Below are 54,508 nucleotides of genomic sequence, written 5' to 3'. Positions count from 1 at the left end.
TGCACTTTGGACTTCCTCTCTGAGTATCATTGGCTCTTGTTCATATGGTATCTCTTGAAATGGTTGAACATCAACCATTTCCTTTTGGTATATCCTACAGGACCCTATTTAAAGAGTGGAAAGCTGCCTCCTTCTAGATTCCCATACTGGACACACCCAGTGCCATCCTTGGCAGGTAGTAGCATCAGAACCTGTCTAACTTCAACAGGGATGATGATCAGGATCAAGCCAAAGCTGATTCCCAGGAAGTGGAGATCAGACATACCTCTATTTTTCCATCTTTTTACCAATGCTCACACTAGCCATCCTCTTTATGGCACTCTACTTCTCTGTTGGGTTCAATAATCCATTGAGCAGTGGTCATACACAATTCACAGACCATACTTAGAGTTAAATGGTTTTTTAAGGAACTTGGGATAAGGATCAGAAGCATTGGAGACAAAGTCTCCCTTTTCAGTGCAGGACAGTTCTCACAGCTCCTCTGTGCTATGCAGGCCCCCTGTCAGTTATCACCACCCACCACCAGGTAATCTCTGCTTGTGCTCCTCCCCTAGTTGAAAGACTGCTTTCCTGCCTTCAGATGAATGGCCACAATCAAAAGCATAACACTTGAGGCTCTTTTTAGTGTAACAGTCTTAGCTCCTTCAGATAGACTCTTCTTGGCCCTGTCATCTGTCACTGCTAGTTCTGTCACCAGGCTTCTTCAGGCTGTGGCTACTGACTCTGCCACTGGGCCTTTTCTTGTGCCTGTCACTATCTTCAGTATTACAGCCCTTGACCTGTGCTATAGCTTTTTTAAAAGGTTCTTTGCCTCCTTTTTCTCTTCTTTCTTCCTGCTTGTTTCTGTCTCTAAAACCTTGTGGATTTGGCTGTTTATATACACAACTTGTTAATTTCAAGGCATGTCCCTACCCCTTCCACTGAGGGTTGTTGTTGTTATGTGCCGTGGAGTCGGTTCTGACTCATAGCGACCCTGTACAGGGTTTCTGAGGTAGTAAATCTTTACAGGAGCTGAGAGCCTTATCTTTCTCCCGCGGAGCGGCTGGTAGTTTCAAACTGCTGTTCCTGAGGTTAGCAGCCCGATTCGTAACCACTATGCTACCAGAGCTCCTTCCACTGAGGGTAGGACATGAATTTCCCAATCAATCCCATCTTGGTAGACCACAGATACTTAATTTGTGTAGTGGGCTTCAACTCACTTCATTTACATTGTCTATTGACCAATCCCTGCCAAGTGCATACCAATAACAGGGCAAGCTGCAGCCCAGGGCCAGGCTGAAAGTATCAAACTATTATTGTTAATATAATTCAGCCTGGACAAAAGTAACAAATCAATTGGAGTAGAAAACTAGGGCAAGGTAACTCCTCAAGAGTTAGAGGCGTAAATCTCTCCAACTGTTTTTCCAGAGTACTAAGGCAAAAGGCCAGTGAGACCTTGGACTTGTTTCTTACTCTCTTTGAGTCTCTAAATGTCCTTATTGAAAAAATGGGGATGATAATAGAACCAACCTAAGAGTTGTGAGCATTAATATGGGTAAAGTGAGTTAAAATCTATAAAGTTAGTTAGTATGAGAAAAGCACTTAGAAGAGCACCTGGCTCAGAAGCATGTTGTTGCTGCTGTTGTTATTTTCATTGTTAATTAATATTATGACTGTTGTTATGTGCCGTGGAGTCGGTTCTGACTCATAGCGACCCTGTACAAGGTTTCCGAGGCCGTAAATCTTTACAGGAGCAGAAAGCCTCCTCATTCTCCCGCAGAACAGCTGGTAGTTTTGAACTGCTGACCTTGCAGTTCACAGCCCAATTCGTAACCACTATGCTACCAGAGCTCCTTAATATTATGACTACTACTACTATTATAAAGAGCCCTGGTAGTGTAGTGGATTATGAACTGGGCTGCTAACCACAAGGTCATCAGTTCGAATCTACCAGTTACTCTGAGAGAACTATGAGGCTTACCGCTTCTGTAAAGACTTACAGTTTTGGAACCCCTATACAGGGTTGCTATGAGTTGAAACTGACTTGACGACACATAACCACCACCACTGCTATTGTACTACTACTATTATGGAGAACTGGTGTGGTGCTGTACGATAAGCACTGGATTGCTAACCATTATGTCAGTGGTTTAAACCCACCAGCTGCTCCTTGGAAACCCTATACAAGGTCACTGTAAGTTGGAACCTATTTGATGGTACTTAATAACAACTACTACTATTGTTAATGTTGAATCCTAAGCTCGTGTCTTATTAGTCTGTTTACATATCGCCAGGGCCTGACTCCATACCTAAATAATAGGACACCGGTAACTCTGGTAGCGTCGTGGTTACGAATTGGGCTACCAACCTCAAGGTCAGCAGTTCAAAACTACCAGCTGTCCCACAGGAGAAAGATGAGACTTTCTGCTCCTGTAAAGATTTACAGCCTTGGAAACCCTGTACAGGGTCACTAAGAGTCGGAACCGACTCCACAGCACTTTACCACCACCACTGGAAACTCATAGCTTCACCTGCTCCTCAGCTCAGCTGTGAGTGTTTGAAAGGTAATGGTTTCCTCAACCCAGCCTTGCTCGGGTCTTCATATTTTGTTTTGTTTTTGCCTTTCTAAATTTTTTTTTTTTAACTTTTTGAGTTGAGTGAAGGTTTACAGAGTAGATCATCAGTTGTATATTTGACAATTTGTACACTTTGCTTCACCTAATGATTGCATGCCCCCCCATGCAACAACAGTTACATCAGTCTTCATGTTATCACTGAGATTGTGCTGGCCTTTCATGGCATGCCTTTTAAGGGGCGTTAATTCATTTCAGTTCTATGACTCATCAACCTGCACATCTCTCCTCTAGGATATACTGTGTGGCATTGTGGAAAGCGTGTTGGACAGGCAGACAGGAGACTGGGGTCTGCACTCAGGGATTCTGGGGAAAAAAAACATACCCTGGCAGATTTCTTTGGATTCTGTCTTCCTCCTTGGTGCATTCATGAACCGTCTGTTCATCCATGTCCCTGTTGGCAAATGGGAAGATAATCCCTTCCCTGAAGCCTAAGGAGGCTGTAAATCTTAGCACTCTCTACAAGTGAGAAAAGATCCATGTCTCCAGTCCTCAAAAGACGAAAAATCTGGTTAGAGTTTGAAGTGGTGGTGGTGGCAGTTGTGTGCCATTGAGTCGGTCCTGACTCATAGTGACCCTCTGTAGGGTTTCCGAGGCTGTAAATCTCTATGAGAGCAGAAAGCTTCATCTTTCTTCCTCGGATCAGCTGATAAATTTGAACTCCTGACCTTGCAGTTAGCAGCCAACTCGTAACCCATTGCGTTACCAGGGCCCCTAGAGTTGGGAGAAGAGTATTCACTTGTTGACCAGACATTAGGTGTGCCAGGACTGTGGGAAAAGAAGAGCCCTGGGTCCAGCCTTCACAAGCCATGAGCTATATAATAAAAGAACATCTGAGTACTTTGTTGTTGTTGTTGAAAGAGTATTCATTGCACGATGGTCAGAACTCCAGCCTACTAACCAAAAGGTTGTGATTTGAACCCATGAGCCGCTCCATGGGAGAAAGATGTGGCAGTCTGTATCCATACAGATTGACAACTTCAGAAACCTTTTGGGGAAGTTCTACCCTGTCCTGTAGGGTTATTGTAAGTTGAACTCTATTCACTGGCAGTGGGCTTGGGTTTTTGGTTCATCTATCTGTACTTCTCCAGGGATGAGAGTACATCAAAAGTCACCTGGGGAGGATTTTCTTCTTCAGGGGGAAAGTATTGTTTCAGGCAAGAAAAGATCATTTCAATCAAAACTGCTAGGTACTTAAACTAGACCCAAGTCCAGAGCCTGAAAAGCCTGACTTGAGGTTGAAGCTTCTCTCTGGGCTCAGGAAGCAGCCCCAAATGAGCCCCTACCCCTGGGAACTTGGGTGCCTGCTCTCTTCTTCTCATCCATATTCTCTTCAGGAGGGTCACGGAGCACAATGTCAGCTCTGCCCCTGGACGAGCTCCAGATCACCTACAAGGACCCGAAGACAGGAAAGCTGAGGACTTCACCAGCGCTGGTGAGTCGGTGCCTTAAAGCCCTTCAGCCTGATATTATCATTCTTGCAATTTCAGAAGCAAAAAGTAAATTCTTTCTTTATCTGTTCCAAGAATGCCACATGGTTGGTAATTCAGTACCTGGGACCTCATTGGTCCTCCAGGCCCAATGTGGAAGTTTCCTTCTGTGCAGCAGTTGAGTTTGAGTAGTGTTTCTCAGGTCCCCAGTCCCCACCTTCCTCTCAAATCACGTAACTTTGACTCTGAAGGCTGATGGCAGTTCTGATTCAGCCTGAGCTGGCCTGAAGCAGAAAGCAGATTTGACCCTGGGGGAGTTGTTCAGGTTTCAGACTGGACTGTTTGAGAACCTTTAAAACTGTTCTCGGTTCTTCAGTGGAAACAATGATTGCAGAGCATGGGGCTGTCTTTTATCTCAACTGATTAAGAAGGCCACATAGCGAGACTCGGCAGGATTTGTGAGGCTGAAAAATAAGGAGGCTGTGAACATGCCGATTACAAGTGGCGGAGAGATTAGAGCCATGGAGAGCTGCCAGGCTGCTGAAGTAGGAGACTGACTCGGGGACTGGAGTCCCCGTACCCACTTGTTGCTTTCCCAAGAATATGAGCTTACTGTGAAAAGGTGGGAGGAAGTATTTTCTGGGGGCTTGAGTAAAGTCGTGGGAAACAGAAGCTTGGTGTTTTATTTCCTGCCTTCTGGATAGATTCTTATTACTTCCTAAATACTCTCTAATAATAGTACCTCCTGTTTATAAAGCACTCGTTGTGTGCCAAGCTGTTCTAAACACTTACCTGGATTCTCACGTAAGCTGTACCCTGGCCCTCTAAGTCGGTGTTTTGATTTTACAGGTGATGTAACAAAGCAGTAGAAAGATTTTGTTCAAGGTCACAGGACTAGGTAAATGGGGTAGGCAGAATGGGGACCAGACGTCACTTGGAGTGGAAGCAGGATAGCAGCAGGATAGAGCACAGGCTAGGTGTTAAATCTCGCACCTAGTAGTGTGGTTTTCTTAACCTCTCTGAGCATCACGATCAGAAAGGGTCATTGTAGAGTCAGCATTGTGGAGCGGTTATGAGGCTGAAGTAAGAGAACTGTGAATTGGCTTTGTGCCTGTAGCACATGGTTGTTAAGTGCCACCAAGTCAGTTCCGACTCATAGTGACCCTGTATAGGGTTTCCAAGGAGCAGCTGGGTTTGAACTACCTTGTTTAATAAATGAGAATTGTGGTGATGGAGTCCTAGTGTTTCGGATAAGCACTGGACTGCTAACCACAAGGTTGGCGGGTCAAACCCACCAGTTGCTCCTCAGAAACCCTATACAAGGCTACTGTGAGCCAGAACTGACTCAACAGCACTTGGAAGCAGCAACAATGGTGGTGGTGACCACAGTGACAACAGAAGTATTGACCGAGGGGTAGAAAGAGGAACAAGCTGAGGGATACAGCACTCTGATAGAGGAGGGGTCTTGTTGGTTAGTCTGCAGGCTCCTGAGGTGCTCCTAAAAGTTGTCCTGAGGTAGGTACCCACCCTACATTTATCCCCTGAGCTGATTTTGGGCAAGAAGATCTATCGGCATAGAACAGCTGCCATGCTAATGTTCATTGAGTAGCCATTGTGCATGCAGCACATACTTGGTACTGCTAAAGCCCTGAGAGAAATAAAGTCTTTGGCCAGAAGGATTGAGTGGACTCATAAATGGAGCATAGAGAGAATAGTACAAAACAGCCTCATATCAATATCTAGATTAATAGAACAGAAGTTTGATGGGCAGAGAGTGTTCAGAAAGCTTCGTGGAGCAGGTAGGACCTTACCCAGGCTTGAAGGGTGATATGGGACTTGGGTAGAAGAGAGAACACAGTTGGATCCTATTGTAACTCTACTCTGAAACCTTCCACGGTCCCCCATCTACAGAATAAAACCAGTACTCTTGAGCTTGGCATTTAAGATCTTCAGAGACTTGGGTAGGATCTGGTCCTCCATTATCTCTGTTCATCCCTTTGACTAGCCAGCAAATGTGTATGGAGAGTCTGCTCGATGATAGGGATTGGGAATGCTTTGGTAAGCAAGGCTTACACTGTCTCTGGAGATGTACAGGCTACTGGGTGATAAGGCAGGCTACCTTTTAACTATAACTCTATTGAAGTGTAATTGGAGGACTAGAAACCCACACATTTAAAGTATAGAATTTTGTAAGTTTTGACCTATGTACACACCTGTGGAACAATTACTATAACCAAGAGATTTCCACCCCCACCCCCAGCCCCACTCCTGAAGTACCCTTTTGCTCATCTTCTCCTCTCTCCCTGCCCCTGATCTGAAAGCAGACACTTTTAATAGAGTTCTCCAAGCACTGCTCTAGGATGAGAACGGAGTGAACCTCGAAACACGTCTGGAGTGGGAGTTAGGGAGGACTCCTGGAGGAGGTGAGATCAGAGCCAGACTCAGATCTGCACAAGCAGTGAGTAGGTCTGCCATGTAAGCTTTGGTCCAAAACCAGCCTAGTTGCTTCCTTAGTTTAGCCCTGTGACCTTGGGAAGATTCTGAGCCTTGTTGAGTTTTCATTCCCTCTTCTGTAAAACGGGGGAGAATACTGTCTCCCTTTTAGATTGTTGTTAAGTGCTATCAAGTCAGTTCTGACTGATAGCAACCCTCTATAGGGTTTCCTAGGAGCAGCTGGTGGGTTTGAGCTGCCGACCTTGTGGTTCAGGGTCCAGTGCTGATCCTACAGCACCACACCAGGAAGCCCCCCCCTTTTAGATAGTTGATGTAAATTTAAAATATACAGGAAAAGACAGATTGCGGGACAAGCCTACCAGCAGCTGGCACACGGCAAGTCTGGTAGGCTTGATAAGCAGTGGCTTTGGTTGTTGCTATTCCAGCATTTTCTCCCTCCCAGTCCGTCTTCTACTGCCTGGTGCAATCTGTGCCATTGTCATGCTGGCCCTTTTTTGTTGCTGTTAAGTGCCGTCTAGTCAATTCCAATTCAAAACCACTCTGTTTAGGGTTTCTGAGGAGTGGCTGGTGAGTTTGAACTGTCGGTCTGGTGGTTTGAACCAACCTTTCTGTCCAGTGCGTATCAAATAGCACCCCACTTATCCGTCCAGAAAACTTGTTTGTTTTCATGAAATTTTCCATTTTCTAAGACCCAACTCAGGTGCTGCCTGCCCTGGAAAACTCCCTTGTCCTTCCATTGTAGTTAGTGCCTTTCTGCACCCTGGTATCCCTCTGCCAGGTTTTGAGGGGTCAGTTCCTCTAATTTCTCCTTACTTGGTAGTTTTAGGTATATATCTTCCTGTTGGAGAGAGGGCTCTGTGAGTATCTGGATGCCTTTTTTTCACAGCAGGCCCCCCACAAACATTAGCAAGATTACAGGAAATGTTAGTACTTCATGGCGGGGGCGGACATCTGTGTTAGGGTGACAGAGGGTGGTGAGAAGCTGGCCTGAGAGATGAGGTATCTACAGAGAGTGATGGGGGTTAGTCAGTGGTTATGATGGGGGTTAGTCAGCTTGAATATAGGGAAAGGAGTTTAGCCTCTAGATGGTAGTTTTCAATTTGTTTCCATCAGCACAGTTCTTTCTCAAACAGATGTGTACCTAGAACCCCACTATATAAGTTCTGACTTCAATGCTATGGAGTCCCAAAGACCCATCCAATAGTGACCCTCAAGAAATCCTGCTAGAACCCAAAAACTCTAGTTTGAAAAATTACGTTAGACATTAGAGGCATTAAGTGGTTCTTGAGAAGTTGCCTAATCCTGTGGCCTTTGGATGGACAGGCCTGGAAGTGGGTGGACTGTGGTTAATAACAGCTGAGACTTTGCCTGGCCTTTCTCCTGTTAGCATTTCCCGTATGTAGTCAGAAAGCAGCCCTTAAGTAGTCAGAGGAGAAAACTGAGCCTGTCGGTTTCTCTTTAAAGTGAACAAAGTAGGGTTTGTTCATGGCAAGGTAAGGGTGAAACTGAGCCAGCCCTTCAGTGACTTGATTGGAATCTTTTGTTTAAGAAAATTACCAATTACCGAAGCTGTTTTCTAATTATAACAAGAGTACAACAAAGCGATGCATACAGTATGATGCCATTTGTATAAGAAAGAAAACAGCAGATCCAAACAAACAGTGTCTCTTATGGCTCTGCCTGAGGTCATACTGGGTGATGGGTGACTCCCCGTGGTCCCAAAGACACATCTCCCTGTACTGTTTACGTTTTTCAAAGAAAAGATGTTCACTTGTGTCATTGAAAATTAATTTTAAAAAAATAGTGCATGTTCAGTTCAGAAAAATTGGAAAATATACTCAAGCCATAATCCCAACTCCCAGAGATAACCATTATTCATTCTTTGGTGTGAATGTATTAAATATCTGTATTTATGCAACCAAACTCAAAAAAGCTCCTATGAACTAGAGAAATTTGCATTCTGCTTTTTCTTCCCCTAACCTTTCCCTGCCTCATTAACTATTCTTCAAAGTTGAGGCTTCTAAATGACCACCTGGAGTCCTGGTGGAGCACTGTGGGTTAATGCGCTGGGTTGCAAAGTTAGTTTGAACCACAAAGTTGGTGGTCCAAGCTTACTAGCTGCTGCTCAGAAACCCTACGCAAGGTCACTGTGAGTCGCAACTGACTCAGTGGCCCTTAACAACAACAGTAATGACTGCCCAGTATTCTCTGGAGGTTATCAGGTTTCCTTTGTTAGATACACTTAGTTCTTTATGCTAAAAAACTTCTGAAGGGTCACTGTTGTCAAGTGTTGTCATTACTGTGGGTTGGCAAATGGGCCTTCACTGACTAACCTCTACCATATTAACACATAGTTTTTGGATCCATAGCACCCTGAGCAGAAGGCAGACCAATATTTTGTGTTATACAAACCACCCCCTAAAGACAACATTCCTGCCCTAGTGGAGGAATACCTGGAACGCGCCACCTTCATAGCCAATGACCTCGACTGGCTCCTGGCCTTGCCTCACGATAAATTCTGGTGTCAGGTAACATTCTATCAAAATTAACTCTAGACAAAACGCATGACTTGCTATTGGTTGGTTGCTACTATTGTATTTTTTCCTTCTAGAAGATGCTTTTTTGTGTACTTCTTACACGGGATCCTTAACAGCAAATTGTGATTTTGATTGCTCTGTCTTGTGTCACAATCTTAATGATGTCTGCATAATGCCTTTCCAAGTGTCAGTTTTAGAACCTGTATTTAGCCCTTGACTCATTCATTTCTCCTTGGTCCCTGGGGGTTGGAATGTTTGCAGCAAGCCAGGGTTGTTGGACCATGAGCCCCTGCCCTGCCCACTTGCAAACCCTCAAGCCTCTCCTATCTCCTGACTTAGGTTATCTTCGATGAGACCCTGCAGAAGTGCCTGGACTCCTACCTACGCTATGTGCCCCGAAAATTTGATGAGTGGGTGGCCCCGGCCCCTGAGGTTGTGGAAATGCAGAAGCATCTCCATCGAAGTGTTTTTCTCACCTTCCTTCGCATGTCCACTCACAAGGAATCCAAAGTAAGTCTCGTGACAAGTCACCACCCGACACCCAACACCTCTGTGCCAGACTCACCAGCCCTGGGAATGAAGTTCTAAAAGCATCGGGTTTCCTCTTTGTCTCCCCTCAGCCTTTATTCCCACCACTGGGGATGAAATCTGTGCCACTGCCCTATCCTCTCATTCACCTGGCTGCTCTGTGTTACACCAGTGTTTTCTTCAATGGGAGCTGAGGGCATTCTGCCAGTTGACACGTGACTTCACCTTTACTGTGCGTCAAAAGGTGGAAGCATTGATTCTAAGTTTTTTAAGGAACTTGTGTGTGCATTTCAAAAATCTACCGGCTGCCTGATTTTTTAAAAATAAATAAATGCTCTCTGAACAATTCAAACATTACAGAAATATATCAAGAGTGAAAGTCAGCCACAAAAATTCCTCCTCCCTGAAATAACCACTGTTAAGGTACATGTTTCATCAGAGAATTTTTTTTTTTTCTTGTGTGTTTGTATTTATTTCCAGCACAGGATTCAAACAAAAAATTTGCAGGCTGTGTCTCACTTTGACACAATTGAACCAACCCCAGCCACTACTGGCAACAAATTTTTCATCATGATCACTTTCACTTACTGCAAGGTACAAAAATCATTGAAAAGACTTCCAGCCTTTTCCTGCACTAAAGAAAAACCAAACCCACTGCTGTTGTGTTGATTTCAACTCATTGTGACCCTCTAAGGTAGAGTAAAACTGCCCTATAGGGTCTTCAAAGCTGTAATTTTTTACAGACCTTGACTACATCTTCCTTCTTTTGGTTAGCAGCCAAGTGCTTCACCCAGAGATTCCACTTAAAGCTTTAAAGACAGAAGAGTCGATCTCATTTGTAACCCAGGCACTGCCTGTATTTTTTTGTTAGAATATGTACAGCAAAATATACTCCAACTCACTGTTGCTACATGTGTAGTTCGGTGATACTGACCAGTCTCCGAATTGTGCAACCTTTCTCCCTCTCCTTTTCTGAGTTGTTTCTCCCCCATTAGCATGAGCACATTGCCCTCTAAGGTTCCTATCTCATCTGTGAAGTTGCTAGTGTCACTTTGATCCCATAGAGATAGTTCTTAAAAGCATAATGCTCAAGGCAGACTTTTTTTTTAGTTTTTATTGTGAATTGAGTGAAAGTTTACAGGGCAGATCATTTTTATATTCAACAAATCATATACTTTGTTTCATTACAATGATTATAATCCCCTCCATGTACCATCAGTTAGCAGTATTTCTCGCTATTCATTTTAGCTCTTTTTTTTTTTTTTTTTTCCTTTAAACATTCACGCATATGTAATAATTTATACCCCCAAAGGGCACATTCTGCAAGCCTGGCCGCCAGCTCTCAGTCCCTCTCTTTCTGTGAATCCAGAGTCCTCAGCAAGGCAGACATTTTAAACTCGGTTTGCAAAATTCTTGTTTGGTCTTAAGATGACTTCAGTGCTATTTTTTATTTAAGATTTAAAGATAGTCTTGGGGCAATAGTTTCAGAGGTTCATCCAGCCTCCATGGCTCCAGAAAGTCTGGAGTCCATGAGAATTTGAAATTCTGTCCTACATTTCTCCTCTTTTAATCAGGATTCTTCTTTGGACTCTTTGATTAGAGTGTTCAGTCATGATACCCTGCATCATCAAGTTCTTTTGGCCTCATGGCAAAGGAGGCAGCTGTTTAGGGAAACAGCTACACCTTTCATTTCCTCCTCCCTTTCTTGATTGTCCTTCCTCTGTTGTACGTGATGAATAGACCAAAGTAGAATCTTGCTTCCCCCTGTCCCCCTCCCCCGTTTATTTTTTAGAACACAGAATATTGAGCAGAAAGTACTGTGAGTTCCCATATATGAGCTTTCTTTTTGAAAACACTTTTTCAGTATCATTAATTAAGTGCCATCCTGTTGGTTCCAACTCTGTAAACATACACAAAAGTATAATGAACCCCATGCACTCAAAGGCCCAGCTTTAACAGTTTCCAACATTTTACTGATTGTGTTTTACCTTCCAGCCACACCTCAATTTTGTGTTTTGTGTTTTTTTTCCTGGAGTATTGTAAAGCAATTCCCTCATGTTAATTTACCCATAGTCTCCACTCAGTGAGATTCTAACCGTTTTATGGTTTGCTTGACTTTTTTGTCTTTATCATTAAAAGAGGAACCACTGCCCCAGTTATTATGTGAGCCTCAGCATGCCATGATGTGGACGTAGCATCATTTATGAGCTAGCTCCTGACTGATAGACCAGAAGGTGATTTGTCAAGTGTTGTAAGAGAATGTGTCTTTTGAAAGTTTCTTATCTCTTCTCTCTGTACTTTTCCTTAGGATCACTTCATTTCCTCCTCTGCCTTTGGAGAAATCCTCTACAACAACTTCCTGTTTGACATCCCAAAGATCCTGGACCTCTGCGTGCTCTTTGGAAAAGGCAACATGCTGCTGCTCCAGAAGATGATAGGTTTGTAGGAAGTGGGGTCTGGAGGGTAGCCCAGAGATGGTCCTCACGTGCCAAACTAGAGATTCCAGAGTTGGCCACCTAGGTGGCCACCTGTGTTTAGGGCAACGGTGGGGTGGGAGGGCAGAGTGGCGCTTGCAAACTACTTAAGAGATATATAAGGGTCAACTGTGTTAAGTGCCGTTGAGTCGGTTCCAACCCATATCAACCCTGTATAGGATTTCCGAGGAGCTGCCGGTGAGCTTGAACCACTGACCTTGCAGTTCAAATTGCTTTGTAGTCTGGTGCATTAACCCACAGGGCCACACCAGGACTCCAGATTCCTTCTTTGTTGGTATGTGCTGTGGAGTCAGTTCCTACTCACAGCGACCCTCTTCATGTTTTCCGAGGCTGTAAATCTTTACGGGAGCAGAAAGCCTCATCTTTCTCCCATGGAACAGCTAGTAGTTTCGAACTGCTGACCCTGAGGTTCGCAGCCTGATTCATAACCACTACGCTACCAGAGCTTTAGGCCATGTGCTAAACAATGAATAGAATGGGAAAGTTTACTTTAAAGATAAGAGGAAACAAGCAGTAGTAACCTTTATTTGAGTACTTATTGGGGCCCAACACTGTACTGAACATTGCACATAAGTTCTCTCAGTTGGAGCCTCACTATATAGCCCCAGAGATAAGTGCCTTTTTATCCCCATTTATAGATAAACAGAACACGGCTAATAAAGTGGCCGAGCCTGGATTCATGTCACGTAGGCCTGACTCTCCAGCTCTTTGCCACTCCCTGCTTCAGGGATGTTGGGGCTGGCATGAAAGCTGTCACAATCTGCATTATTGCTGAGAGCTGATAAGGGCAGAGTCCAACGAGGGCTGTTGTCTTGTGTAAGGAAGGGACTTCAGATCACATCAGAAGGCAGTGAGCTTGAAGGTTTGATCAGAAATGGAAACCCTATAGGAATATTGCAGCTCCAGTAGATTCCTCTTTGACTTACAGCTCATGGCATAGGGACCATTTACGGAGCCCTGGAACACCCCACCAGTTCTCACTCTTGAGACTGTAGGACACAGTTTCTTAAACTCTGTTGATCCGTAGAGTTGGTCTTGCTACTTTCTTGCTTTTGCTTTTTCTTATAAACATGGTCATGTATGTTAGGTTAAAAAAAGTTTAAAAGAATGTAAACTATAAAGGATCAAGAAAAGAGCAAAATCTTTGACTCAGAGATGACCATTGTTAACCTTTGATTATTATTTCCTTCCAGTCTTTTCCCTGTACTTTAAAAAATACACACTCAGATCACAACATATATGAAAGTTTTTATCTAGCCTTTTCATTCAGACAAACTCTGAATTCTTATTTAAATTTACTTATTGCCTAATCGTCAGTTGATTTTTATTTTTTTCAGGGAAAGACCCTTAGTTATCTTACGATAGACTTAAGGGTGCGGGGGGTGAGTGAACAGAAGTAGGCATGATTAGTTAGAAGAGCAATTATTATGTCAGCTTGATTAGAGCAGAGCATCTCAGGAGGGCAGCAGCCAGAGGCAGGAGGAAGAAGCTGAGTCACATTGGGGAAGGCTCCATGCCAGGCTCCAGCACTTGAGGGGTGTATTACCAGGTGGTTGAGAAGGCAGGCTCACCAGTTGAACTGCCTGATTCACACCCTAGGTTTATTCCTGGCCAAGTCCCCTTGGCCAAATCACTTAACTACTGTCTGTGTGATCTAGTGCTGCTATAACAGAAAGACCATAAATGGGCAGCTTTAACAAACAGGAATTTATTTTCTCAGTTTAGGAGACTTGAAGTATCAAGTTAGGATGCAGACTGTAGGAGATTTTCTCTCTCTATTGACTATTTTGCTTTCTGCGCCAGGGAGCTCTTCCTGTGGCTTGCATCTGTTGTGGATACAATTGTGTTCCCCCTAAATATGTGTCAACTTGGCTGGGCCATGATTCTCAGTGATTTGGCAGTTATGTAATGATGAAATGTGGCGGTAATGTAATTACCCCCATCATGTGATCTAATGTGATAAACCAATCAGTTGTAAGAGGATTAAGGGTAGGATGCAAGACCTTTAATCCTTTTACAGCCCTGATCTAATGTGAGTGGAGTTTCCTTGGGATGTGGCCTGCAACACTTTTTTTCATATCACCATCAAGAAAGAAAAGCTGTGAGCAGAGCACATTCTTTGGACCCAGGTTCCTGCACTGGGACCCTCCTAGATCCAGGGGAAGAAAAGAGCAAAGATGCCACTTTGGGCAATGTTTCATTCTGTTGTACATAGGGTGACTGTGAGTCAGAGCTGACTCAATGGCACCAAACACCATAACAGCACACCTCCCAAATGTGAGAAAATAAATGTGTTAAAGCCGTTCACTTGTGGTATTTCTGTTATAGCAACACTAAAGAATGACGACAACATCTATCTTCCCTTGTCTCTGCTGTTTGCTTATTTGTTTAGTCTCTTTCATATCTCAAGAAATTGATTTAAGAAACATGCTGCACTAATGTTATGACATAACAAGCAAAACCCAATCCCTAATGATGACACGATGCACATCATGATGATGATGCTATGACATGAATGGAGGAAAGCCCTCGGTACCTTCATTTGCTGATGGGGCACAACTCAAAATGAAGAGAAACAGCTGTAAGTATCCATTAATAATCAGAACATGGAATGTACGAAGTATGAAACTAGGAAAATAGGAAGCTGTCAAAATGAAATAATGTATAAACATCAATATTCTAGGAATTAGTGAGCTGAAATGGACTGATATTGGCCATTTTGAATCTGAGACTCAATTGGTTTGCTGTGCTGGGAATGCACACTGAAGAGGAATGGCATCATATTCATCATAAAAAAGAACATTTCAAGATCTGTCTTGAAGTTCAATGCTGTCTGTGATAGGATAATATCCATACATCCACAAGGAAGACCAGTTAATACCACTATTGTTTAAATTTATGCACCAATCATTAAGGCCAGTGACGATGAAATTGAAGAATTCTACCAACTTCAGTCTGAAAAACATGCATTTAAGATGTCTTGTTAATTACTGGCGATGGGAATGCAAAGGTTGGAAACAGAGAAATCAGTAGTTGGAAAATAAGGGCATTGATGATAGAAATGCTACTGGAGATTGCATGGTAGAATTATCAGTCAGAGCAAGGCCAGGGCAAACTGTGGAACTGACCATCAGTTGTTCATATGCTAGTTCAGCCTGAAGCTGAATAATGTAGAGATCATTTGAAGAATGGACTTGATGCATTAGACACTAAACACTGAAGACAACAGAAGAATTGTGGGATGACATTAAGAACATCAAATAGAAAGAAAGCAAAAGGTCTTTAAGACAAGAAAGAAGGAAAAGACTAAAATGGATGTCAGAAGAGACTCTGAAACTTGCTCTCCACTGTAGAGATGCTAAAGCAGATGGAAGAAATGAAGAAATAAAAGAGCTGAATAGAAAATGTCAAGGGTCAGCTCGAGAAGAAAAAGTCAAATATAATGAAATGTGCAAAGACCTGGAGTTAGAAAACTAAGGGAAGAACACACTCAGCATTTCTCAAGCTGAGGGAACTGAAGAAAGAATTCAAGCCTCAACTTGCAATATTGAAGGATGCAGAAAGCAGCAAAACAAGATGGAAGGAGCACACAGAATCACTGTACCAAAAGGAAATGGTCAGTGTTCAACCATTTCAGGAGATAGCACATTATCAAGAGCCAGTGGTATTGAAGGGAGAAGTCCAAGGTGCATTGAAGGAATTGGCAAAGAACAAGGTGCTGGAAATTGCTGGGATACAAATTGAAATCTTTCAACAAACTGATGCAGCACTGGAAGCACTCATTCATCTATGCCAAGACATTTGAAAAACTGCTACCTGGTCAGCTGACTGGAAGAGGTCCATATTTGTGCCCATTCCAAAGAGAGGTGACCCAACAGAATGTAGAAATCATCTAATAAAATCATTAATGCTGCATGCAAGTAAGATTTTGCTAAAGATAATTCAAAAGCAGCTGCAATCGTACATTGACAGATAATTTCCAGAGGTTCAGAAGAGGACATGGAATGAGGGATATTCTTTAATGATGTCAGATGGATTTTGGCTTAAAGCAGAGAATACCAGAAAGATGTTTGCCTGTGCTGTGCTTTATAGACTATGCAAAGGCTTTAGATTGTGTAGATCATGATAAGCTATGGACAACATTGCAGAGAATTAGTATTCTGGAATTCTGCTCATGAGTAGCTTGTACCAGGAGACAATTGTTCCAACAGAACAAGGGAACACTGAATAGTTTAAAATTAGGGAAGGTGTGCACTAGGGTTGTACTCTTTCACCATACTTATTCAGTGTGTATGCTGAGCAAATAATCGGAGAAGTCTGGATTATATGAAGAAGATTGTGGCAGACTTATTAGCAACTTGGTATATGCAGATGATACAACCTTGCTTGCTGAAAGTGAAGAGGACTTAAAATATTTAACTCATGAAGATCAAAGACCGCAGCCCTCATTATGATTGCACCTCAATTTTGTAAAGAAAACAAAAATCCTTACCACTGGACCAATATGTAATATTATGATAAATGGAGAAAAGATTGAAGTTACCAAAGACTTCATTTTGCTCGGATCAACCATCAACACTCATGGAAGCAGCAGTCAGAAATTAATGACGTAGTGCATTAGGAAAATCTGCTGAATGTGTTTTTGATGACCTCATATGCACGTGAAAGACAGTGAATATGGAAGACCATAGAAGAATTGATGCATTAGCGTTATGCCATAGACTGCCAAAAGAATAAACAAATCTGTGTTGGAAGAAGTACAGCCATAATATCAGGTCATATTATCAGGAGGCACCAGTCCCTGGAGAAAGATACCATGTTTGGTAATATAGTGGGCCAGAGAAAAAGAGGAAGCCCCCCCGAGGAGATGGATTGGCAGCAGAAATGCACTCAAGCGTAGCAATGATTATGAGGTTGGTTCAAGCCCAGGCATTGTTTTGTTTTGCATAATAGGGTCGCTATGAGTAGGTTCCAACTTGATTGCACCTAACAGCAGCAACAGTGGGATTACAGACACCTGGTGAAGACTGCTAACCGAAAGGATGGTAGTCTAAAACACCACCTACTCCTTGAAAACTATACAGGGTCACTTTGAGTTGGAATTGAAAATGGCACTTAATAACAACAGTGGGATTATAACAACACATATTGAGGTTAGGATTTATAACACATATTTTTAGAGGACACCATTCCATCTATAACAACCATTGTATGCCTCAGTTTTCTCATCTGAAAAATGGGCGAACTAAGGATTCCGAATGCAGTAGTGGAAGCACAGTTGCCAGCAGAGAACCTGGTGTGTTACAAGCACTTCGTAAGTGTAAACTCATGTTCTTTGGAGCCCGTGGGAGCTTCTGAGGATCTGGGAGCAGGGCCAGAAACTATCTGGAAACAAGGTTAATCTGGCAGCAGGCAGGTGGGGTGGGGTGGGGTGGAGACTGAGGCACTGTAGGAAGCTGGTGATTCACTGAATTTGAAGGCAAGAGCCTGACTGGACTGCTGGAGCAGGACAGGGCACCAGGGAGACAGAATGAAGCAGATCTTGGTGAAGCACCGGCAATGAGAAGTCTCAAAGATTCTAGGGAAAGCTAAAAAAGGACTCTTCAGGAGGTGAGGGAGGGGTCGTGAGTAGAGACAAGGTTCAAATAAGTGTGTGTGTTCAGTGTACATAGCCTGGTGTCTGGCTACAGTTTCAGGTGGGCAAGGGTGGGGCCAGCAGCTTGCTGGCAGAGTTCCTCATCTTGGGTCATCTTTTGAGAATGCAATGGAAGCTTCTTTCCAGGGGAAAATGTGTCACCTTAGAGATTCCAGGGTGTTTTGGGATATTCTCAGGCATCAGATGAAGAACTCTCATAGGCTTATTAAAGAGAACCCCTCTTTAGCTATCAGGGTAGTTGCAGGAAAGAGGTGAGGACAAGCTATCAGGCCCCTTCACTGTGCAGGGTGCAGAAAAGGGGCCTACAGGCATTGTCTCCCACTTTGAAGCCCTCTTCAGATCTTGAGGAGAAAGCTCAGCCAGGAGATGGGTAGCCTCCATTGTCTGGGTCATGAGGTAAAGCACATTGGCTGCCAGGAGGTGCACAGGGAGTGAAGGGAGAAAGGAAATAGGTCGATTGGCCTTTGGTCAGAAGCCTGGTCTTTACATTGCCACTCCCCCCCCCCCCTTTTTTTTTTTAACCTCAAAACTGGTATTGTGAGTCAACAAGTATAATTTTGAAATCAGGGCCTTTCAGCTAGACTTTGGTGAAGCTGTTTTGCAAATGAGAACCCAGGAGTAAATAGGGGCCTTGACCTTGTCCTGAACCCCCCTGGTCTATTTGGCAATTTTTTCCATTTGCCCTGGGGAATCTGACCCATTTTCATCTGAGAATGGACATTTCAAAGGAGGCCTTTGCTGTCCCCTACCTCTTTGCTATTTCTTTCAAAGATCAAAAATCAAAAAATCTTCACCGTCACTGGATAAGGAGAGCAAAGAGACTCCAAAGGCCTTGAGGATTGTGAAATTTTATCTGCTCTGAGGTTTGTAAAGCATCCTGCTCATTCTTGATAAGCTAGCCCAATGGGCAGGCACTGTCGTAACCCCCTCTACACTGGAACAATAGGGGAGCATGGTGTGGAGTCCTGGTGTGGTGCTGTGGGTTAATGCGCCAGACTGCAAAGCTGTTTGAACTGCAAGGTTGGCAGTTCAAGCTCACCAGCTGCTCCTCAGAAACCCTATCCAGGGTCACTATGGGTCGGAACCGACTCGATGACACTTCACAACAACAACAAATGGTGTGGCCCCGGTGGGCTGCTGCGAATGGCACTTCCAGGGAGGATAAGAGGAGTTCTTGCTCCCGATGCCTGGACCACACGGTGCTGCCTGTAGATATGCCTGCCCATGGTGGAGTCAGCACTGGGTGGTCACTGTAGGCAGAGGGAGGGGTCAGGGCTAGTTCTCTGAGGTGGAGGATGCAATGCAGGGGGTTGGGGGTGGTAGGGAAAGATAACAAGAGCCAGAGTCAGAGCTCACATCACAGGGCCCTTTGTGTCATCCTCGTAAGTCTGGACTTGACTGTGAGGGTAACAGTTGGGGGCTTTTACAAGGAAGAGCAAGGAGCCCTGGTAGCTTAGTGGGTGATGCATTGGGCTGCTAACCACAAGATCAGTAGTTAGAGTCCACCAGATGAGGCTTTCTGCCCCCATAAAGATTTATGGCCTCAGAAACCCTATACAGTGTCACTATGAACTGGAGTTGACTCAATAGCACACAACCTCCACCACCACAAGGAAGAGCAGAGGTTGGTGGAGTGACAGGAGTCAGAGGTAGACTGGGATGGTCTGGGCGCACCATCACAGGTTGCAAGGTCTGCCCCCATCTAGAGGTGGGAGGTACTGAGTGAGCGAGCTCAATTAAGATTCAGCTTTTTGGACTAAAGGAACCAAGTGGCACCCAGGGAAGCCTTCATGGAAAGTGCAGCCACCCAGTGACTCACCCAACTCTGCCCAGCCTTTGATCTCTTTTATTTGCAAGCCATCCAGGGTGTGGGTAAGGGCTACAGTGGTGTCAATAGCTAAACTAAGGACAGGCCTGCTTCAAATCAGAGGAAACCTAGAATCCAGACCATCCTGGCAGGTAGCTAGCCCTTCTGTGCCAGGATTGCAGGTGGGATGAAGAGCCCTGGCCTCGTCTGAAGGGCAGTGGCATTTGGTGTCATTGTGTTCCCAGCTAGCTGTGATTGTCCCTCCCTCTATCATCACTTGGGCAGCCAGACCACGTGCTTTCTGTTCCAGTTACCATGCTCTAACCTCCACCTATGTAGCAGCAGCCCCCGGAGGTAGTAAGCACTCAGAAGAGGAACTTCATTTTCTAGGAACCACCCTAAATGTATCTGTAATTCTGTCTCCAGACTCCTCCAGGCCTCTCGTCTTGGTGTCAGACAGATGAGTGTGGCCACATACTCAAAAGCAAGAGCTAGAGACTTCCCAGGGAGATTTCTCCTTGGAGATTCCTAATAGTTTTGGAGGTGTGCCCTGGCAGGAGTTTGAGCAGAGATTCTATCTCATTTTGCTGGATGACTAACTCCCACTTCCAAAGCCTGTGCTGTCATATGTGGCACGATGCCCAAGTGTGGGCCCACCCTGGGTGCCGCAGGCCAGCTGGTTTGACCAGGGTTGGCCTTTTACATAATTCTCTAGGCAGAGGTGCTTCAAAGGTTAAATTGTGCTGAGCAAGGAGTTCCCCGCAGCTCCCAGGGAAAGTTTCCAGGCTGAGCCAAAGCCCACTGGGTGCCAGCAGGGACTGGGGCCAGGACTCCTAGAGCAGACAGGCTTAGGAAAGGGTGCAGGGTTGCAGAACATTCTGGCAGCTATCTTTACATGTCCTTTCCACCCCCACCCTCTTTACCCAATTCCCACCTCTCTGTTCTCTTTTCAGGAAACATCTTTACCCAGCAACCAAGTTACTACAATGACCTGGATGAAACCATGCCCACCATTCTTCAGGTACCAGCGCTCAGCCTTGCCCCGCGGAACTGAGAGCAGACCCCCTTCCCTCCTGATGGTGTCCTTATCTTTCCTGGAAGAGCCAGGGAGACATGCTTGTTTCCCCTGTCTTTCTGTCTTGACCTATCTTCAGACAGCTTCAATTGTATCCCTCCTCACACTTCTTTAAATTTGCCCTTCTTCTCTCTTGAATAGGACTAATATCCAAAGGTCTGTCCAGCTCTTGTTGTTGTTAAGTGTTGTCAAGTTGATCCCGTCTCATAGTGACCTTGTGTAGGGTTTCCAAGAAGTGGCTGGAAGGTTTGAACGATCAGCCTTGTGGTTAGCAGTCCAGTGCTGCTTGTTTGTCCACTGCTGTATGCATCAAGTCGGAATCGGCTCATTCTCATCGACTCGATGAGAATGGGTTATTGGGTGGGTATGCCTCTAAGGATACACCCCCCCAAAAAAATGTTTCTTTAATAATAGCTTCAAATTTTTACCCAATATTTTTACAAAATAATAATGTTCATTGTTGAAAACTTGGAAAATCTAGAAAAAGAGAAAGACGAATATATCCCCACAATCCTACCACCAAGAAGATGGCCACTGCTCAGGGTAATTTTGTAAGCATTTCATGTTAGCCTCCCTAAGAACAGCAGAATGAGTAATTACGTGCTTTTACCACAGGCTCTATTAATATCCTTTCTACACATTGGCATCTGCCGGAGTGCACTGAGGTGTTGTATGTTGCTGAAGGTCTATCTTAAATGATCATTTCCAGGTACTTGCCCTGTCTCTCCAGTCAGATACAATCTGTGGGATTCTGAGGGCCTTACATACATGTGTCACCCGTATATCACCTCAATCCTATGAGAATGGTGCTCCCATCATCCCCATCTTATACTTTTTCCACTTTGACCTGCTTTCTGGGAAGGTCATTCATTGTTTAGCTGAGATACTCATATGTCTTCCTTGGAACACTGGTGTATATTCCCAGAATCCCAAGGCACTTTTCGGATCCCTTGTCCCACACCTTGCTGAGCAGCCCTGGTTATAGGGACAAGGTCCTAGATGCTTTGGCAAGCTGCAGGAAGTGTCGCCTCTTGCATTCCACAGGTCTTCAGCAATATCCTCCAACATTGTGGCTTGCAAGGAGATGGGGCCTGCGCCACACCCCAGAAGCTTGAGGAGAGGGGACGACTGACCCCCAGTGACATGCCTCTCCAGGTGAGGTTGCCCTGCCAACCCAGACTCTTTCTGGCAGGATTCCCCTTCAGCCCAACCGAGCCTGGCTACCCCAAGGCTGGGAAGATTGACGTGAAAAAGCACCTTCTCACCCATCCACCAGCTACTTCTTCTCTGGGCCCCCTTTCTTAAGTCACCAGCTTGGTCCCATCACAAAGGTGTCACTGTTTTCAGCAAGTTTTCATGTCTATCTGGGAGCTTCATTTGTGGATGAGCAGGGAACTAGGATTCAGAGGACGGGGTTCCAGTCTTTAGTTCAGCTCGATAGATTCCCTCATCTGTTACTCACTGAGTCATTCATTCAGTGAATTTGTACTGAAGAGCCCTCGGCCTGTCAGGCCCTGTCCCAGGCCTGAAGGGTAAAGCAGTCAGTAAAGGCAGGCACAGCACCTGCTCTCATGGACTCAGAATCTAATGAGGATGACAGACAGAAGACAAGCACTAAGAAAGCACTAAGAAGCCTGGATGTGTCCAACCCTGTGCCAGGCACTGGAAGGCGATACAGCAGGAATGGAATGAAGCAGCCATGAGCTGCTCTCCTGGAGTGTACAGTCTCATGGGGGAATAGCCATTCAACAAGTGGTTTGGAAGGGGACATGCCTGGTGCTGTTACCGTCTGAACCTCAGTTTCCTCGTCTGGCAAATGGGGCTGTTAGGTGCTGTCCAGCCTGCTTCTCAGAGTTGCTGTAAGAATTAAGTATACAAAAAATGTTCTGTACTCTCGTAAAAAGGAGTCCAGGCATTGTCTTTAGATGCTGTGTTGTAGAGCTAAAAGTAACCCCAGAGATCATTGGTGTAATAAGCCCATTTGAGCTATTGTAGCAAGACTTGAGCCTTAGAGAGGCTAAATGAGGGACTTGCTCAGATCAAAATCCAAGAGGTGGACCTATGTCAGACTTTAGTCAGATCTCTAGAACCTGGTCTAAAGTCCTTCTTCCCCCATGTATGACATCTGCTGTTGAAAGACCTCCAGCTTTATCAGTTTTATCTCAAAGCTTCTGCAGAGCTGACTGTGGGGATGGAGGAGAATAAGGCCATGTTTTCTTTTCTACCAGGAACTGAAGGACATTGTTCTCTACCTTTGTGATACCTGCACTACACTCTGGGCCTTTCTGGACATCTTCCCTTTGGCATGTCAAACTTTTCAGAAACATGACTTCTGTTACAGGTACAGTGGCCCTTCTGGCTGTGGAAGTACAAGTCTGGTGCACGGATTCATTCAACAAGTAGTTATTGGGAGCTTAGAATGTGCCGGGCCCTCATCCAGCTTGAGGATAGGACAGTAAAAAAAGATGCAGCTTCTGTGTACGTGGAGACTCTGTTAGAAGCACGTCCCCTTTTGGCTAAGAATGGGAGGAGAGGAGGGCTGGTGTGGCACAGTGGGTTAATGCACTGGACTGCAAAGTCGTATGAACTGCAGGGTTGGTGGTTCAAACTCTCCAGCTGTTCCTCGGAAACCCTTTGCAGAGTTGCTATGGGTTGGAACTGACAACAACAATAACAGCGACTTTAACCTCCTTTGCTCCAAAGCCCATGTCATGGGCAAGCACCAGGGGGTGAGTGATGGACAACAGGCTGTCTTCCCTTCCCTGAGGATGTAGCTTCAGGTCCAGAGAACATACATGTAGAAACAGATGTGCTCACCTGTGGGGCTTTGGGATCCCAGGGTAGAGAGGCAAACTTCTGTCTGTTGAAGTAAGGCAAGGTTTCCTAGCAGAGGTGAACCTTAAATTAGAATGAACAGGAACCTTCTGGACAGAGAAAGCTGGAGGGTTCAGTGTGGCAGAAAGGGCAGACCAGGCAGGTGGAGTGAAGCAGGGGAGGGCCCAGAGTGTGCAGGGGATCATTCCGCGAGGTGTGTGTGTGTGTGTGTGTGTGTGTGTGTGTGTGTGTGTGTGTGCGTGCGTGTGTTGGGAGGCATTCCACGAGGCAGTGACTGAGGAGTGTTCCGTGCTATGGGAGGGTTGGGTGCTGGGAAGCGTTAACAGCAGGCATGGGTAGTGGAGTGTTCTATGAGGCAGGGAGTGAGCCTGTAGAAGCCAGTGTTTGCCTGTGAGGACTCGTGAATGTGTTGGCAGGGAATGAAACCTTTCTTCTATAGGCAGTGGGGAGCCACTAGAGGCTTTTAGCCAAAAGAGTCATAAAAAGACCCCACAGGGCCGAAAAAAGAAGTGGGAGGATTACATGGTCCAGGGAGGGAGACCCACTTCACCCACTTATCCCACGTCTGTTACTTGTGCAATAAGAAAAGGGTGATACTGGCCCAGCGTGGAGAGACTGGCAGTCTGCACGTGGCCTGGCATGAGTCTGTTCTCAGCAGCCTCTGGCCTGTCACTCTTGCCAGGCACTTCTCCCCAACATTCCAACATTCAAAGGAGCGTTTGGGAGTTTCCCACCCCAGCCAGCCAGCCATTCAGTCTGTCCATTCAGTCACCTACTTGCTCATTCAACAAACTACTTATCTAGTGCTGATTCATGCCAGCATGGCAACTGGTTTTCTAGCCTCTCCCTGGTCTCCTCAGCTTGTGAAAACCAGACATTAGAATTGATCAGCCTTCTCAAAGAATGTTATAGTAAAGTGCCAATCAGCATTTCCCCTAGAAGAAAAGGATTGAAATGGGATTATAGATGCCCACTTTGTTTAAAAGGCATGTTTTCTGGGGAGAAAAGTGCTATGTGCTTGTAGGAAATATGGAAAATACAGGAAGCAAATGGAAACCACCTGTCAGATATATGTCACCATACTGCAGTGAAACCTGTGAGAACCAGAACTTGGACGACCTTGTTTGTCCTGGTCTCTGCCTTTGAAAGACAAGGTACATTCTTACTGCCTTCTCTCTCTTTCTACTAAGAAGCCCACCTCAGAAACACCCAGTGAATTTTCCTTCTCTGACACGTTGCCACCTTACACAGGTTCTGGCTTTTGCAGAATTGTTTGCCCTGTGTGTTTTCCCTGATCACAGACCCATCTCCCATTTTGTTAGAGCTGCTTCCCAAGTTTTGTAAACTCTAACCTCCTGCCAGGAGCAGGCTGCAGGTGAGGAGGAAGAAAGGAAAACCCTGCTGGGGACACTGCCTTTGACAGTCAACAAATGATCCCACCCCTCACCCCCCAGTCCCTGAGAGCTCCCATGGAGTCTCTGGGACAACTCTTGACTACTTCCATCCTAGCAGTCTTCCTCCTCACTCCTCTTTCTGCCCTTGGCATTTCTGAATGCTTTTATGCATTCACATGGTACAAACCTCCAGAAGTATAAAATGCACCGTGAAAAGCCTTCCCCTCCCTACTCCCCAGTTCAGTGCCATTGTCATTAGGTTTTTGGAGAATTTTCTGGAAATATTTCATACATATGCAAGCAAATATGCACTTTAGACAGCCCTACTCTTTTTAAAAAGTTAGTGTTCTTGTTAAGAACTACACATACTGTTTGTGTTTTCCTTTTTTTCTTAATGTTGGTGCATAGAGCAGCCTTGATTTTTTGTATGACTGGGTAGGATTCCATTGTAAGGGCCTCCTGATCCCATAGATGGACCCTTAGTTCATTTTCAGCTAATACACACACACACAAAACACTACAAAGATGAACTTTGTGCACTCATCATTTTGCACCTTTGCAAGTATAGCTGAGGAGTGAATTCCTAGAAATAGGATTGCAGGGACAGATGGCATATGCTTTTTAAATTTGGATAGATCTTGCCAAATCACCCTCCCTAAGGTTGTACCAATTTACCCTCCCACCAGCAATGCATCCTGGCAACACCTGAGCCTATTTGGGCCAAACTGCCTCCCTCTCCTTTTCTGGTACCATCTGTGGGCCTAACAGGGCCGGCCTCTTTTGGCCTCATTACCTTCTGCTAATTTAAGGCACTGGAGTCCTGGTGTGGCATTGTAGGGTAAGCACTGGACTGCTAAACTACAAGGTCTATCAGTTCAAATCCACCAGCTGCTCGTCAGAAACCCTATACAGGGTCGCCATGAGTTGGAACCGACTCCATTACACTTCATAACAGCAACTACAACAGGTAAGGCACTACCTTAGGCAGTAAGTTACCAGAAGCTGGTCAGTCCACATTCAGCACTTTCCTAGCCCTTAAGGGGTCTTACCTTGGGACACTTCAGATGTCCTGAGGAAAAATTATACCACAGAGAAGAGGCAGCTGCCTTGAATCTTATGGGGAAACAAGTTTTTAATGTAAAATCAGTTAGCAAAATTTGCCATTTTAGCAGTGGTTTAGTTTCAGTGCCATTACTTATACCCATCATGTTGTACAGCTGTCATCTCTTTTTCCAAAACCTTTTCATCGTCCATATTCTGTGCCACTTAAGCAGTAGCCCCTTATCTCCCCTCCTCCAGCTCCTGGTAACCACTAATCTAGTTTCTGTCTTTATCAATTCACCTCTTCCAGATACTTCATGTTGTTATTAGGTGCCATGGCAACCCTGTGTGGTGTTTCTGAGGCACAGAAAATCTCATCTTTCTCCCAGAGAGTAGCTGGTGGGTTTGAACTGCTGACCTTGTGGTTAGCAGTCCAGTGCTTATCTTACAGTGCCAGCAGCACTCCAGTACTTCATAAAAGTGAAGTCATATAATGTTTCGTGTCTGGCTTATTGCACTTGGTATGTTTCCAGAGTCCATCCTTTTTTTTTCCATTGAACAGTTCCTCCACACTTTGTTTCATCTCATTGATTGCCATGCCCTCAATGTAACATCACTTATTCCATTCCTTCCCTGTGTTTCCTGTTTCCATTCCTCTTCCTTGTGAACTTTGTTTTTGAGTAAATCCTTCTATTTTGATCTGAAATGGTTAATTATCCTCAGGCATATGTGCCTCACTAATATTATTATTCCCCTTATAGACCTATCTTTTGTTTGGCTGGAAATTGAGCCGTGGGGTGAGTTCGGTTCCAGACCTGAAGGGTGACTAAGGGGGTTCCACCAGTCTCTATCTGACCAGTAAGCCTGATGTTTTTTATGATTTTGAGTTTTGTTCCACACTTTTCTCCTACTGTCTCCAGGATCTTCTAATGTGATCCCTTTCAGAGGAGTCAGTAGTGGTAGCCACACACCATCTAGTTCTTCTGGTCTCAGTGTCATGGAGACTGATGTTCATGTGGTCCATTAGTCCATTAGACTAATTGCTTCCATGCATCTTCAATTTTCATCAGTCTTCTTTCCTCTATAAAGGAAGAGACCAATAGTTGCACTTTAGATGGCCTCTCGATCATCAGCTTTTAAGACCTCCTTCGGTAATCACCAAAGTAGAGTGTAGAACATTGTCTATATGGAATATGTTACACCAGTTAAACTGGGTGTCCCTCAGGGTTCATCTTTGTTGTAAAATGTTGTAACATGTAACAAGGACTTTATTCAATTTTATCGCTGAATAACATTCACAGTTAGTTTATTCATTCATCTGTTGATGACACTTAGGTTGTTTCCACCATTTGGCTATTGTGAATAGTGCTCCAGTGAACGTTGGTGTTAAAGTATTTGCTTGTGTACCTAGGAGTAGAATTGTTGGGTCATATGGTAATTCTGAGTTTAACGTTTTAAGGACTCACCAAACTGTTTTCAACACAGTGGGGCAACTGTATTTGAAATTGTAAGGCCATTGTATTTGAAGTGCTGACATCTGGTTCCAGGAAGGAGTAAGCCTGTGGGTCAGTATGATCAGGAAGAACGCAGGAAGGAGTAGCCTGACATGCTACAAAGTGGAGGAGGGCAACTGTGGTGCCGGTGGCCTGAGAGAAGCTGAGAGGGCTGTTGCCCACCCCACCCCTCACCCCAATCACAGGGAGGACAGTGAAGAAACCCTGTGGCTGGGATTCAAGTTTGGGAAAGGGTGGCAGTGAAGTCATAGAGGTGAGCCTCAAGTTTGGCTGCCCTGTGCCAGATCTTGTTTTGCCAAAGGAGGAGGTGGTTATGCTATGTAGGAGGTGGAGCATTCTTGGTGGTTTGGGAGCAAGGAAAAGAAGTATCCTTGTGTTGTTTCTGAAACCGCAGTGAGTTCTGGGGCTCCATGGTTCATCTGTTAGAATAGGCCTAACTGGACTGGGCCTTGATTTCCCCTCATCTAAGTGGGGAACATGTCTGCTTCCCCCAAGACTACTCCTAAGAGCCAGTTCCAGGAGGAAATGGTTGTGGGAGCACGAAAATGGGCCTTCCCATTTCTTTTGTCTTGACTTTTCTGTTGAAGTATGAAGTACACTCAACATTTTACCTATGTATGTCTTCACAGACTAGCTTCCTTTTATGAAACGGCAGTTCCTGAGTTAGAAACCGCAATTAAGAAGAGGCGGCTGGAAGATAGCAAGTAAGGCGGGGGACAAGCTGAGAACGTTGTGGGAGAGGCCTGGTGTCAGGAGGTGCTCCCTGGCCTTGGCTGAGGCCCCTGCCTGTCTCAGACAGCATCACTGTCTCTAAAACAGACAGTCAACTGAGGACCAGGCAGCTGCAGGACTTGTCCATACTCCCCAGCAGCCTCCTGGCCCCTGCCCCAGAGTTCTCTTCATCAGCTGTAGCTCCAAGCTTTTGTTAAATGGCCCATTGCTTCCCAACCCACTGTTGACTCTAGAACCAGCTGGTCACTCAGGGCCAAAGCCTTTTGCCAGCTACTCTTGGCAATTCTGCCTTTTCATTACCACAGGTGGAGTTAGGGAGGGTGCAATGCTAGTGTCTTTTTGCCTTTCAAATCTCCATTTCTTGTTTCTCTCTGACGTTGCAAGGCTGCTAGGTGACCTGTGGCAGAGACTCTCCCATTCCAGGAAGAAGCTAGTGGAGATTTTTCATATCCTCATGAACCAGGTCTGCCTGCTTCCCATCCTAGAAAGCAGGTGAGCCCTGGGAGCTGCCTCCCTGGTGAAAAAAACCCTCTCCCCAAGCCCTCCAGGAACATTTCCACGACTTCATCTCTACTTCCTCCCCTTCTCCACGGCTGGCTAAGCAGAGATGAGAGACTGGGAATAAGGCAGGGTAGGCTTGTAGGGTGAGAAGGTGGGTAGTGTGTATAGTCTTGCACTGAGAGGTCTTATATCCCCTGCTGTCTTGTTCCAGCTGTGACAATGTCCAGGGCTTCATTGAGGAGTTCCTTCAGATCTTTAGCTCCTTGCTGCAGGAGAAGAGGTAAGTGTGGCCCAGCTGGGACCCTTCCCATCAGTCCCCATAGGGCCTTACATAATGGAGCCCCTGCTGTACGCCTATCACAGTTCTAAGGGAGGTACTGGCTGACAGCTGGGATTTGTGGCCCTCAGTAGGCAGTGTCCCTGTGGCCCCCGTCCTGCCCCTCCCATCTGTGCTCTACCTGGCAGGTTCCTCCGGGACTATGACGCACTCTTCCCAGTGGCCGATGATGTTAGTTTGCTGCAGCAGGCCTCATCAGTCTTGTATCCTTTAACCACTGCCCCTGGGAAGGGATCTGGGTCCCAGAGGAGTGGAGGGAGGTTTAGCCCAAGAACGAACAGGTCAGCCAGCTTTCATGGGAGACATGCCAAAGCCCCAGCCCCTAGCCCTGTGTTTCTGGGGATAGTGGCCAATTCTCACAGGGAGAAACCTGGACTAGCCTGGTGCCACTGTGGAGGCCCAGGGGCTTGTGAGGAGGCTGTTGCTGGCATCCAGGCCAGGATGCTGGGGATATGGACTGGAAGTGGAGTGAAGATACCTAGGGGGATTTTCTGGTTTCTGGCTTGGTGCTACCTAAAGTGTTAGAGGGAGCAGGGGCAGGCTTTGGGACCATTCTGGTGGCTGGGGTGGGTAGCAGTCCTGCTTCAGGGAAACCCTTGGGCTCCCAACCTTTGCAGGAAGCCCATAGCAGGTCTGAACACATTGTCCCACAATACACTGCAGCCAGCCTGCCAGTCCTGGCTCAGTGGCAGGAGCTGGGTTGCAAGGCCAGTGTGGCCAAGGTCTGTGTACTTGGTCTGGCCCCTCCCGCATGCAGCCCAGGCATCCCTGACACACCTGGTGCATGCAATCAGATGCTGGGGAGGTGGAGAGGCTGTGGGACCTGAGAGAGAAAACCCTTTAACATCCTCGTAGTGATGAGACACGCACTGCCTACATCCTCCAGGCAGTTGAAAGTGCATGGGAAGGGGTGGACAGACAGAAAACCACAGAGCCTAAAGACCCACCGCTGGCTGAGGATCCTAATGGGGTGGCAGCAACAGCGGGGCCCACCAGTCAAACACCATCACAGCCAGAGAACTACGAGGAAGAGGAGGTGTGTCTGGGGCAGGGCTGCCCCTCCTGCCCCTGCCCTCCAGACTCCATCTGAGAGGTTGGGGCAGCTGGGAAACCTCCCTTCTTTGTTTCTGCACTCCAGGGGTTCAGAGCCGGGAGGAGGGAAAGGTTACTTTGGGAATTGACAATCCAAAGCTCCCCTTAGAAGGTCCTGAGCAGGTGTGAGGAGACAGTAAGTCATTTCAGCTGCTGAAGCCTTGTGTCCATGTGTAAACTGAAAGGTGACACTTTGTGTGACATCTTCCTGAGTCACCTGTAAACACAGAAATGGGCTGCTTTGATTGTGGTCTGGAGCAGTTCCTGGTCCTACTGCTGGGCCTCCCTGGAAGCCCCCTCCATAGCACTGCAGGACCTCATTAAACAAGCTTGGAAACCTCAGACTTCTCCAGAACTGGCTAAGTTTGTGACCTCCTGACTGACTATGGAACCCAGGCCCTTTTCTGTGTGTTGGTAGACAGCAGTGATGCAGGTTAAACCACACAGTCCCTGGGTCAGGTAGCTCAGGGCTATATTTCAGTTCTGTGACCTTGGGCACAATGCTCTCTGTGAGCCTCGGTTTCTCATTTTCTAAGTGGGGGACAGGCTTGTTGGGATTCCCAGAGCTGTAAGCCCTGGTTGACCTCAGTATACACACGCTGTGGTCTTCCTGTTAGACCCACGGCCTTGAAGGATAACAGCCCCACTGCCTTTTTCCACCCTCATCCTGCCACTTGACTTCTTCTCTGAGTTTTGATTTTTGTTTGATTTATAAATCTCCTTAACTAACAAACAAACAAAAAAAGCCATTGCCCTCCAGTCAATTCCGACTAAACAGCCACCCTACAAATCAGAGTAGAATTGCTCCCTAGGATTTCCTAGGCTGAGTTCTGGTGTGGCACTGTAGGATAAGCACTGGACCACAAGATCGATTTAAACCACAAAGTTGGAGGTTCAAACTCACCAGCTGCTTTTCGGAAACACTATACAGGGTCCCTATGAGTTGGAACCAACTAGATGGCACTTTTTTCAGGGGAAGTCCTGTTGTGGCGCTGTAGGATATGCACTGTACTGTGTACCACAAGCTTGGTGGTTCAATTCCACCAGCCACTCCTTGGAAACCTTATACAGGGTCACTATGAGTCAGAACTGACTGACACTTAAATAATCTTTACAGGAACAGATTGCTACATCTTTCTTCCACATGGCAGCAGGTGTGTTTGAACTGCCAATCTTTCCGTTAGCAACCAAGTGCTTTAGCCACTGTGACACTAAGGTCCTTTCCTAAACTAAAAGACCTAACCAAACTGAGCCACGCTGAGCCGTGTATAAAGTGACTCACCCTTACAGTCCATGAGCGATGTTGCCATGAACCAGACATCAGTCTTGAACTTGTGAGAACTGGTACAGGACAGTAGGAGCCGTGGTTATTCACAGAGTGCTTGGTCAGTGCTGCCATAGGTTCAGCCCTTGGTGTGCAGCACCTGTTTGAACCACTTGAAACAGCCCCCTGAAGTATGTGGGGAGTGGTCTGCCTGGTATCTAAAGGAGGAACTAAGACTCAGGGAGGTATCAACAAGTTTAGAGTCCCAGCCAGAAGTAGCACAGAGGTGAAGTCCAGAGCCCCTCGTTTCCAAAGAGGAGGAAATGGAGGCTCCGAGAGTCTAGAGTCACCTGGTTGGAGGCCCCACATCCAGTAGGACCCCTGACTCAGTTTCAGCACTGTTTGTTCTCTACCTGTTGCCTATTACTGTCTCACCCCCTGACTTATCCCCTCCTTCACTCGGCCTCTTCCCGCAGTGCATGGGAGCAGCTGCTGCCCTGGGCCCCCCTGTGTCTGGAGTGGAACTGGATTCGCTCATCTCCCAAGTGAAGGACCTGCTGCCGGACCTCGGTGAGGGTTTCATCCTGGCCTGCCTGGAGCACTACAACTACGCCCCCGAGCAGGTGATCAACAACATCCTGGAGGAGCGGCTGGCCCCTGCCCTCACCCAGCTGGACCGCAGCCTAGACAGGTGGGACACAGGTGGGCCCAGGCCGCTTTAGGGCCTTCATTGGGGCCCCTGCTCGCCTCAACATCCCACTCATTCAAGGATTCAGCTTGCCTTCCCTACCCCACATGTAACTGAGGTCCTCAGGACATCCTCAGAGGTCCCAGCAGGTCAGAGAATGTGTGTGGGGAATATCTCTGCCACACCTGTGAGAGGACCCATTAGAGACGTGGCACATGACAGAGCACCGTCTAGTTCCTAAACTCTCGGCTAGCTTCTGTGGTACTACCTGGCCAGTGGATCCTGAGGAAGCATGGCTGAGCTCCTTGCTTCTTCACACCAGCCCTTTAGGAGTCTGGCCCTCTGCTTCCCTGAGGGCCCCGTGGGGCAGCAGGAACAAGGGGATGGATGTGTGTTTCTCCCTAAACAGATAATGGCTGTTGAATGAATGAATGAATCTAGCTGTGTCCATTTGGACACACTTCTCATCCACTTTGTGCCACATTTTACAAAGGGCACTGAGGTTCAAAAAGGTTAGGTGACCCTAGGTACCAATCTCATAAAGCCATCCTAAGCATTCAGTGAGAGAAGGAGCTTTCACGGCACAGAAAGCAGACCTGAGTGACTGACACATCTGGAATAAGGTGAATATTGCTGAGGGGTGGCTGTGTAGCCAGGCAGGTCCACCTTCCCCTGGAAGTTGTTGAGATTGTAATCCTGATGTGGCCATTGAAGAGGAGTGAAGGATTCAGTGGACATCAGTGGTGGGGGGAAGTGGAGTGCAGGTAGGTGTCAGCTGGGCTGGCCCCCTTAAATTGATTTCCATGCTGTCTCCAGACAGGCGAGACCAAACCCAACAACCCTGTTGGCATCTCGTCACAATGTCTTCCAGAATGACGAGTTCGACGTATTCAGCAGGGACTCGGTGGATCTGAGCCGGGTGCACAAGGGCAGGAGGTGAGTGCAGTGGGGCCCTAGTACCACAGTTTCAGAAGGAATAGAAGGGCCCCTGGTGTTAGAGAACTGGCCATAGAGGTTGAGACCTGAGGTCCCTTCAGATGGGGAATCTCCCTGCCACACCTGCGAGAGGACCCATTACCTGCGGATCCCAGCAGGTAATGCGTCAGACTCTGTGAGTCACTAAGTGACTCGAACTTACTGACAGGAGATAGCCAGAGGACCCAAAAATATCCTCTTTCCCTGTTGTCTAAAATGATTTGATGCCCTGACCATGAATCACTGAGTAAGTCCTTGACCTGGCTTTGCCTGTTGCTGTCTGCTAGCGAGTCTGTTCCGACTCATGTTGTTAAGTGCCATCGAATCAGTTCCGACTCATAGCAACCCTGTCTAGGGTTTCCGAGGAGCAGCTGGTGGGTTTAAACTGCCTACCTTGTGGTACAAACTGACCTTTGAATCCAGTGCATCATCCTGTAGCATACCATGACTGAGGGGGAGTCCAAGGCTATGAATTTTTCTGGGAGTAGAAAGCCTCATCTGTCTCTCATGGAGCAGCTAGTGGATTCAAGCCCAACGCATAACCCACTACGCTACATTTGGCAGAAGGAAAAGCATAAGGCCCTGTCCTCAGGGTGGTGGTGGAGGTGGAGGAGGAGGAGATGTGTTCAGGGAGTCCTTCAGAAAGTGACTATCACATTTGAAGACCTTCCTACCTCACTTTGGTTCATGCCCTTCCTACTTTTTTGGCATTGAAAACTCCATTCATGATTTATTCATTCGTTCAACAAATATTTGTCCAGTGCTTACAACATTCAGCCTGGATTAGGTGCGGCGGATGGAGTGGGGAGCAAAACAGACAGGGCGCCTGCCCACGTGGAGCTGGCACTAATCAACTCATCAAACACGAGACGCAAAAGTACAAACATTACAAGTACTACAAGGTGGAGGTGTGTGGGGTCCAACGTCTCCAACTGGGGCTTCAACCAGGCAGGAATGTCCTCTGAGAAGGAACACTTGACTGAGAGCTGAGGGGTCGTTTTCTTATCAGGGAAGGTGAGGCTCTCCAAGCAGATTCAGCAGTAGGGGTAGTGGCCATGAGACTAAGGTCCTGGGAGCTGACCCCTTTTGTTTTGAAATGCTCTCCTGGCTCTGGACTGGGGAGCTGAGTGGACATGGGGACAGTGGTGGATAGAGAGCATAGTAGAGAATGGCAGAGTTAGACACGATACCTGTCTCCCAGTTTCTCCCGAGGTGTGTTCATGGAATCTGGACCTGTGGGGTCCACTGCACAAGTGCAACCTGCCCCCTCCTCTATAAGGGTCAGAGAGGCAAGGACCCCTTCCCTGTTGTAGTTGGCTCCCCAGGGGCAGAGGGGCAGGTGGCAGCTTGGGCTGAGGCCCCATTCTGTGTCTCCTCCCCAGGCTGTCCCATGAAGGAAGACTGGCTAGTTGAGGACTTGGGGAGTAGGCCCAGGGCAGCTGTGATGCCATCTGGCTGACTGAACAGGAAGCAGTCCCAAACTGCTCAGTCACATACATTGCAACATCTCAGCTCCCAGCCCGGACAAAGATGTTATCCTGCATCAGAGGCCAGACAGCGTGACTCCTGAGAGGCTCCTGCTATGGAGAGTGGGACAGACAAGGCCCCAGGCTAGTAGAAGGCCAACCTCCAGCTCCAACCCAAGGAGCCAGGTTGCTCAGGCCTTCTGAGCTCAGGCATATCTGTCAGCGACCTTTCCCCTTGACGGTCTGTGAGTTTGTCCTGGACCTGTAATGTTATGAGGTTGTGCTTCACTCCCCCTTCCCCCCGCATCACACACAGTCACCCAAGAGCATCTGCCAGGGGGCTGATCCCAGCTGTCAGGGTCACAGAGGGGCTGGCACTGAGGCAACAGTGATTCTGCTCCAGGGGCCAGGCTGAGTGTGGCCAGCAGTGTTTACTGAACTCACTGTGCTCAGTGACCTGAGGGTAGGGATTGAGAAGAGGCAAAGCCTTCATTCATGGGCTCCTTATTGATTCATTCAGCAAATATTTATTCAGCAGCTTACTAGCACTGATCCTATGCTAGACACCAGGGAGACAAGAGTGGACAGGGCAGCCAGGCCTCACCCTCAAAAGACGAGAGACTGTGAGAAAGACTCAGAACACTAAACAGAGAAGGTAGGCTGGTGGGTCAGCTGCAGGAGTTTGACCCCACCTGGTAGTGTTGTGGTTATAAATTGGGCTGCTAACCTCAAGGTCAGCAGTTCTAAACTACCAGCTGCTCTGCAGAAGAAAGACGAGGCTTTCTGCTCCCATAAAGATTTACAGCTTTGGAAACCCTGTACAGGGTCACTATGAATTGGAATCGGCTCCACGGCACATAACCACCACCACCAGGGAGCATAAAAGAAATGAAATTGCTTGGCCAACCATACTTAGTTAAAATATGCACATGTTGAATCAGATAAGGTGTTTATAGCTTCAGGTGACTGAAAGTGTGCTTGATGCCTATGTTGTCAGGAAACCTCATCCTTCATGTGACAGGGAGTTGCAAGGTAACCGCAGGTTGAAGCTTGGTTAACCTAGGGTCATAGAGACATCATGGGGTACTGCATCTTTCTGTCTCTTGGTGCCTACAGCCATTCCAGGTATCCCCTCCAGAAACAAGCATCGAGAGAAAGTCTGTAACAGGCCTTTCTGTATCTCTATTAAGAAACCAGGAAGCCTTTCCCAGAAGTTCTCAGCTTCCCCTCACTATCCCATTGAGATAAGTGGGTCACAGGACTGAGACCCAGGGTTCTGGAGGGAGAGGAATGAGCAGAATGAGTCTATTACCAAGGGACACAAGATGTGGAGGGGGTTGTAAGGTAGGGTTCCCCTAATTTTTTTTTTTTTTTAGCCTTTATATTGTGAATTGAATGAAGGTTTACAGAGCAGATCATCAGTTTTATGTTCAACAAACCATATGGTTGCAATACTCTTCATGTACCAACAGTTAACAGTCTTTACCTCTATTCACTTTTTAACTACTTCATTCCTCCCTGGGTCTCCTGCCACCTTCATCCTTCCCTGCTGACCTCCCTCATGTTGTATATTGCCTGCCCTGTCACCCATGTTAACATGTGTCTACCCTCTAGCCCTTAGCCCGTGAATAATTTCCCCTCCACCATCATAGATTGTTTTTTTTTTTTTTATCAAGAACTTCTTACAACATTGGTTTCATACAATGTTTGTTTTTTTGTGATTGACTAATTTCACTCAGCATAATATCCTCCAGGTTCAGCAACGTTATGAAGCATTTCACAGATTCATCATTCAACGTTTTGTAGTATTCTATTGTATGCACCAAAGTTTGTTGTACTGTTTTTCAGTTGATGGGCATTTAGGCTGTCTCTTTTTTGTTGTTTTTTTTTATGTCTCCTGTAGACAGTATATTGCAGAATATACTTATCCATCCTGTTTTCTTATCCATTCTGCTCTTAGTGTCTCTTGACTGGTACATTTAATCCATTGACATTCAGTGTAATTATTATTAGGTATGAATTGATTGTTACCATTTTTTCTGGGTTTTTTTGTTTGTTTGTTTGTTTTTTGTGGTGCTACTGGATTCTTTGTTCCACATAATTTTCTATGCTGAGTTCATGTTTGTGGGTTGTCGTTTCATTTTTATTTCTGTTGTTTATATTTACTAAATCTTTCTGATTTTCCTCTTTTATAGTTTTTATGTGCAGGTGTATTATTTTTCTCTAAGGCTACCCTGTAATTTATTAATTATTTCCCTGCTTAAAGCAGTATGTTTTATCTTGAAATCTACTGACTTCCTTGTCATTTGGAAGTTCTGTATCTACACTCAGTATTTCCCCTAAGTCTTCTGGACTAAAAATTTATACCCCAGATGATAACAAGTGTTCCTCCTAGAAAATATGTTATGGCCCAAAAAGCCTGTACCATCTGTCTGCCTTCTAGAGAATCAGAACACATTAACACAGGAAGTCTCTGACAAGTCCTGCAGTGAAAAAAAAGCAGATTCATTTTATTGAACCCAACAAGTACCAGGTTCACTTGGATACATCTTACTTCATCATCTTGTTAACCCCTGTAGGCACGTTCTGGGAGAAGGACACGGAGATCCAGGGAAGATAAGGGACTTGCCCATGATACAGGGCTCAGAAACCTCGTAAAGCCTCCAGTCAGGAAACAGTGCTCTGGCCCTAGCGCCACCTGCTAGCTGCTGTGTGACCTTAGGAAGGTTGCTCTGCTTCTCTGAATTCTGAGTCCTCACCTGGAAAAGGTGGGATGGAGAGTAGAAGTTCAAAGACAGGAGTCACCCCCTGAGGGTCAATCTGAGTTGGGTTTAGAAGGATAGGCCAGAGGAGGGAGCCTTCATGCTCCCTGGGCCACCACCATCTAGTAGGAGACCAAGGATTCCACCTCCACCTTCCCAAAAGACTGTCTCCAAAGCCACTGTTGTCTATGTTTCCAGACTTGTCTAAAGTGTTGGCACCCCGATAAGCCTTTCCCTATCTATGATTGATTTTGTGCCTGATTATCTGTTTCCTTCCTGCTTCCAGATGAGGTCATGGCACCAGAGCTACACCTTGCTGGAGGGCTGCCCAGGGCACTGGGCTCCACTTGTCCCCACCTGCATCCTCTCCCAGGCCCTCCTGGGGTGGGTAGGGTATGTCAGGGAGCCAGGCATCTAGAATCTATCCTGTGAGAACCAGGGACAGAATAAACCAGGGGCCATGGGTGGAGAACACCACTCATTCATCCTGGTCTAGCCCAGATTCTAGCTCTTAGTAGATGTCCAGAGTATGTTCCTCCTGAGGGTCCTGATTGGACCCTTTTCACTTCCTGTCTGCTTCCAACCTGTTTTGAGGCCAGTCACGGTCCACTTTCCTGGTGTGAGGAGGAAGATTCCTGTGTACCAAGGGTTTTCCCTGTCCCAGAGCAACTGCACCCCTCTGTCCACTAGGGAGGGAAGCTTTCCATCACCCAGGCCCCCAGCTGGCCCCCGAGCCAGGGCACGTCCCTCTCCCTCTGTGTCACCATTTCTCCAGGCTCACATATCTCTGTTATGCACATTTCGTGTGTCCTTGGCTACCATTTACCTGTTATCCCACTAGAATGTGAGTTCCAACAGGGGCCAAACCATAGCTGTTGCTTTTCTGACTCTTCCCCTAGCTGAGCCCAAGGCCTCTGCCTGGCACTAGGAGTCCTTAGAAAAGACATATGGAAGAGAGCCCAAGTCTTGCAGGCCACACGAGGCTGCAGGCCCCACAGGCCCCAAACAGCCCAGCCAACTCAGGGGCCTGCCTCTCCCGGCACCCAAAGTCAGTTAATAGATGATTTTATGGAAGCTGTGGAGGACTATGTAGGCTTTGTGTTTCTTCTGCCCTACCCTCGATACATTCCAGAGACCTGAGTTCACAGCTCAGCTGGGTTTTCTTATCCAGCATCTTGCAAATTTCCTCTCCAGGTCTAGAAGCTACATTCCCCAAGCTGGTGGGTGTGTCTGACAAATCAGCTTTGTCCATAGGTATGAAAAGTCCTGAGTCAAGAGACAGTTCCCACTACAGATGTGCTACATGGCCCTTCCCTTCCCTCTATCGCACCTGATTTTCCTCACCTGTGACATGATGGGAGCTGGCCTGACCAACTTTTTCTTCTGGTGAAATCTGACCAGAAACTCAAACTATAAAACAGAGGAGACCACTGTGAGGGTGAGAAGAGGAGGCCAGGGACCCCTTAAACTTGTATTTGTTTGAAAATATTCAAACATTGTCAGACCTACAAAAAAAAAGACATCTCCTATCCCTCCCACAGCACACTCAGCTGGGCTAAATATTTAATTCATGGCCACAGAGAACTTAGACACCGTACTGACAGGGCTTAGTATTCAGCTTCAGAAATGTTCAGGGCACAGTTCTTCAGTCAGGACAACTTCTCTGCTGTGTCCACATGCAGGCCTCTCTCTAGTTTTTGACCCCTTGGCCTGGCCACTGCCCTGCTCCAGCGGTGTTACAAAGTTCTCTGAGGGCTGCTGATAAATTCCACTATAAGCCTGAAGGCACTCGACTCTAGCTCCATGGGTCAGCATGCCTAGCACCCCCAATTAAGTTCCTGGAGGCACCCCACTCTGCAGGCAAGCTACCTTCCCAAAGACACTCTGTTTTCTGTGCTCTGTATGGACCTTGCCCCACCACTCTGGCTCTTGGTTCTTCTGCTGCTGCTCCTCCACTATTCCTCCAGTGTCCCTTGGCCAAGGAGGTTCAGTGAACAGGGATCTTGGGGTCCAAAAGACATGCTTCACTCCTGGCTCCTCTTCTTCAATGGTAGTGAGATTTCTAATTCTAAGATGGCTCATTTTATACCCAGCAGGATAGCAAAATTGACCCACCACACCTAGCCCTATTACTAATCACAACTGGATCATAGAATCATCAGCATCTTTCCCCACCTTCTCATACCCAGACCCATCAGAAAAAGTCACTTGGATGGAGTTTACAAAGACTATGACCAGAAAAGGCATTAAGTAATTCACTGCACCACAAGGTCTTTCCTTGAAGTAGCCATTGTCATTTGGTGTGGAACTTACTGGCTGTCTATGTGCACGTTCATACATATGTACATGCCCACCACCCTTCTGTCACTGTGTGGTACTGTGCTGCTTGTGTGTTACTGTGATTCTGGAAGCTATGCCACCAGTATTTCAAACACCTACAGGGTCACCCACTGGGGACAAGTTTCAGTGGCACGTTTACTTCAGAAAGACCTAGCAGTTTGCTTCAAAAACTTAGCCAGTGAAAGCTCTGTGGATCCCAACAGAACATTGTCTGATCAGTGGCATCACCAGAGGATTGTGGGGGTTTAGTCTGTACCCCTAGACACTGTCAGAGGTGATGATACCAAAATGACCCAGGGGTTCATGGTGGTGTCAGGAAAAGGCCACCACGGTGTTGAGGTCACCCATTACCCATTGCAGTACCTAATCTCACCGCCCCCTGCCCCTCACCCATCAGGTGAGTCAGGGTTCAGGCGCCTGGCCTTGGTGCCCACAGTTGGACAGAGAGAGGGTCTCTGCCTTGGCCAATGGGACAGGGAGGTGCCGTAGGAACCATGGGGATGGGGCTAGGAGGGGCAGGGCTATTGGGCGTGGCTCTCACCTATGTTGGGAGGACTGGTGAGTGTCATCATGAGTTACTGCACCAGGTAACACCTACTTCAGTGACACCACTGTGTCTGATACAGTGTTGGAATCTGAACTCCCTAAGTTGGCAGCCTCTCAAAATACATCGTGATTGGACTTGAGCATGTCAGAGTATGCTTGGAGCCGACTTTCTGAGCCAGAGAGACCAGAGTGGATTTAGTTTGCTTTCTGTTTTTCATACAGATGGGATCATACTATATGTATTTTTCTGTAGCTTGCTGATTTTCATTAGTAATAAGCCTTAAAATTCTTTTTCTCATCATTCTCGAAAAGTACCCCGCAACATTCTGTAAGGCAGAGGGAGCAGAGCTATCTTGGCTGTTCCATTCATGATAGGCATTAGTTGCAGGCGATGCTGGGATACAAATCCCTGATAGACCTTTTTTTTTCACTAGGCCAGAGTTTCTTGAAGGAGGCAGTGGGCTAATAAAGGATGTGTGTGTTTTATATTTGAAAAGCTACTCTTGGGGTGCCCTCCCAAGCAGCTTGAGCCATTGCCATATGGCAGGGTGGGCAAATGAGGGGAAGGGTGCCGTGCTGAGAGGAGAATCAGGAGCATCACCAAGAGTGAGAGCCCCATCCCTGCACACCCTGACCAGCATTTGAGAGCATCAGCTGTCCATGGGTGCCTGGACCCTGATGGCCTGCCTTCATCTCTCCCCTGTTACTTTTTCAAACACCAGGAAGGAAGAGAACACACGGAGCCTGCTGAATGACAAGCGAGCGGTAGCAGCTCAGAGGCAGCGCTATGAGCAATACAGCGTGGTGGTAGAGGAGGTAGGTGGCTTCCAGACTGGGGTTAGAAGACCTGACTGGCCCCTAGGCCTCTCCAGCCCACACTTGTGCCATTACAGGTGCCCCTGAAGCCTGGGGAGGACCTTCCCTATCGTGGTGATGACTACGAGGACGAGTATGATGACACGTATGATGGCAACCAAGTGGGCGCCAATGATGTGGACTCAGATGACGAGCTCATCAGTCGCAGGTGAGGCCAGGGGGTGGGTGGGGTTCCAGGGACACAGCGGCTCCATGCCAGTGAGGCGCCCCTACTGTGGTCTCTGATAGTATGAATGCGGAAGCCCTGTTCCTCTTCACGCTAGCAAGTCAGTGACAGAATCAGGCCGCCTGACCCCTTGCCCAGTGCTCCCTTCACCCACAGACCACCACCTCCTTTGGTTGGCCCAGCCCAGTCTGAGTGGGACAGCATTTATGAGGAAGCTTCAGAAATTCCATTATCTTTTCATTCTTTTCTGCCAGGAACTTTTGAAACCCCTGCATAACTGGTCTCACACTTAAACAAAACCAAGCCCTCTACCATAAAGTCAATTCCAACTCATAGCAGCCCTGTACAGGGTTTCTGAGACTAAGTTTTAAAAACTTTGTCTTTCTCCTACGGACTGGCTAGTGGATTTGAACTGCCGACCTCATGTTTCACAGCCCAATTCTTATCCTACAGCTCACAAGGGTTCCTTTGGTCTCTCACAGTAATTTTTTAATTGCAGAAAACTTTTCCTAAGACAGTGTCATCAGCATACTGTGAATACAGAGAAAAAGAAAGCTATTCTAGCTGACTGAAAGGAGGGATAGAGACTCCAGAGTCCCAGCTCAGATAGAAGCAAGACCCTGTAGCTAGCCCTTGTTCCCTCAGAGATTTCTAGGGCTGGAATTGCTGGATGGTTTGTCCCCCACCTCCTAAGCAGCCCTTTCCCAGGTGATTCCCTTTTCCTTGATGTACTCTCTCTCCTCCCTCAGACCCTTCACCACCCCTCAGGTGCTGAGAACCAGAATGCCCAGGGAAGGGCAGGAGGATGAGGACGATGAGGAGGAGGAGGCTGAAGAGGAGGCCCCCAAGGTATCTCAGTGTCAGGGTGGGCAGATGAGGGGAAGGGTGCCTTGCTGACAGGAGAATCAGAAACATTGCAGCCCCGGCCTTTCCTGTGCTGCCCCAGCATTACTGCCTGACATCTGCCGGGAATGCTGCTGGCTTCCAGCTCACCTCCAAAGCCAGGCTGAGCCTTTGAACTACGAGTTTTAGGTTGCCTGGGGGCCAGGAAACTTTAAGGGTCCCTGGGCAGCAGCATTTCTGAAAATCAGACTAGAGCTAGTGCTACAGAGCCCTTGGAGGCTGTCTGGGCCAATGGGTTTGAAAAGTCTTTGTAGTAGCTGATTTTTCTTCAAATGAAATCTTGACTAGAATCTCCGTATGTATATTAGACAGGTAAAGATAGCTCTACCTGGTTGAATGGAGTGGCTGCCTAGAACCTTGCCCCTTTTGTCCAGCCAGGCCCTTATGTCACTGGGGTTGACAACTGGCTGTTTCTGGGGCCATCTCACCCTGTAAATCAGTGCAGGGCAGGGTGGAGGTGTGTCTGAGAGGCTCCTCAGCAAAAGTGCCAGCCTTTGTCCTGGGGGCTTTCCTTCTGTCCAGGGACAGAAGGACAGCCCAGATTTGTGTGGAAGATCTTCATTTCCAAATGTGGCTTATTCCATCTTGTTTCTTGGGTTTTGAGCACTGTGAACCTTCTCATCTCCTCCTCAGTGCCTCCCATTTGTCATCGTCCTATTCCACCAATGGTGCCCCCACTGAGTTTAGCTCTGGGGTATCATCCTGCTGGGCCTGCAGGCTGTCGGGGCCTCAGGATCCCAGTGCTTATCTACCCTCCCTCCCTCCCCAGCCCGACCATTTCGTGCAAGACCCTGCAGTGCTGAGGGAGAAGGCAGAAGCAAGGCGCATGGCTTTCCTTGCCAGGAAGGGGTGAGCATTCATTCTGGTGGGAGGGAACCCACCAACCTAAGTGCTCTGTATGTATTAATTTAGACCCCATAGCAATCCTGAGACATAGCTAATGTATGATCCCCATTTTACAGATGAGGAAACTAAGGCCCAAAGACATTAAGTAATCTGCCAAAGGTGGGGGTGGTGGTGAGACTGGAGCCAGGTGACCTGGCTCTGTCCACGGCTACCTGGTGTGAGATGTGAGAGAGCCAGGCAGACGGACAGACAGACATGCAGCCTTTATGGCTGAGAGAGGCATGGTGGAGCAGGGGTGTTTATGCATGAGTTTGTCATGTGAGATGACAGAAAAGCAAGACAGCACAGGGTATGGCCAGGGAGGGGAGTCACCCGGTATGGCTGAGGGCAGCTGGAAGAGGAGACCCAGCAACCCCTCTAAGGTCTTTCCATGACTAAATGATCCAGAGGGGCCAACCCCTGCTGGGTATAGAGGGCCTCACCACAGAGGGAAGCTATTTGGATCTCATTTGAGGGCAATGGGGAGCCATGGAAACTTGTTGAGCAGAGTAGCTCTGATTCCTCATCCATCCCAACCCCCTGAGCATGGAGCTGGAGGTCCCAGCAGTTTGAGGTGGTCTGAAAGGGTCCAGGACATGCTTGTGAGTCTACTGGGTCTTTGGAAGCCACCAAACCACACCATCTCCTTTGCTTGTGTGAGGTGCCGTCAGCCTGCTAGCTCCTCCTCCCAAACAGCCCATGTGGAGGCAAGGCCCCAAGTAAAGAGAACATCTGACATGGGACTGGCCATGGGTTCCCTGCAGCTCTGCCCCTGTTGGGACCCTGAAGTGGGGATGTGGGTGTCCTGTTATGGTCTGTGTGTCCTCTCCCAGTGACATGCGAGGCCCACTGGGAGCTTTCCATCTGACCCTCTTATGACTGATGGGTTCTCCTGAGTGGGTTGCTCCTCACTCAGGTACCGGCACGACAGCTCAACAGCGGTGGCCGGCAACCCTCGTGGCCATGGGCAGACCCGGGAGACAACCCAGGACCGCAGGAAGAAGGAGGCTAACAAGGCAACAAGAGCCAACCACAACCGGAGGACCATGGCCGACCGGAAGAGAAGCAAAGGCATGATCCCATCCTGAGGCCACCATGCCAGGGCCAGCTGGTGGCAGTGGTGCCAGACCCACCAAACTGCTGCATCATAGCCTGGGCCTCCCACCATGGGTGCCATGCTGGGCCCCATTTTCAGCTCAACCCCTCAACAGCCTCAGCTTGCCAGCCCCTGGGAAGACAACCTCACTGCCCACCAACGAGCCAGTGTGAGCGCCTTTGTGCTGACTGAACTCAGTGCCTTATCCCATAGCAGAGGACTCATAGGCCGGCAAGCACTGGTGGGAAAAAGGTGGGGATGGAGCCCCAAAGTGACCCCAAACCTCAGCAGCAAAACACCACCTCTTTTTCCCTGAACAGAAAACCTATACATTAAAAAAGCAAAAACAAAAGGCCTGCACGTCAAATTTTCGAACCTTTCAAGCATGACCCGTGATGTGCTTGATACCCACTCCACTACATCCCACTCTTCAGTGACAGCTGCTCTCATTTTAACCCCTCCCACCATTGCTCCTGCCTTGGTCTGACCTGGAGGGCGCCTACCCCTGTCTCTCAGTCAGCCCTGATGCCTTCCACCTGAGAAGCTAGGGACGCACAGAGCTGAAGCTGGCAGTCTTAGTTCCCTAGTGCTAGTAGAACAGAAAGGAACTCTGGTAGTATAGTGGTTACAAGTCGGACTGCTAAGGTCAAGGTCAGCAGTTCGACACTACCAGCTGTTCCATGTGAGAAAGATGAGGCTTTCTGCTCCTTTACTGTAAAGAAATTTACAACCTCAGAAACTATATACAGAGCCGACTCAACAGCACACCACTAGAACAGAACCAAAAGCCCACGGGGGTGGGAGGGGGTTGCCTTTAACAAGCAGAAATGTATTCTCTCACAGTTTAGGAGGCTAGAAGCCCAAGTTGAAGATGCCGGCTCTAGCGGAAGGCTTTCTCTGCCTGCTCTGGAGGAAGGTGCTTGTCCCTTCAGCTTCTGCTTTGGAGATCTCCACGTGTCTGGGCATCTGTCTTCCCCATCTCTGCTCGCTCACTTCTCTGTATCAAAAGAGACTGACTGAGTCAAGGCACACCTGTACCTGTACCTGCCTCATTAGCATAATCTTGCCCATTCCCAAAAGGGATTATAACCACAAGCATAAACCGAAATCCTAACACACTGCCAGTCAGTTGATGCCAACTCATAGGGACCCATATAGGGTTTCGGAGGCTGTAAAGCTGAAAGCATCGTTCTCTCCTAGAGCGATGGGTTTAAACTGCTGTCCTTGCAGTTAGCATTCCAGTGCTTATCTGACAGCGCCACCAAGGGCCCTTTACCACACACACAGAGATTAGGATTTACACCTGGTGTAGTGCTGTAGGATAAGCACTGGACTGCTAACCACAAGGTCAGCAGTTCAAATCCACCAGCTGATCCTCAGAAACTGAAGGATGATGACACTTAACAACTTAATCCATAAGAGTAGCTTCCCAGGCCACAGCTGGAAGTGATAGAACAGGGACTGGGCTCTGAGTATGACCACTGGCCATGGTAGGGTCTGAGACCCCGATAGGTGGTGTTCCCACAGCTAGCCCACAGACACTCCATCAGCAGCAGAGCCAATGCCAAAAAGAACACATGCAGGCTTCTTGCCTCCCAGTTGTATGTAGACTCTTCTCAAACCCTCCAAGATCAAAGACATTAAGAAGCCAGGATGTTAAAGGCCTGGCTCCTCAAAGCCCCATCCTTCCCAGTCCTAGCCATCCAGCAACTAGTATGGCAGCAGCTGTCAGTTATCCTGATTTCAGTTCCTTCCAGAACATTGCTAATCAATGGGGGATCAGCAGTGGGGCATTTGCTGGGCTGATCCTAGCCCAGCCTGGCATGGAGCCCATTAGCGAAAGCCAGGGTCCTAGCTCAGCTAGACCCTGACAGATGGACCTCAATGCTAGTGCCATGTATCTGCACGTGGTTAAGATGTGCGTCTGAAGCAGAGAGGCAGACAGGTGCTTGACGAATGGGTTCTGTTAGGTCAGCCTGCACAAGTGAAAATCAATAGCAATCCCTCTGTGTCACACCAGTTCGCTCAGTGCATTTGAGATGCAGAGCAGGGATGGGCTGTTTTCCTCCCCTCGTGTTGCTAAATGAGCAGATCAGGCTCAGCGTTAGCCATCCTGACAGGCAGCAGAAGCAAGCAGACTGAGCTGCTCAGACTCAGTCCCTGCCTCTGGAGGGAGGGCGGGACGGAGAGCTCCTGGGCATTAGTTAACCTGTCTTGCCTGCTACTGTTCATAACACTCCTTAACCTTCATTCTGTCACCTGTACCTCCTGACCACCAGGAGCCTCACTGTAACATCACAGTTCAAAGGACTGGAAAAGACAAGAACAATCTTTAAAATGCTTTAGAGTAGAGTGCCAGGTCAAACGTCATCTCCTCTGAAGAACTACCTGCCTTCTCCTTTCAGACCTCGAAAGTACTCATTCAGGGATGCCTTTAAGCAGCTGACAGAATGGTGCTAGTACACACACCCCTTCACCTCTTGGGGTCTCAGTCTTGATGAGTGTGTTCAAATGGTTTCCACTTAGTGTTAGTGCAGGTTGCAGGAGAGAGAGCTCACGCTTTAAGATGGACAATTGCAGACCTGTTCTAGGGGAAGCCAGTGGGGATCCCTGAATCTTGCTTGGTCACTGGAACTCATCTCCAGTGCTGCTCCTAGGCAGGCATTTTTAAAGTACCTTCTCTGTGCCCTTGTAGGCATTTCCCCAGGAGACTTGTAAAGCTTTGTGCTTTCTAAAGGACTTAGGTTTGAGTGTCTTTGTTTCTAGTTCACAAATGGCAGTGATGGTAAACCCACCCACTGCCGTCTAGTCAATTCCAACTCACAGCTACCCTAGACCACAGGGTTTCTGAGACTGTAAACTTTACGGAAGCAGACAGCCTCATCTGTCTCCCGCAGAGCAGTAGGTGGATGTGAACCACCAAACTTTTGGTTAGCCACCCAGTGCTTAACCCACTGTGCCTTAGCAGAAATGGTAACTGTGTTTATGTAGTGCCCCTATGCCTTTGTGAGGTGAGTGAGATACATCCTGTCATGGTTTATAGAAAGGACCCAGGAGCCCTGGAAGGGCTGTGAGTTGCAGCTAAGCATAGCCTGAAAGTAAATGATTGACAAGAACCTTTGTGTCCCTGCCACACTAGGAACTTGGGTTGAACAATACAGGGGAGTGGAGAGGAGCAGGGAGAATGACCAAAACTAGCACCAAAAATGTAGGGAGGTATTGTGTAACCCTTTAAAATGACATCAGTAGAACCTGGAGGGCATTATGTTGAATGAAATTAGTCAAATCACAAAAGGACAAATAGTGTATGAGACCACTGATATAAAAAAAGATTTTCTTGATGAACAAAACAGTCTATGATGGTTATGGGTGCCCAGGGTGGGGAGGGAAAATGATTCACAGGCTAGAGGGCAGACACATCTTAACATGGGTGGCAGGACAGGCAGTATACAAGAGGGGTTGGCAGAGGAAAGATGAAGGCAGCAGGAGACACAGGGAGAAGTGTAAGAGTTAAAGTGAATAGAGGTAAAGACTGTTAACTGTTGGGACATGGAGGGGATTGCAGTCATTGTAATGAGACGAAGGATATGATTTGTTGAATGTAAAACTTATCTGCTCTGGAAACCTTCACTCAATTCACAGTAAAAAGTTTAAAGATAACAAAAATAAAATTACGTCCATAAAGACTTGGTGTTGTTGTTAAGTGCCATCGAGTTGATTCCAACCCATAGCAACCCTGTATAGGGTTTCCAAGGAGCAACTGGTGAGCTTGAACCACCGACCTTGCAGTTCAAATGACTTGCAGTCTGACGCATTAACCCACAGCACCACACCAGGACTCCTAAAGACTTGGCAGTGGCATGGAAAACTGAGTGTTGAAGAATAAATTTGAAAGCAGATTTCACAATGGTGATGCACCATGATTGTGAATTTTTTTTTTAATGCATACAAATCAAGTCTGAAAGGGAATAAATGAAAATGGTGACAAGAGTGTGAATGATGCGGATGGTGAGACAGTGGTTAGTAATAATAAGAAAAAAGCTCTAAGTGTGCCCTTGTCAGAGTTCTTTACTTATTATTATTTCAAGTGGACAGATGAGCATCAGCACAAGTGGGGTGGTGGTCCCCAACCCTGCCTTTTCACAAGATGGCCTGAGGTCATACAGTTAGCAAGTGGCCAAGGGGATTCAGCCCAAGATTGCCTCCTAAAGTCTTAACTCCTGAGATTCATTCCTGCCATTGTGCTCTTCTACTCACCCTAATAAACACGAAGGTGCTTTGTTATAATAATCTTACTGTTTCTACAATGAAAAAGACGAAAGCACAAGTAAATAGCTGTAGAACAGGAAAGGATAGGAAATCCCATTTCATCAAGCCAGACTGATGGGACTCCTGTTACATGTATGTTAGACCATTTGATGTTGTCCTACAGTTTTGAGACGTTCTGTCCTCCCTACCCCATCCCTTTTTGCCCCAATCTTTTTTCTCTTGTGTTTTCAAATTCACTTATCCTTCAGTCTATTGTGCCTAGTCTGTTGTTAAGCCCACAGATAAATTCTTTGCTTTTACCTCCAGTCCTTCTCTGGAGGAGAGGGGGAAGGGATGGGGGTAAAGCGTTCTCAACTGAGATGGTGACAGCAAAGCCTAGGGAGCATTAAGACCTTGGAATAGGGGTCAAGAGACTGAAAAAGTCCAAGGGTCCAGGGTAAGGGTGGATGTTGAGGGGTGGCAGAAAGGGAGTGAGCCCTAGAATTAGCACTACATGGCAGGCTAGGCCAGAGCCTAATCAATTGTCCAGCGCAGCAGCTATTAGTGCTAGGGGATAATCACGACTTTGGGGAATGAAGGGTCAGCCTGACAGAGTTTCAAGGAAGAACAAGAAAATCCATCTATACCACACACATGCTTATCAGGTATCTGCTGGTTATCAGGTACTGTGTCAGGCACGAGTGAGAAAGACTCAGCTCTTGCCCTCAGGGAGCTGACAATCCAATGGATGAAATAAATCATTAATCAGACACTTTGGAGACATTGTGAGAGTTGTTCTAGGTCTTTGAAAGCAAATGAATGAATAAGTAGAGTAGGAAGGAAAAGGGGCAAGATCATCAGAAAGAGGCCAAGAACAAAGCAGAGTGGTTGCAGTGTCAGGAAGTAGCCAAGAGGTCAAGCAGGTGAAGGCTGGCTGGCTCCTGGACTTGGCAATGAGGCTTGCTGGAGCCCCTGCATTAGCTTTGTCAAGAAGCAGAAGGGAGGCAGCTGAGGGGGAATTGGGAGATGAGGATGAGAAGAAGGTAGGAAAGTGGGCCCTTCTTGAACTTGAGTGAAAACAGGAAGAAAGGACTTAGAGTTGAGGTGGAAGGGTTCACACCTTCTAAAATGCTAGGACTGTGTTGTGAAGGTTGGAACTCTAGGACTGCCACCCGGAAGGGTCAGCATCCAGTGTAGAATGGGAATGGAGCTGGGGCCAAGGCCAGGACCAGGCAGATGCTCCCAGACCAGGGAGGAGCAACCTAGCATGGAATCTTTTTTTTTTTTTTTTTGGTGCTTTTAACTTTAATTTTAAATTGTACTGTGACAATATACATAACAAAATATATGCCATCTCAATAATGCCTGCATGTGCAATTCAGTAACATTGAGTACATTCTTCAAGTTGTACAACCATTCTCCTTATCCTTTACCAAAACATTCCATCACCATGAATATAAACTCAATGTCTCTAAGCAAGCTCCTCCTTTCTCCTTTCCTTCTACCCTAGGTAACCACCAATAACCTCTGGTTTCTCTCTGTCACATGTCTCATATAAGTTACATCATACAATATTCGTCCTTTTCATTTAAATGAATATATTTTGTTTTTTAAGTGTACGTAAAATATTTTTACATTGGTCATTTGTGAAAATATAAGATGTAAATGGGGAGCCACAAGTAGTAGGATAACTGTTGTTGCAGGAAGGATTGTAATCATTGAGATGAAACCAGGTGTATGGTTTGCTGAATGTAGAGCTGATGATCTTGTCTGTAAACCTTCACCCGTATTCGCAATAAAAAAAAACAACCCAACAACTTTGCCCTTGTGCAACTGACTCATTTCACTCAGCCTGGGATTTTCAAGTTTCATCCATGTTATGGCCTGCTGGTACTGGAATTTATCTAGATTCCTCAGCTCTGGGTCAGCAGGGAGGGGACTTACTGGCCAGAGATTGTTGCCATTTTTCAGTCTTGGCCAAGTTAAAAAAGTTTATTCTTTCTGAAGGTTGCCATCTCTGGCTTTTTGTATGTGTGTGTGTATATGTGAGGGAGGCATGGGTCCTTAAAACAAGCATGAAATTCTGACTTCACATCACAGAAAATTCTCTTCCAACAATCAATGATCATCAAAAGAATTTTACACAGATTTGCAGAACCCAGAGGGCCTTAAAAGGCGTTTAGTACTGTGTTTCTTAACCTATTTAAACCTTCAATCTCAGGCCCTTGAATTTCAGATACAGCCCCCCATTCCCTTGGGAGTGGGAAACTTCAGCCTGCTTTAGAATTTATGGGGCCTCTGGGTCTTTCCCATCCAAGGGGCTTTGTCAAGCTTTATTTTCTGTGATCTGTGTTACAAATATGGCAAGTACTTAATTCTTAGTTTTCCAGATTTGAAATGATGACAATGAATATAGTTTTTCTGGCCTCCTGAGCCCGCCCTCAGTACTCTGACACATCTGTTATGGGCTCTGCCATCCCAAGGGGGTGTCATTTGGATGTTCTCCTCCTTAAAGTGCTTTTCATAAGGGAGCCAGGGAGAAAAGGGGACCAGCCCCAGTCATTCCTATAAATTCAAGAATTGTATCTGCAGGGCTTACAAACCTTCCCACCATATCTCCCATCTCCAGATCCGATTTGCTTAGCATTCTTCATATGGGCCTTCTGGGGCCTTGATATATATGCCTGTCCTTTTTATCATTTTTTTTTTCTTTTTCCATAAAGGTAATCTGGGTTCATAAAAAGAGCCCTGGATGAAGAGTCGGGGAGATGGGCCTGGGTCCTCAATTTCAACAAGCTGTGTAACCATGGGCCAGTTACTTTGCTTTTCTGGGACTCAGTTTCTTCTTGGGAGAAATGGGACGACTAGTCTCTTCCTCCCTTGTACCTCATGGGTGATTATGAGGCTCAGGTGAGATCCCAGTTGGGGCCACATAGGAGCCAGACAGAGAAAAAGGCTAGCCCAGTGAGTGTGCATGTGACAGGTACTCTGGGAGCCCAAAGAATCACCCCACCCAAACTTTTTGGGAGCTGAAGCCTCCAGGCCAGGGCACAACACAGACTAAAAATGATCTCACCAAATCCTTGAAACAAAGCCAGGCAGTAGGTAGGATTATAGTCCTAGGATAGAAGTTCAGTCACTTGATTGTGGCTGAGAAGTGGTCTAGTGAGTATTCAAACCCAGATTTGCCAGCCTCTAAAGGAGCTCTGGTAGCGTAGTGGTTATGAATCGGGCTGCGAACCTTAAGGTCAGCGGTTAGAAACTACCAGTCATTCCACTGGAGAAAGATGAGGCTTTCTACTCCCGTAAAGATTTACACCCTCGGAAACCCTGTACAGGGTCGCTATGGGTCGGAACTGACTCGACGGCACTTAACAACAACAACAACAAAGGAGTCTTAAGGAGCTGGTAGCGTAGTGGTTACGACTCGGGTTGCAAACCACAAGGTCAGCAGTTCGAAACTACCAGCTGTTCCGCGGGAGAAAGATGAGGCTTTCTGCTCCCGTAAAGATTTACAGCCTCAGAAACGCTGTACAGGGTCGCTATGAGACAAAACTGACTCCATGGCACATAGCAACAACAAAGGAGTCCTAAGGAGCTCTGGTAGTGTAGTGGTTATGAATCGGGCTGCGAACTGCAAGGTCAACAGTTTGAAACTACCAGCTGTTCTGCGGGGAGAAAGATGAGGCTTTTTGCTCCTGTAAAGATTTACAGCCTCGGAAACCCTGTAAAGGGCCACTATGAGTCGGAACCGACTCCACAGCATATAACCTAACCACCAAAGGAGTCCTGGTGTGGCGCTGTGGGTTAATGCACCAGACTGCAAAGCTGTTTGAACTGCAAGGTAGGCAGTTCAAGCTTACCATCTTCTCCTCGGAAACCCTATACAGGGTAGCTATGGGTTGGAACCAATTCTATGGCACTTAACAACAACAACAACAAAAGAGTCCTGGTGTGGCGCTGTGGGCTAGTGTGTCAGATTGCAGTCATCTGAATTGAAGTGTCGGTGGTTCAAGCTCACCAGCTGCTCCTTGGAAACCCTATACAGGGTCGCTATGGGTTGGAATCGACTCGACGGCAATTAACAATAAAAGCAACAAAGTCCATTCCTGTTGTGGCACTGTGGATTAATGTGCTGGGCTGCAAAGTCAGTTTGAATGGCAAGGTCGGCAGTTCAAGCTAACTGACTGCTCCTCCAAAACCCTATACAGGGAGGGTTTTTATGGGTCAGAACCAACTTAAAGACACTTAACAACAACTACAGGCATTTTGTAAAAAGAACAGGCATATTGAGGCCCCAGAAGGTCCAACAATAAGGTCCACTCCTAGTGTGGCACTGTAGGATCAGGATTGGACTATGAACCACAAAGTCAACAGTTGAAACCCACCAGCTGCTCCTCAGAAACCCTGTCACTATGTATGAGTTGGAACTGACTTGACAGCTCTAGCAGAGCTCACCACAGGAATCCTGGTATAGTACTGGAGGATAAACACTTGACCACAGGTCAGGTTGATGGTTCAAACTCACCAGTCACTCCTTAGAAACCCTTTACAGGGTCACTATGAGTCGGACCTGAGTTGATATCACTTAACAACAACAGAGTCCACCACCTCCTCTGTTGGTTTGTCATACTGTGGTGGCTTGTGTGCTGCTGTGATGCCACCCACTGATATTTTAAATACTAGCAAGATAACCTGTGGTAGGTAGATTTCAGCAGAGCTTCCAGAATAAGACTGAATGTTTACCTACTGAAAATATGATGAAGAGCAGTGGAGCACTGTCAGATATAGTACTAGAAGATGAACCATTCAGGTTGGAAGGGACTCAAAATACATCTGACGAAGAGATAACTTCTCGAAGTAGAGTTGAGCAGGATGATGCTAACAGGGTGAAGCTTTCAGAACCTTCGTTTGTTGATAGGGCACAACTCAAAATAAGGAGAAATAGTTAAAAACATCCATTAATAATCAGAACATGGAATGTTTGTTGTTGTTTTTAGGTGCCATCGAACTGGTATGACTCATAGCAACCTTATATACAACAGAACGAAACACTGCCCAGTCCTGCATCAACCTCACGATCATTTTGAGTTCATTGCTATTGCCACTGACAATCCATCTCTTTGGGGGTCTTCTTGTTTGTTTTTTTTTTTCTGACCCTCTACTTTACTGAGCAGTACTTCCCCAGAGACTGGTCTCTCCAGATAATATATCCAAAGAATGAGACACAAAATCTGACCATCCTAGCTTCAAAGGAGCATTCTAGTAGTACTTCTTCCAACACGGATTTACTTGTTCTTCTGGCAGACCATGGTCCTTTTAAAATATTCTTCCCCAACACCATACTCAAATGCATCAATTCTGCAGCAGTCTTCCTTATTCATTGTCCAACTTTCGCATGCAGGTGAGGCTATTGAAACTACCAGGATTTGAGTCAGGTACATCTTATTCCTTAAACTGACATCTTTGCTCTTGAACAATTTAAAGAAATCTTGTACAGCAGATTTGCCTAATGCAATATGTCGTTTGATTTCTTAACTGTTGTTTCCATAAGTGCTGATGGTTGATCTGAACAAAATGAAGTCTTTGACAACTTCAATCTTTTCTCCATTTATCTTCTTGTTGCTTACTGGTCCAGTGGTGAGGATTTTTCTTTTCTTTACTTTGAGGTGAAACTCATACAGAAGGCTGTGGTCTTTGATTTTTATCAGTATTTCAAGTCCTCTTCGATTTCAAACAAGCAAGGCTGATATCATCTACATATCGCAGGTTGTTAATGAGTCTGTCTCCAATTCTGATGCCACATTTTTCTTCATATAATCTAGTTTCTCATATTATTTGCTCAGCATACAGATTGAGTAAGTATGGTGAAAGAATACAACCCTGGTGTACACTTGTCCTAATTGTCTCCTTGTTCTGTTCAAACAGCCTCTTTGGTCAGGTTCCTCATGAGCACAATTAAGTGTTCTAGAATACTCATTCTATGCTGTATTGTCCATAGCTTGCCATGATCCACACTCAATCAAAAGCTTTTGCTTATTTGGAGTCCTGTGTGGTGCTGGACTGCAAAGTCAGTTTGAACTGCAAGGTTGGCAGTTCAAGCTCACTAGCCACTCCTCAAAAACTCTATATAGGTCCCCTCAGTGCAAACCCCCTTCCAAGACTAAGACTCAACGGAAATACACGCTCTGATTGGTGACCACACTCATCACAGATAGGGGGAAGAGAGGTAAAAGCAGCAATGAAGCGGCAA

General features: G+C 46.7%; 1 protein-coding gene across 2 annotated transcripts; it reads left to right on the top strand.

Moving 5' to 3' along the window:
* Window positions 1-3,966: 3,966 nt before the first annotated feature.
* On the top strand, window positions 3,967-43,999 carry ASCC2 (activating signal cointegrator 1 complex subunit 2). 2 transcript variants are annotated; one of them, XM_006869229.1, is made up of 20 exons: window positions 3,967-4,047; window positions 8,866-9,024; window positions 9,373-9,543; window positions 11,870-11,999; window positions 20,473-20,540; window positions 21,639-21,749; window positions 22,823-22,935; window positions 28,008-28,082; window positions 28,495-28,602; window positions 28,823-28,891; window positions 29,077-29,151; window positions 29,804-29,984; window positions 31,781-31,995; window positions 32,809-32,928; window positions 36,961-36,966; window positions 40,804-40,897; window positions 40,975-41,105; window positions 41,873-41,972; window positions 42,796-42,875; window positions 43,828-43,999. In XM_006869229.1, the coding sequence occupies exons 1-20, from the start codon at window positions 3,967-3,969 to the stop codon at window positions 43,997-43,999; spliced, it is 2,259 nt and encodes a 752-aa protein (XP_006869291.1). The 2 variants fall into 2 exon arrangements, with proteins under 2 accessions (XP_006869291.1, XP_006869292.1); XM_006869230.1 differs by lacking the exon at window positions 8,866-9,024 and having other exon boundaries at window positions 11,939-11,999.
* Window positions 44,000-54,508: the final 10,509 nt, after the last annotated feature.

This window comes from Chrysochloris asiatica, unplaced genomic scaffold (genome assembly GCF_000296735.1).
Source record: "Chrysochloris asiatica unplaced genomic scaffold, ChrAsi1.0 scaffold00128, whole genome shotgun sequence".
Lineage (NCBI taxonomy): Eukaryota > Metazoa > Chordata > Mammalia > Afrosoricida > Chrysochloridae > Chrysochloris > Chrysochloris asiatica.
The sequence above is the reverse complement of the archived record's forward strand: the minus strand, read 5'-3'. Positions and strand labels throughout refer to the sequence as shown.

Coding starts and splice junctions, on each gene's coding strand:
- ASCC2 (XM_006869229.1), top strand. CDS start 3,967: ATGTCAGCTCTGCCCCTGGACGAGCTCCAGATCACCTACAAGGACCCG. Junction 41,106..41,872: donor GACGAGCTCATCAGTCGCAG/GTGAGGCCAGGG, acceptor CTCCTCCCTCAG/ACCCTTCACCACCCCTCAGG. Junction 41,973..42,795: donor CTGAAGAGGAGGCCCCCAAG/GTATCTCAGTGT, acceptor CTCCCTCCCCAG/CCCGACCATTTCGTGCAAGA.